Source organism: Chrysemys picta, chromosome 12, assembly GCF_011386835.1.
Source record: "Chrysemys picta bellii isolate R12L10 chromosome 12, ASM1138683v2, whole genome shotgun sequence".
NCBI lineage: Eukaryota > Metazoa > Chordata > Testudines > Emydidae > Chrysemys > Chrysemys picta.
In genome coordinates, this window is record NC_088802.1 from 1 (window position 1) to 69275 (window position 69275).

The following is a 69275-nucleotide window of genomic DNA, read 5'->3' on the forward strand; positions in this document are numbered from 1 at the left end:
ACTTTGGGGGGGGGTTCAGAGTAGCAGCTGTGTTAGTCTGTATCCGCAAAAAGAACAGGAGTCCTTGTGGCACCTTAGAGACTAACAAATTTATTTGCGGGGGGATGACTCTAGAAACCCCACATCTGCCCCCTGTGTGGGGACGTTTAACCCTTTTGGGGAGCCAAGCCCGCTCCCTAACGGGGTTCTGTGTCCCTGAGCTGAGCTGGTCCTACGGTGTGAAAGGTGCTGTAGCATAAGGTGGTGGTCGTTGTGTGTGGGGGGGGGAATGGCGCCATTAGCATCCACGCTGTGGGGGGCTCAGCTCAGAAGGGGTGTCGGGTGTGGAGACAGGAATTCCTGTGGGGTTTCTGTTTGCGTTCTGTGGTACACGAGAACGGTGGTGGTGTCTGTGCTCGGGGGGCGGGGGGGGCGTTGTAGGCGAGGGTTGCCGTGAGTGCCGGGCGGGAGGTGGAGGTGGTAGTGCCACAGGGGGATTGGAGTAGTTTTCTGACAGTATTTTTGGTGACGTCCGTGTTTTATCGGGGTTTGGTGGGATTGAAGGGGACGGTGCTATTGACATCTGTGCTGATGGAGAGGCTGGAGAGGGGTTGACGTGAAGGCAGGATGGGGGAGGGAGTTAAATGTTAGCATTGTGGGGAGGATAGGGATGCGTTTCTGGCGGGAATTTGGGTACCCCCCATTTCTGCGGGGGATTAACTGCGTATGTGGGGTATGGCTGGGATTGGAGGGGATGATGCTGTTGACTTGCGTTGTGGGGGCTGGAGAGGGGTTGACGTGAGTGAGGAGGGTTGTGTGAGAATGGGCGGGGGCATAGGGATGCGTTTCTGGTGGGAAGTTGGGTACCCCCATGTTTGGGGGGGATTAACTGCGTATGTGGGGTACGGCTGGGATTAGAGGGGACGGTGCTGTTGACGTCTGTGCTGATGGGGTTGGTATGAGAGCAGGATGGGGGGGAGATGTTGGCATTGTGGGGGGCATAGGGATGCGTTTCTGGCGGGATTTCGGGTACCCATGTTTGGGGTACGGCTGGGATGGGGGGACGGTGCTGTTAGGGTCTGAGCGCCAGGAGTTGGCACAAGTGCCAGGTTAGTTTTGGGGGGCGCCAGGCAGGTTTCTGGCAGGTCGGTGGGGCCTTTCCCCGTCTCTTGCGGCGAGGGGCGCTGGGGATGTCCGTGTCTGGGCCCAGGCTGGGGGGTGGCGTGAGTTGGGGGGCACTTTGTGACAGGACTTTTGGAGCGGTTCGCTGTGCCTGTGGGGCGCACTGGCGGCAGCGCGGGGGCCTTGCAGGCAGTGGGGCGGCGCAGGGGCCGTCTGAAGGGAGCAGCCGCTTTATTGTCCGCCCTCTTCCCTGCTGCAGCTCAAAATGGCGCTTCCCTCCTCTCCCCCTCCCCCGCGGGGAGCAGAACAACAACATCCAACTGCCAGTTCCAACGGTCGCCCCGCCCCCACGTGACTCGGCAGCCAGTTAGTCTGCAACGAATGGCAGCGCTGGCCAATGGCAGCGCGCGCCGCCTAGGCCGGCGGCTCGAGCGCCTCACGAGGGGGCGGGGAAGAGGGGGTATGTGACTGATGGTTATGGAGGCCCATCAGAACGCGGCGTCTGGCAAGGTTCCGCCCAATGAGCCGGCGAAGGGGCGAGCCCGGATGGCGGGGTGATGTCACATCTGTCGCCATCCAATCAGAGGTAAGCCGCTGTCTATATAAGGCCGACCGGGGACAGGCCGAGAGGCGCCATTTCGCCGAAAGCGGAGGAAGGAGCTGGTCGAGGCCTGGTCTGTGAAGGGGGCGGACTCAATCCGGATCCATCCTCCGCCGGGCAGCCCCCAACCCCCGCCTCCGCTCCTCCGACGGGCTCGCAGGATCTCCCCGGCTTCCGTAGAGACCCCTGCCTGCGGCCTCGAGGGCCCTCGCAGAACGCCCCATCCCCCTGGCGGCCAAGATGGAGCCGGGCCAGTGATCCCAGTACAATCCAGTGCCATCCGCCTCCCTGACGGGGACCATCCTTCCGGGGACCGGCCTCTACGGGCAGAGGAGGCGCCGGGGGACCCAGCGAGCCCTATATTGACCGGATCCCGGCAGGATTTGGAGCCCGTCGGGGGCTCCGAAGAGGGGGCCCCCCACCCGGCATCCCCCCGCCCTTCAGCCGCCGCCATTTTCTTTGCTTCCATTCATGTAAACCCGGTGAATGGTGCTGGGGTCCCCGCGCGCCTCGCTGGAGACCATCGGCCCCGCCTCTGTGCATGGGCCCGGCCCCCGGCCGCTGCTAGCCTGAGCCCCTGCGCCTGGTTCTAGCCCGCTGGCGGGGAGGGGAGGGGGTGCCAGGCTCGTCCCCCTCCCCTAGCGCCCCCCCCCCGGTGTGTTGGGGGGAGCCGCCGCCCGCCCCCCTGTCCGTCCTCCGCCGGTGATGCTCGGCAGCGGGCAGCCCTGCACCCCGCGGCGCGGGAACAGCATGTGTCACTAGCGCGCCTCCCCCGCATCCTGGCAAAGTGGGGGGGTCAGCCGAGGCCCCAGCGTCTGGAGGAGGAGGAGGAGGTGGACTCTTGGGGGAGAGACCCTGGAAAGCAGCCGCTGCAGGCATGTTGCAGAATGTGAATCCCCACAGCAAGTAGGTGCCCGGCTCGCTCCTGGGGGGGGGCGGCATTGCTGGGGGGGGGGCGGCACTGCTGCGGGGGGGTACTATGCAAAGCTGTTTTACACTGGGGGCGGGGGGGGATGGTGTGTCCTCTGACCCCCTGTCCTGTGTTAGAGGGCTTGGATTGATTTACACCCTCACTTCCTGTTCCTGGGGTCCATGGCGGGCCGGGGGCTGGGGCTGGTTTGCAGGGGCTATACACTCCTTTCTGAGCACTGGTGTGTGTTACATGGGGGAGCATGTCTGTCTGTGCTGTTAGGGTTTGCGTTGATCCCGGGGCCTCACCCCGCGTTTCTGCAGTGCACAGTTAATCGGGGCTGCTAGTGTGTCCCTTGCCTGCTGATGTGACTGCCTGTGGAGGTGCTGTGCGGTTGTGTAGTATGATGTTAATTGGGAGTGCCAGACACTGCCAATGTATTTGTGGAGTGGGTTTTTTTTGAAACCGTGCATTAAATGGGGGTGCTCTGCCTCTGAGGTTCCTGTATTCTGCAGGGAGTTTATGCATTTGATGGCTTGGGTTTATTTACACAGAATCTGTTTCTATCATGCTCTTCGTATTGGGGGATGCCCTTATTTCAGCAGCTGTTGGCTGTCCTGGCATGTGTTTTGGGTGTGAGAAGATGCTGGGTCTGCACCTGCCGCGTGTTGGCGGTATGTGCATGGGTACTGTGAGACCTGGGCTGTGCTCTCCCTGCCTTAGGGCAGCAGGGTCACTGGAGTGGGGTCTGGGGCTTGGCAGGGGTGAGTTTTCTGTGCAGTCATGCTTGTGGCAAAGGGAGGAGGGCTGCAGTGGCTGGTGAGTCAGGCACATGTCAGCCCTGTGTGCGTGGCCAGTTTGCCAGCTTGCCCCTGGCCTGCTCCCACCACTGTTCGCTAGCCTTGCCCCTCTGGGAGAGAAGGGAGCTTGCTCCTAGTCCCTGGAGGTAGAAAGATTGGATTCATAGGTTCATGTTAAGGCAAGAAGAAGGGGGGTCATTAGGAACAGATCTGATTTGTACACAGAGGCTTCTCCTCAGTGATCCCTGCTTCCAGCCCCCTTGTTATCTCGAGTGGCTGAGAGGGGACAGGGGTGAGGTCAACCCTTTGGGATTGCTTACAACCTCAGCCTGTCTCCAGACTCCCCAAGGGGACCACCTGGGCTGGGCCTGACACTGAACCCAACCCAAACAGAAGCAGTACGCTTCTCAGTGTGGACTAGATCTGCTAAGTGGCTTTTCAACTCCGCTCCAGTGACCCCTGCTCCATTGCTGAGCAAAGGATGGGAGCAGCTGGCTCCCGGCTCTCTCCAGGCAGAGGGTGTGGGGCAGGGTCCTGTGTTGGCGACACTGCTCTGTGGGGTGGTGCAGCACTGGAAGAGATGGACCCCTCTGCCACTCGTGTCCCCTGGGTGGGAAAGGGGGAGTGACCCCCGCCCTGTCCTCCTGGGAATTACGCTCCTATCCCTTTATCCTTGGCATCTGAGAGTGTCCCTACAGCCTGGGGAATCCCCCCACACAGGACCTCCTGCCCATGACGCTGAAAGGAGACAGGAGCCGCTGCTGTGCTGACAGCGACATGACCCTGATGTGTCAGCTCAGGGCATTCTGACAGGGAGACGACCCCCCCCCCCCTTGCATCTGGCCCTCCCGGGAATTGTCAGAACTAGTCCCCTGGCAAAGTCCGCTTGCCCTGGAGTTGAGTAGTTGCTTAGGGAGGGGTGACGTGGTGATTTTGCTAGGAGTCTCCCAAGCATTATGGAAACATCTCTCTGCTGTTGACAGCATGAGGCCCCTGGTGCTGCTGTGATACTGTCTGCAGGTGTCAGGGCTCCTGACTCCCAGGGGCCAGCCCTCCACCTTTTATCAGCCTGTCCACAGGCCCTGTCTGGAGACACAGCGTGCGGGAGGGGGATCTCAGTATCCCAAGATTACTCCCTGACTGGCTGGTTGCCAGGGATAGGAAACCCAGATTTCCCACACTGGAGCCAGGGTGACACCCCCTCCCCCCCATTCCTTGTTAAGCAGGATGTAAGCTCTGAACTGGGTTTGTAACACGGGTTTGGTTCCCCTGGTTATTGCAGGGCTGTGATTAGAGGGCCCCGTAGCAACCTGGTGACACAGTCCCAGCCCCTGCCAGCCTTGCTGTGTGCGCCTCTAAGGAGAGCGGTGGGGATGTCTGGCTCCTTGGAGTTTGGCCCTGGGGATACTGTTCCCCTGAGTGTATTCATTGTCCGGCTCTGGCTAGTTTGCACAGCACAGCTCTGTACAGAAGCTCCCCAACTTACGCAAGTGTTCTGTTCCCGAACAGAACACTTGCGTAAGTGGAAGTTGGCGTAAGTCGGAAACGTATCTCTGACAATTACGCGCCAAAAAAAAAGTTTACGGGGACGTTTTCCGTAAGTCGGGTTTGCATAACCCCGGGGAGCGTCTGTATAGCACAGGTGATTTGGTTCACTGGAGATGGGGTTCTCCACAAAAATTACTAAACAACCCCAGGAGGGGGGACCAGTGGGGAGGTCAAAGCCAAAGGCCCAAGAGCTTCATCTCTGGGGGGGGGCTGAAACCTGAGCCCTGGGCGGTGAGGCTTGGCCCAGGCAGTCTAACGCGACTTTGGGGTCCGCTGCATTAGAGGGAAATGGTGGAATGTACCAGCCTGGGGTACACAGGAAGTCAGACTGAATGAATCTATAGCTCCACAATCTAGCATGGAAGAGCTGCAGGAGACCTCCATGTGGTGTCACTTCTGCTTGTGCTACCTGTGCCTCATGGGCGTGTAATGCTGCCTAAGTGGAGTCCCCATCTCCTGTCCCTTCCACTTCCTGCTGGAGGGAACAGTCCTGTCCCGAAGGCATAGAAATAGATGAGGCTTTTCACAGAGCTAATCTGCCGCCCTTTGTTTCCAGACCTAACCTGGATGTGTGCCAGAACCTTGGCTCTGCAGCCCTGAAATTCTCTGGTGCCTGCAGTGTGGATTCGGAGCTAGTCCCTCACTGGTGACACTCTAGTGTTGTGTGGGGTTCGACAGCAAGATCTCTGGGTCTGGGCCCTTAGGAGAGGCTCTTGGTTCGGGCTCCTATAGAAGCAGTTGGGAATGCAGCCCTAGGCTAGCGGCAACTGGCTAGAGTTCATGGCCTCTCCCTGGGCATGCGTGTGGCTGAGAATTCACCCACATCCCTGGGAAACAGATTGCCTTAGTACACTTTCCTCTCTGCCTTTCGCTTGGGTTTGGATGGATGTTTTCGGAGCTTAAAGATACGCAGAGCAATCTTCCCAGCACTAACCGTGCCCTAGGAGTGGGATAAATAGCACAGGCACCTCTCAGCTTTGCTTCAGGGATGGTTTTTGGGGAGACTTTTCAGAAGAGTACCTTCCCGGACCCAGAAGTAGCTGTCGCCAGCAGGCCCAGAGTTCTTTCCCTCCACCCCAGGTGTCCTGCCCCTGTGGTGTCTGCAGGCCCTTTTGCTCTGTGTTGCTGTGTGCTGGTGGCCCAGGGCCAGATGGCATGAGCTTCTTAGTCCTAGAGTTACCCTTTTAATGGTGTCTTTGCTCCCATTTCAGGATTTTGGGGGAGGGCAGTACTGGGCTCATGGGCCTGGCGACGGAGTCGACCCCAGGCAAGCGGATCCGCAAGCCGTCACTGCTCTACGAGGGTTTCGAGAGCCCCACCATGGCGTCGGTGCCAGCCCTGCACCTGCCTCAGGTGAACCCTCCACCACCGGAGGTGTCCAACCCCAAAAAGCCAGGCAGGGTCACCAACCAGCTGCAATATCTCCACAAGGTGGTGATGAAGGCCCTGTGGAAACATCAGTTCGCCTGGCCCTTCCGCCAGCCCGTCGATGCTGTCAAGCTGGGCCTGCCGGTAATGAGCCCTCTGGGCTGGGCATGGGAGTGGCTGAGGCCCAGAGGGGGGTGGGTGTGTGTGTGTGTGTGTGTCTGTCCCCAGTTGATCCTTACTGGCTTGGGGAGTGTGTGCCTTTCCAGGGGTGTGAGGAGGATGCCTCATTCAAATATTGCTTCACCATGTGGCCTAACCTAAAGTATTCCCCCCCACACACTCCCCCCAGCCTGACAGTCCCAGGGACAGCACTGTCCCATCCTGGGGTCTGTGCCACAAAGATGCAGCTGCAGGTGCCTGGGCTGTGCCATCCCCAACTCCTCCTTCCCGACCTGTGGTGGTCTCTCAGCTGGTTCCATGCTGTCCCAGAGCTGAGGGTCTCCAGGTCCCTGTACATCCGGCCTGCTTGGCTTGTCCTGGGAGCTTCCCCAGACCAGCCGCCCCACCCTACTGCTCCCTACAAAGGTGTGGATGAGGTGAGGCAGCCCCTTTACAGGTAACCCGGACACTTCCCCACCTAATCTCTTGTGCCCTGAATGCGTTTTGCAGATTCCCATCCATGAATTTGTAGAAGACATCACGTGACCCCAATATTAAACGCCAGCCCCCCGTGCACCTGTGGCGCTCAAGGATTTAAAGCCCGGAGGTAAATTCCACTTAGGTTTGCTCTTTCCTTAGCTTTAGTCTCCCAGCCCCTGTTGCACCCCGCCTGGGACTGGAGTAGTCCAGGTTGTTGGGTCGCTGGGACCGCAGCCATTCATGGTCACCAGCTGTCCCAGTAGCTTAGGCTTCTCTGCTCTGGGGTGCGCAGGGGTCCCCGTCCCTGAGTTGTATGTGAGGCTGAATCCAGCGTTGACTGGAACACTGCAGGCACCCTAGGAAGTGTCCCTGAGTGGATACAACCCCTGTCCTTTGCCAGGTGACTTGAGTGTAGAAACCGGAATGAGATCTGTGTGCATGAGTGACATTACACAGCTCCTCTTGGGTATTTCTGGACTGAGATGCCACCCCCCTCCCTTGATCGTATGCCTCTGGGGCGCGGGTATGACTGGGATCCTTGTTGTAGGGCTCACACCTTGTGACTGACCACCTGGCCTCTTGTGCTCTTCTGCCGGCAGGATTATCACAAGATCATCAAGCAGCCCATGGACATGGGGACCATCAAGCGGCGTCTGGAGAACAACTATTACTGGGGGGCGGCGGAGTGCATGCAGGACTTCAACACCATGTTCACCAACTGTTACATCTACAACAAGGTGAGAGCCAACCCTCCCTGCAGTGCTCTCCTCCTTGGGATTTCCCTGGAGCCCCAGCCCCTTCCCTGCACCCTCTAATCCCTCACCTCTGCCTTGGCCTGCAGCCCACGGATGACATTGTGCTGATGGCCCAGACCCTGGAGAAGATTTTCCTGCAGAAAGTGGCTCAGATGCCTGCGGAGGAGCAGGAGATTGTCATCACCGTGGCCAAGAACAGCCACAAGAAGGGGGCTTCCCGGGCGGCAGGTACGTGCGCTCTGTGACGGGGAGACTAGTCGGAGTTGGCTCTGGGGGGGTGGGGGCAAGCAGATCCCAGACATGGAGGACTGAGTGTCCCCCTGGAAGGGTGGTCTGGAAATGCGGGAGATGTAGTGGTTAGAGATGGGTGGGCTGGGAGCCAGGACTCCTGGGTTCCATGGTCAGCTGTGACATTGGGCCAGTCCTTGTGTGGTGGTGACTATATTCCCAGGTGCTGGTGCTAACTGGTGCTTGCCTATTCCCCCAGCTCTCCTGGCAGGCGCAGTCACTGCAGCTCACCAAGTGCCCGCAGTCTCCTCGGTCTCGCACGCCTCGCTCTACACCCCAAGCGCTGAGATCCCCACCACTGTGCTCAGTATCCCCCACCCCTCGGTGATCTCGGCACCGCTTCTCAAATCACTGCACTCCGCCGCCTGCCAGCCAGTGCTGGCTGTGCCCACTCCCACGCAGCCCGTGGCCAAGGTAGGCACCCACCTGTCTGGCGTGGGGCTGGGGCTGGTCGAGCGAGCAGCTGGTGAGACTGGCAGGGGTGTTGGTGGGTTAGGCCTGTGGGGCAAGGGGGTTTGGCTGGGTTGAGCTGTCTGCAGTCTGTCCTGTGGAGGGGGTGACGTTTGCGGACCTGGAGGAAGGGGCTGCGGTTGGCCATGTGGGGGTCAGAAAATACTTGGCTGTGGGGGTGCTGTTTGCATTTGGGCCGCAGGGCAGTGGGGTTTCTGCAGTTGTCCCATGTGGGACAGGTGCTGGGTGGTTTGGGGTTTCAGTTGGTTCTGTATGGGCATGAAATTGGGGGGGGTTGCTCAGCGCACTGCTCATGTTCTCTGTCCCTGCCCCACAGAAGAAGGGTGTGAAGCGAAAAGCGGACACCACCACCCCCACCACCACAGCCATCATCGCCACTAGCGGGGAGTCGTCCCCGTCGGCCACCCTTCTGGAGCCCAAAGCGGCCAAGATCCCCACCCGGCGGGAGAGCGGGCGCCCCATCAAGCCCCCCAAGAAGGACCTGCCCGACTCGCAGCAGCACCAGACCTCCAAGAAGGGCAAGCTGTCGGAGCAGCTCAAGTATTGCAACGGCATCCTCAAGGACCTGGTGTCCAAGAAGCACGCTGCCTACGCCTGGCCGTTCTACAAGCCCGTGGACGCCTCGGCCCTGGGGCTGCACGACTACCACGAGATCATCAAGTGCCCCATGGATCTCAGCACCATCAAGGTACGGCTGGGGGCTCTGCAGGGAGGGAGGGAACCTCCGGGTGTGTCCTGGAGTCTTCCTCTGGGGACTGGGCATCACTGAAGTGCAGCCCGTGACCTGGCCCTGGGAAGGGGGCATCCCAGAAACCTCTGTGCCATCCAGGTATGAGCTGAGGCCTTCCTGGTGCGGGTCTGCAGGAGACTGGTCCCCCACTGGGGAGCCTCCGGGATCGCCCCGCATCTCCGCCCTGTGGAAGGCAGCGTCACTGGCTCACAGGCGTCCTGTGGCAGCCTGAGTCCCTGTCCCTCCTTGGGGGCGGTGGGGGCTGTCCTGCCCCCAGCGGTGCCAGGAAGGCTCTGGCCAATGGTAACTGCCTGATGAGCTGGTCTGAGCCCCCTTGCTGCAGCCCAGTCTGGGGAGAACCTTGGGGGTGGGGGGTCTGTGCCCCTTCCCTGGTGCAGCCACCCCCGCTCACCCTGTGTTCTCTGCCTGTGGTGCAGCGGAAGATGGAGAACCGGGATTACCACGACGCGCAGGAATTTGCTGCCGACGTCCGGTTAATGTTCTCCAACTGCTACAAGTACAACCCGCCCGACCATGACGTCGTGGCCATGGCTCGCAAGCTGCAGGTGAGTGGGGCAGTGGGGCCAGGTGGCACTTCCCCTCCCCTGCCCCAGGACTCAGCACGCCTTTGTGTCCCCACTGCACCCGCTAACCCTGGCCTCCCTCGTCCTCCCGCAGGACGTGTTTGAGTTCAGCTACGCCAAGATGCCGGACGAGCCCCTGGACACCAACCCGCCGTCGGCCGGGCTGTCTGGAGCCCTCTCGAAATCCTCCTCCGAGGAGTCGTCCAGCGACGACGAGGATGAGGACGAAGATGAGGATGAGGACGACGAGGAGAGCAGCAGCGAGAGTTCATCGGAGAGCGAGGAGAGCTCCGACTCCGAGGAGGAGCGTGCCAACCGGCTGGCGGAGCTACAGGAGCAGGTGAGGCCGTCGACCCTGACCATAGGGGTGTGGAGGCTGCGCCTTCTCTTGGGCGGCCAGTGCTTGGCTGGGTCCCTCCTGTGACGGGTTGGATCACAGAAACCCCCTTGGGAGCTGCCACCCGATGTGCAAAGACTACCCCTGCTCCTGTTTTCCCTGCCAGCTCAGGACTCCAGCACCCTGTCTTGCTGAGCCAGACTCTCCCATCTGCTCCAACACAGACCCAGGGTCTGAATCACTTGTCCCAAAGCTGCAAGTTTACCTGAAAACAGCTCACAGTAGTGTGCTTGTCTTTAGCACTCGGATGCCCAACTCCCAATGGGGTCTAAACCCAGATAAATCCGTTTTACCCTGTATAAAGCTTATGCAGGGCAAACTCATAAATTGTTCGCTCTCTCTGACACTGATAGAGAGATATGCACAGCTGTTTGCTCCCCCAGGTATTAATACATACTCTGAGTAAATTACTAAATAAAAAGTGATTTTATTAAATACGGACAGTAGGATTTAAGTGGTTCCAAGTAGTAACAGACAGAACAAAGTAAGTCACCAAGCAAAATAAAATAAAATGCGCAAATCTATGTCTAATCAAACTGAATACAGATAATCTCACCCTCAGAGATGCTTCAGTAAGTTTTTCTCAGTCTGGATACCTTCCAGGCCTGGGCACAATTCTTTCCCCTGGTACAGCTCTTGTTGCAGCTCCATGATAGCTAGGGGATGCTTCATGATGGCTCCTCTCTCCCTTGTTCTCTTCCACCCCTTTATATATCTTTTGCATAAGGTGGGAACCCTTTGTCCCTCTGGGTTTCCACACACACACCCCCCCTCCCCCCCCTGGAAAAGCACCAGGTTAAAGATGGATTCCAGTTCAGGTGCCATGATCACATGTCACTGCAAGACTTCATTACTCACTTGCCAGCACACACATACAGGAAGACTTGCAGGTAAATACAGCCATCTGCAGACAATGGGAGTCATCAAGATTCCTAACCATCCTTAATGGCCCACACTTGACATAATTACAATAGGCCCTCAGAGTTATGTTTTATATTTCTAGTTTTAGATACAAGAGTGGTACATTTCTACAAATAGGATGATCACATTCAGTAGATTGAGCTTTGTAATGATACCTTACAAGAGACCTTTTGCATGAAGCATATCCCAGTTACATTATATTCACTTATATTTTTATAAAACCATATAGACTGCACAACGTCACACCTCAGCACTTAGCTTCTCTGTGGGGTGCTGTCTCCCTGCCTCTGGGACTGCCTCTTGTCCCATAGTTAGCAGTTAGTTCCCTCTGCCCCTAGTTGTCTTCCTTGCTGTCTCTCGTTTCCGTCTCCCTCTTGGCCACAGGCAGGTCGCTATCTTCCCTGAGTTCCCTGGCTATATCCTGGCCACCTTGCACGGGGGCCTTGTCTCTGGGTTAGCGCTGAGCTCCCTTCCTCTGCTCCCTGTCATCCCTCTCCAGCTGCAGCTGGTGAGAATTCACGGATCTCCGGGTCCCCTCTCACTGGTGTCTCTCTCCCCCCAGCTGCGGGCAGTGCATGAGCAGCTGGCTGCCCTGTCGCAGGGCCCGGTCTCCAAGCCCAAAAAGAAGCGGGAAAGGAAGGAGAAGAAAAAGAAGAAGAAATCGGAGAAGCACAAGGGCCGGGGAGGCGATGAGGAGGCGCGGGCACGCCAGGCCCAGCTGAAGAAGGCCAAAAAGGCAGGGGGCAGCAGTGGAGGGACCAGCGGGAGCAGCAGCAGCAGCATCACCAAGTGAGCAGAGTGGGACCCTGGGGGTGGTGGGGATACGTGGAGGGGACAGGACAGCCCGTGTTCCACCCAGCCGGGGAGCAGCAAGGGCAGCTGCGTGATGACTCTCTTTCCCCGGCGGATCGACCATGGCGATGACCTTGTGTGGACAAGCCAAAGCATGTCTGACGGCTGCCTGCCCCAACTCCCCGAGATGCCCTTGGCTGGGTGGGGGTACAGGTCCTCACTGGGCTTAGCTGCTCCTGGGACAGCATGGGTCTGACATCCAGTGGGCAGCTGCTGGGGTCCCCGCACTATGGCTGCAGGGGCTTCCAGGGTCCCCAGGGGCACCTCTCCCCTTCCACGTGAATCCCCGTCTCCGCTTCAGCTTCCTGATGGGTGTGTCTGACAGGGTGTGAGCAAAGGGTCTTGCTCACCTCTCCGCTTCCACCTCCCCCCAGCCCCACATGAGTTCCACAGTAGATCCCTTGGGTGGTGGGTTGGCTCCTGTGATACCCACAGGAGGTGGATTTGTGGCCATCACGGTGGATTGATTTCAATCAGCAAGCAGAAAATCTGGATTGAAATCCTGTTTTGCCATTGTATTTAGTTCTTTTCCTACAAAGGGACATTCTTGTTAGTTGAGAACCATTAAAACAGCTTGATTTGCAAAAAAGCTAAGAGGGTGTTGGGAATCATTAAGAAAGGGATAATCAGACAGAAATATCACATTGCCGCTGTATAGATCCATGGTACGTCCACATCTTGAATACTGTGTGCAGATGTGGTTGCCCCAACTCAAACAAGATATCTTGGAATTGGAATAGGTTCAGAAAAGGGCAACAAAAATGATTAGGGGTATGGAACAGCTGCCATATGAGGAGAGATTAATAAGACGGGGACTTTCCAGCTTGGAAAAGAGACGGCTAAGGGGGGATACGATTGAGGTCTATAAAATCATGACTGGTGTGAAGAAGGTAAATAAGGAAGTGTTATTTACTCCTTCTCATAACACAAGAACTAGGGGTCACCAAATGAAATGAATAGGCAGCTGATTTAAAACAAATAAAAGGAAGTATTTTTTTTTTTTTTCACACAACACAGTCAACCTGTGGAACTCCTTGCCAGAGGATGTTGCGAAGGCCAAGACTGAAAAAAGAACTAGATAAGTTCCTGGAGGATAGGTCTATCCATGGCTATTAGCCAGGATGGGCAGGGATGGTGGCCCTCTCCTCTGTTTGCCAGCAGCTGGGAATGGGCGACAGGGGCTGGATCACTTGATTCCCTGTTCTGTTCATTCCCTCTGGGGCACCTGGCACTGGCCACTGTCGGTAGACAGGACACTGGGCTAGATGGACGTTTGGTGTGACCCAGTGTGGCCGTTCCTATGTTATGTAACTGAATATAAGCTTTATGCTAAACTTGGTGATACTTTTTACTGTTCAGGAGGATACAGTAGATCTCTACATTTTTTATTTAAGCCATTATATTGCGTGTTTTATTGTGCAAAGAAATTGGGAATGATACATTTATTTACTAGATTTGTTGTGATCTATTTTGATGGAAATTGGAATGCAATTTAAAAAGGCACAAAACATTTTTAGACTGATTTTTAATTCAGTAAAATGACCTCAAATATCCTGGAAATGTAAAAGAAAACTTTGAGTTTACAACTGATTTGGTGAACAAGTTAGTGAACTGAAGTGATTGTTTCTGGTCACCATGTCCTTCAAGCCTTTGGAACCAGTAGATCTGATTCTCTCACACCCAAGTTCTCTACAGAGATTGGAAAAGGATAAACAAGCTCTGTCCTGCTTTTTCAGTTCCTGGTTAGGTTCTTTTTGATTTCCACTCTGGCCGTGTGGGTGGCAGGGCTGGCTCTGTGGCACATGGTGGCTGGGGAGATGTGGCCCGGATGGGGTCTCTGGCTGTGTGGATGGCAGGGCTGGCTCTGTGGCACATGGTGGCTGGGGAGATGTGGCCCGGATGGGGTCTCTGGCTGTGTGGATGGCAGGGCTGGCTCTGTGGCACATGGTGGCTGGGGAGATGTGGCCCGGATGGGGTCTCTGGCCCTGTGGGTGGCAGGGCTGGCTCTGTGGCACATGGTGGCTGGGGAGATGTGGCCTGGATGGGGTCTCTGGCCGTGTGGGTGGCAGGGCTGGCTCTGTGGCACAAGGTGGCTGGGGAGATGTGGCCTGGATGGGGTCTCTGGCCATGTGGATGGCAGGGCTGGCTCTGTGGCGCATGGAGGCTGGGGAGATGTGGCCCGGATGGGGTCTCTGGCCGTGTGGGTAGCAGGGCTGGCTCTGTGGCACATGGTGGCTGGGGAGATGTGGCCCGGATGGGGTCTCTGGCTGTGTGGATGGCAGGGCTGGCTCTGTGGCACACGGTGGCCCAGAGGAAGGGTATCTGGCCATGCATGACGCCCCCCCCCCCCCCCCCCCCGACAGGAATTCCAGTAAGGTGTCGAAGGCGGCGCTGCCGGCACCCCCCATGCTCTACGACTCGGAGGAGGAGGAGGAGAGCAAGCCCATGACCTACGACGAGAAGCGCCAGCTCAGCCTAGACATCAACAAGCTGCCGGGGGAGAAGCTGGGGCGGGTGGTGCACATCATCCAGTCGCGGGAGCCCTCGCTGCGCGACTCCAACCCCGAGGAGATCGAGATCGACTTCGAGACCCTCAAGCCCTCCACCCTGCGGGAGCTGGAGCGCTACGTGCTGTCCTGCCTGCGCAAGAAGCCGCGCAAGCCCTACAGCGAGAGTGAGTGTGGGGGATGGTCCCGGGCTGGGCTCTCCCCTAGGATGTGGTCGAGGAAGTGCCCCAAGACCCACCGCAGAGAAGCGCTAGATACGAGCTAGGTCGCGGGATAGCCAAGGGGGGCTGGGAGCCTTGCAGCGAGGGTGGAGGGGGGTGAAGTTAGGGTGGGAAATCAGGGAGCTTAGGGGATTGGGCGCCTCCCAGTGAGAGCGTGGGGGGATGCCTGGGAGCCTTGCAGTGAGTGAGTCAGTCAGGCGGTGGGGAAGGGAAGATCTCAGCAGTGTCCCCCTGTCCTGCCTGTACACCACCCCGTATGCCTTACAGGGGATGGGGGCACATTGGGGAAGCCTTGGGGAGCAGTGCGCTCTGCCCCCTGTGCACACTGTGCAGGGATGGGGTGGGGCTGAAGTGCAGGGGTGGGCTTGTCTGCTCCCCAGGCGGGGTGGGAGTAGTGAGGGCTCAGGCAGACAGCCAGCCGCAGGGAGCCCTCTGAGCACGGCTGTCCCCGCCCGCTGCAGCCATGAAGAAGCCGGTGGGGAAGACGAAGGAGGAGCTGGCGCTGGAGAAGAAACGGGAGCTGGAGAAGCGGCTGCAGGACGTGAGCGGCCAGCTCAACTCCACCAAGAAGCCCCCCAAGAAGGGTGAGTGCTGGGCGGGAGGGGGAGCGAGGCGTTGGTGTCCGCGAGGCAGGGCTTCGGGGCTGGGTGAGGGGGAATGATTCCAGCCCTGCCCTCCCCCCCAGCTCTGCCGGTGCCCCTCACTCCCGACCCGCAGCTTCTGCCAGCCCAGCCCTGCCGCCCCCCCCCCCCCCCCCCCCCCGCTCTGCCGGTGCCCCTCACTCCCGACCCGCAGCCCCTGCCAGCCGAGCCCTGGCGCGCCACTCCCCCCCCAGCTCTGCCGGTGCCCCTCACTCCCGACCTGCAGCCCCTGCTAGCCCAGCCTGGCTCCCAGCGCAGGATAAAGAGGGCATGTTCTGTTTGCTGACCGGCTCCCTCGTTCCCCTGCAGCCAACGAGAAGCCGGAGTCTGCACAGCAGGTGCCCGTGTCGCGGCTCAGCGCCAGCAGCTCCAGCTCCGACTCCAGCAGCAGCAGCTCCAGCTCCTCGTCCTCAGACACCAGCGACTCAGATTCCGGCTAGAGCGGTGGTGGCGATGGCAGTGGGCGGGCGGCATCGCGGCCGGATGGAAGCGTGGGCAGGTTCAGAAGAGGCTCTGCGGGACCGGACCCCATGTGAACCGGACTGAGCGGCTCCACCCAGCAGGCAGCGCCCCCAAGGCGAGGGAGGGCGCCAGTGACTGCCCCCTCACGGACATGGGCACTGCCCCAGTGTTTAGAGTTCGGAGGCCCCGGGGGTTGTTGGCGCAGAGGCCCCTGCCGGGCACAGCCTGTGCAGGCCCCGGCGCGACCCCAGCCAGGTTTTACCGTTTGGTTTGGTTTGGTTCTGACGCATGGGAGATTTTCCCAGGGCAGAGTTTGGGTTTTAAAGGGTTTGGAAGTCTCCACGTTTGGATTTGCTCTTGGGGGGTGGGGCTGGGGGTTTTGGGGGGCCTGGCCGGACAGACGGAAGCCGCAAGCCCCTCATCTGCTATGGGCTGCATCGCCGGCCCCCCCATCTCATGTCCCGCTGGCGGCCTCATCCCCTTCTCCGGGGAGGGTTTATTTATTTGAGCAGCGGTTGGGCCGCGGGGCCCTGCAGAGACGGGTGTCGCCCGCCCGCCTCCAGGACTGCAGTGTACAGAGCCCGCCGGGGGCACGGCCCGGGCAGCATGCTCCTTACCGGGGGGACAGGGAGGGGGGGGTTTTTTTTATGTTGACTGTACAATTGTTTTCTACTCCTTCCTTTTCCCTCCCCGTCCCCTGCCCGCCCCGTCAGACCCCGAGGGCGGGCTCCCCTGTTCAGACCTTTCCAGCCTGGAACATGTAAATAAAGAAAATATTATTGGAGTCCTCTTCTCTCTGCGGGTCTCTGCCCCGGCCTCGTTCCTCGGTGCCCGCTGGGCCTGGGAACGTGGTCACCCGGCCAGTGGCAGACATGGGATGGGATCCTAGACACCCCCACTTGCTGACCTGGGGGTGGAACTCCGGAGTCCTGAATCACTGACCCCGTCCCCCTCCACCCCCCGTAGACGGAGCTGGGATGAGAACCTCGGGCTCTGTGGAGCACTCCCTGGTGGGGGACGGAGCCCCAGGGGCTCTAGTGCCCTGCAACAGCTGAGCCGTGAGCCCTCGGCTGGAACGGGGTGGGGGGGGGGGAGCTGGGAACGGGGCCAGCCAGAAATGCTGGGGGTTGGGGACCCCCTTCCAGTGTTGGGGTCTCCCAACACATCCCATCTCTTCCCAGCTGCCTGGCCCCTGGCATGGGGTGTTCAAGGGGGTTCTGTGGCCAGGGATGGAGGTGGGGGCCCTAGCCCCCCTTTCGGCTTCAGAGCCGGTGCTGCCACATCCCCCCCCGAGGCTTACAGACTGGGGCAGTAGTGCCAGTGGGGAGTCCCAAACCTGCCCCTCCCAGCACCCCCCACAGTGCAGGTCCCCCTACCCCCTGACATGAGGGCAATGAACCCCAGGAACAGCTTCTGGGGGGGGGGGGGGAGTGGATGCTTTAGCTTGGCTAGGGTTAGATCAGGCTGGCACGGTTTCCTGAGAGCGGTGCTGGGTCCCAGCCAGGATTGGGTCAGGGCCGTGCTCGCGGGGCAGGCAAGGGCCATGTCACTGGGCGGGTGGGGAAGCCCTTGATCCGGTTCCCTAGGGAGGTGGTGGAATATCCTTCCTTAGAGGTTTTTAGGGCCCGGCTTGACAAAGCCCTGGCTGGGATGATTTAGTTGGGGTTGGTCTTGCTTTGAGCAGGGGGTTGGATTAGACCCCTTCTGTGATTCTGCACTAGAAACACGCCCAGGGGCAGCAATGTCCTATAGACACGCCCTGGGGGGCAGGTTCTGCCATCACTAAATCCACCTCCAATGGGTGGGAGCGAGGTCACTGGAGAACTCGTCTGTCGGCCCCACACCGACTCTGCTGCGGTGCCCAGGAGAGGGGATTTTAGCTCCGTTGCCCCACGTTCTCGGTACAGCCTCCTTTGCCCTTGGGATCCCGGCGCTGTCGGCAGGGGGCTCCGGCTGGCGGAGCTGGTCGCTCAGCGTGAATTTGGTCCAGGCCTGGCCTGGCAGCAGCACCCAAGGGGGGGAAAGTTGCCGTAACTAAGGGCAGGTCCAGACGGGCGGGGGATCGATCTAGGAAACGCAACTTCAGCTACGAGAATAGCGTAGGTGAAGTCGACGTTTCCTAGATCGAATTAAGTTTACTTCCTGCAGGTCCACGCGGCGCAGTCAGGCTCCCCCGTCGACAGCGCTTCCTCCTCTCGGCGAGCAGGAGTTCCGCAGTCGACCGGGGAGCGCTTCTGGGATCGATCGATCGCGTCCAGATGGGATGTGATAAATCGATCCCAGACGATCGATCTCTACCCGCTGAATTGGGCGGGTAGTGTGGACCAGCCCTAAGAACAGTCATGGGGTGTCTGCAAACATGTTCTTACCACGGCAGCCCAGGGTTTCCTACAGCCGTCCCAGGGCGCTGACTCCCATCTGCTGGCTTGTGTGTAAAGAGGGAGACCACCACAAGGGGGCAGCACTGAGCAGGGGTGGCTGGGAGCCAGGGCTGTGGGGTTCCTCCCCCCCCCCTCGGGGCTCCGTTCCCAGCTGTAACGGGGGGGGGGGGGATCCCACCTTTGTCCTGTCCTCCGGCTCCTGTGGGCAGAGCCTGTGGGTGTGGGCAGCGCCCGGCACAGCACAGCCCTGCTCTTAGCTGGGTCTGTACAGCCCAGGGTGGGGGGCACTGGCCCATGGGGCCTTTCCCCCCAGTGAGCGTTGACTCCACTCCAGCCCTGGGACGGGGCACTGGCTGGCCATGGGGCTGGGGATTGGGACACGTTGATTGCATTTCATTCCTAACGGTTAGAACATGTTCGTTTGTCGCTCACTGGAGCCTTGATGCTAAACCTGGACAGTCACGTGCTGTCCCTGTGGGTCCCCAGCCGTGGGTCGCCCGTGCACCATGCGCCTGGGACTGGGGGTTTCTCCCCGGCAGCGTCCACTGCTCTGCCTGTGCAGTCGCTCGCCTGGTGCGATGACCGAACCCGTGACCCCCTCGACCATTGCTGAGTAACGGGGGGAGCAACTGGCTCCCAGCTCTCTCCAGGCAGAGGGTGTGGGGCAGGGTGGTGAGTTGGCGACACTGCTCTGTGGGGTGGTGCAGCACTGGAAGAGATGGTGTGACGAACTGGGCCTGTTCTTACTGTGGTCTGAATGCTGACAGGGGAGTGTGGCGAGGATAGTCTGCCCAAAGGCGAATACCTGAGCGTGTAACATGAGAACCCAGGAAGGGGTTGGAGGCCAGGTGACACCTTGGCCCGGGAAACTGAACAAAGTCTGGGGAGAGAGTTTCAGAGCTGGCTGGTGGAATGGCTGGGAGGCAGACGGGGCTCTGATCTCGCAAGGGGGCTATGGTGCCCTGGGACCCCAAGATGCACCTAATTCGGGGGGGGGGGGGTCCTGTTGTCTGTGCCGGCAAGACCTGTCTTGGACTGTGTTCCTGTCGTCTAAATAAACCTTCTGCTTTACTGGCTGGCTGAGAGTCATGGTGAATCGCAGGAAGCAGGGGGTGCAGGGCCTTGTGTCCCCCCACACTCCGTGACAGATGGACCCCTCTGTGTGTGCCACTCGTGTCCCCTGGGTGGGAAAGGGGGAGTGACCCCTGCCCTGTCCTCCTGGGAATTACGCTCCTAACCCTTTATCCTTGGCATCAGAGAGTGTCCCCACAGCCTGGGGAATCCCCCACACAGGACCTCCTGCCCATGACGCTGAAAGGAGACAGGAGACGCTGTCAGGCGACATGACCCTGATGTGTCAGCTCAGGGCATTCTGACAGGGTGACACCCCCCCCCCCCGCATCTGGCCCCCCAGGGAATTGTCAGAACTAGTCCCCTGGCAAAGACCACTTGCCCTGGAGTTGAGTAGTTGCTTACGGAGGGGTGACGTGGTGATTTTGCTAGGAGTCTCCCAAGCATCTCTCTCCGGTTGACAGCATGAGGCCCCTGGGGCTGCTGTGCGTCTGCAGGTGTCACCCTGTGACGAAGTGAGGGATTTTCTTGGTTTTTCCAATGGGTTGCATGCAGAGGGGGTGGGACTCAGTTTCCCTGGGTGTTACTGGTTTAACGAGGTGAGGAGAGAGGGAGTGTGTTTTGCAGAGGACCAGAGAGGACGTGGGGACCCAGCCGATGGCCTGGAGGATGATTACCCCAGCGACTGATGACCTGAGGACCCAGCTCAGGAGTCGCAGCCGGTTCCAGCCAGAGGACAGAAGCGAGGAGAGGAGGCCCCGGTTTACGACCCTGTTTCCCTGGAGAGAAGACAATGGACAGAGGCGGGGCCTGGGGCCGGGGATCTCAGATGCCCAGCTGGGAGCAGCCAATGGGAACGCACAGGAGGCTGGTCCAAGGCTCAGCGGCCAATGGGAGAGCTTGGTCAGTTGCTGGCGTTATTGGCTGGTTGGAGCATCCAATTGCTGCCGGTGGGAGGGAGCCAGGGGTGTGGGGGGGTCTCCCTTGCACCCCTCCCCGGCACATGCTCGAAGCTGGGCTGGGTCTCGGTGCCATGTTCGGGGGGGGACGGGGGGAGGGATCTGCCCTTCGCGTCACAGTGACCCCAGCCTGGGGGATGTCACTGCAGCCCCCAGACAGGCCAGTCTCTCTCTGTTGGGGTTCCCTCCCCACTCTGATCCCTGGGATACAGATGTGGGGACCACCATGAAAGATCTCCTAAGCTTAATTCTAACCGCTTAGGCTAAAACTTCCCCAAGGCACAAATCCTTCCTTGTTCTTGGACGGTATCGCTGCCACTACCAAGTGACAGAGGGGTCGCCGTGTTAGTCTGAGTCTGTAAAAAGCAACAGAGGGTCCTGTGGCACCTTTAGGACTAACAGATGTATTGGAGCATAAGCTTTCGTGGGTGAATGCCCACTTCGTCAGACGCAACTACCCAAGTGAATTAGACAGAGATTCAGGAAAAGGACCACTTGGAGTTCCTGTTTCCCCAAAATATCCCCCCAAACCCCTTCACCTCCTTTCCTGGGGAGGCTTGAGACTAATATACAATGTGAGCACAGACCAAACCCCTTTGTTTTTAGGACACTGAAAATCAATCAGGTTCTTAGAAGTATGGGCTGGATGAATGGACTATAAGGTGGATAGAAAGCTGGCTAGATCCATCGGGCTCAGCGGGTAGTGATCAATGGCTCCATGTCTAGTTGGCAGCTGGTATCAAGCGGAGTGCCCCAAGGGTCGGTCCTGGGGCCGGTTTTGTTTAATATCTTTATTAATGATCTGGAGGATGGCGTGGATTGCACCCTCAGCAAGTTTGCAGATGACACTAAACTGGGAGGAGTGGTAGATACACTAGAGGGTAGGGATAGGATACAGAGGGACGGAGACAAATTAGAGGATTGGGCCAAAAGAAACCTGATGAGGTTCAACAAGGACAAGTGCAGAGTCCTGCACTTAGGACGGAAGAATCCCATGCACTGCTACAGACTAGGGACCGAATGGCTAGGTAGCAGTTCTGCAGAAAAGGACCTAGGGGTCACAGTGGACGAGAAGCTGGATATGAGTCAACAGTGTGCCCTTGTTGCCAAGAAGGCTAATGGCATATTGGGCTGCATTAGTAGGAGCATTGCCAGCTGTGACACACACGGGGCGCAGGGCGGGGCGGGGGGGGGGGCAGGGCTGTGACACACACGGGGCCCGGGGCGGGGGCGGGAGGGGGGCAGGGCTGTGACACACACGGGGCACCAGTGCAGGGACTATACAGGGACTGGGCCCGTCCCACACAGACCCCACGCTAGGCACTGGGCTCAGCAGGGCTGGACCCCGGGGGAGCCGCACACAGGCACGATGGGGCCTTTAGCCGGGTGCTGGAGTTGGGGCTGCCCAGAGTGGAGGCGGTGGCAGCCGGAGGGTCCAGCTCCCCGGTGAGTCTCTAGCGGGTTGGCTCGGTGCGGTTACAGGGCCAGGGGGATCCCACCCGGGTACAGCAGCTGGCACTGATGGGAGCAGACCCAGGATGCAGGGGGCAGAGCTGGGGGGGAGACATGAGCGGGTCTTACGAAGGCACCTGGGGGATTCAGGGGCCCCGGCTCCTCCCCGCGTTTATCTGAAAGGCAAAGAGCGTCAGTTACCAGGAGCCCAGGGCCCGACGCGAGGCTGGCAGGAATCAGGGCCACTCCCCAGCACCCCCAGGGAGTCTCCCATTGATGCAGGGGGTGCTGGGTGGGGGAGGGGCTGTAGCTGCCTGGGGGTGCCACAGCAGGTGGGGGGGAAGTATCAGGGGGTAGCCGTGTTAGTCTGTATCTACAAAAACAACAAGGAGTCTGGTGGTACCTTAAAGACTAACAGATTTATTTGGGCATAAGCTTTCGTGAGAAAAACCTCACTTCTTCGGATGCATAGAGACTCTCTATGCATCCGAAGAAGTGAGGTTTTTACTCACGAAAGCTTATGCCCAAATAAATCTGTTAGTCTTTAAGGTGCCACCAGACTCCTTGTTGTTTTAGCAGGTGGGGGGGGGTATCCCCAGGGGGTGCTGGGTGGGTCCAGGGGCTGTGGCTGGCTGGGATGCCTAGCGGGTGTGTGGGGGGGTCTCCCCAGTGGGTGCTGGGTGGGCCCAGGGCTGTGGCTGGCTGCGGGGCACAGTGGGTGGGTGGGGGGGTCTCCCCAGTAGGTGCTGGGTGGGCTGTGGGGCTGTGGCTGGCTGTGGGGGCACAGTGGGGGGTCTCTCCAGGGGGTGCTGGGTGGGGGACGGGCTGTAGCTGGCTGCGGGGGGAGCACAGTGGGGGGTCTCCCCAGTGGGTGTTGGGTGGGCCCAGGGGCTGCAGGTGCGGCTGGTGGCCTCCCCGGGCAGCGGCTACTCACAAGGGGCCCCGCGGGTTGCGGGCGGCGTTCATCTTCATGCCCTTGATGATGAGGATGGTGCCTGCGATGATGCCAATGATGCCCACGGCCAGGCCCAGGGCGCACACCAGGGTCTCTGTGGTCTCGGGGATGGGGGTGGGCACCTGGGCTTCTGGAGAGAGGGGGAGAGGGACAGGCCATGGAGTGAGGGGGGCTGTTCCCACCCCTCCCTCCCAGAGCCGGGAAAGAACCCAGGCGTCCTGGCTCCCAGCCCTGTGCCCAGCGGGGTCCCCGGGCGCCCCGGCCTTACCCCAGTGCTTCGTGAAGGGCTCGGCCAGCCCCCCGTGCTCCACCTGGCAGTCGTAGAAGTCGCCCTGGCTGGGGAGGAAGGGCAGGTAGGAGAACTTGCGGAAGGAGTTGTCCTGGCGGGGGTAGAAGTCGGTCTCAGAGACGCCCTCGGTCACCTCCTGCCCGTTCTTCAGCCACGTCATGCTGAGTGCAGGCGGGAAGAACTTGTCCGCGATGCATATCAGGACGTTGGGCTCGCCCAGCTCCACGGGGTCTTCGGGGAACACGGTCACCTCAGAGGGCTCTGGGGAGACAGGGGTTAGTGGGTCCCATTGCCTGACCCCCGAGCCAGCCAGTCCCTGGTGCTCACGCTCCAGCTCAGGGGTCTCTCCCCAGGAGTGTGGGGGGCATCACCGGGGCCGTCCCAGCTCCCTTCCCTGACGGCTAATGGGGCACAGGGGCCAGGGGAGCATGGAGGCGTCATGGACCCAGGGCAGCCGACTGGCATCCTGGGGGAATCCTGGCTCACGGCCTGGCCCGGCACCCGCTGGGAGAGCTGCGTTATCCCCCACCATTCGCTGGAGCACCAGGCTCCATTAGTCCCCTGTCACTGGCTGGGGGCCGGCGAGGGGTCAGTACAGACAGGGCGATGGCTCCAGGACAGACAGAACTGTGGTTTGCGGAGGGTCCATCCCCAGGCCAGACAGTCATTGTCCATTGTCCCCTAGTTCGCTCCAGGAAGCAGTGTCTTGTTCAGATCTGCCCCCGGGGGTGGGGGTGTCTCTGCCCCGTTCATGGTGTCACAGCAGCGCAGCCTGTCAGAGGCGGCTGTGAAACCCACAACTGGTTTGTCGCAGTCGCGGCTCCCCAGAGCTGGGTCTGTGCTCAGGGCTGCCCCCCTGTTCCCAGCCGGCCCCTGGCCCCGTTAGACCAGACGCCCTTGTCTGGCTGCCCCAGCTCACACAGGCCCGTGACGGGGCGGGCGGGTACCACAGCGAGGGACAATCTCCGGCAATCCCCTGCCAGCAGCCAGGGGCGGCTCCAGGCCCCAGCATGCCAAGCGTGTGCCTGGGGCGTCAAGCCGTGGGGGGTGCCCCGCTGGTCGCTGCGAGGGCGGCAGGAGGCTGTCTTCGGGGGCTTGCCTGCGGGAGGTCCGCCAGTCCCACGGCTTTGGTGGCAATTCAGTGGCGGGTACACCGAAGCCACGGGACCGGCGGCCCTCCTGTGCTTGGGGCGACAAAAAACGTAGAGCCGCCCCTGCCAGCAACTGACGGCCGGTACCTGCTCCCTTGGCTGGGGACGGCCCAGGTCTCAGTCCCTCCACTATTTCAGGCTCTGGTTTCATGCAGCCCCTCCCCCATCCATGGCCGAGATCCCCCCTTCTGCCAGCCCCACCCTGCCCGGTTCCCCCTTCCCAGGCAGGGCTGGGGTCTGGATGCCACCAGCCCCTGCCTGACATGGGTCACGGGCTCTGCCCAGGGCTGTCTAACATACAAACACCCTCTAGCCACGCCAGGGGACACTCCCCAGCCCACCCCACACCGGAGCTTCCGGCTGCTGGAAGGGAGCCGGACCCCCCCGGCCCAAACGGCAGGACCAGGAGCTGCAAGAGCCCCAGTGGGGGGGGGGGGGGAAATGCCGACTGGAGCCGGGTATCTGAGGCCAAGGCCCCTGCCAATGCCCGTTAGTGAGGTCAGCCGTGATCAGGAACGGGGCCCCTCCCAGCCTGGCCAGGATCTCACCTGTCCTAGGCACGGGACACGTGTCAGACACGGGGATAGCACCGAGCTCTCTATAACCCACCCAGGGTCTGATCGCCCCGTCCTTCTCCGGTACCCGCACAGCGGGGGCTGCCCATGGACGGTCGGATCCCCCCTCACGCCAGCCCAGCAGCGATTTCCTCCGCCGGGCTCCGGGCTGCCTCCCGGTGACCCTGGGGGGTGGGCTCGGTACTGGGGCCTGGTGGCAGCCAGCGAAGGGCCTCCCCCCCCCCCCCCCCCCGGGAAAACACCTGCTGGTAACCCGGCCGCCCGCGCTGATCCCTGCTCGCTGGGTGGGGTCAGTGACAAAACCGGGCTGGGGAGTCCGGGGAGGGGCTGGCTGGTGGGTCTCGCCCACATGCTCAGGGTCTAACTCAGGGGTCTGAAACACGTGGGGGCTATTTCCTGTGGCCCGCCGACCAGCCCGTGCCCAACCCCCGGCCTACCTCCAGGTCAGGGGTGGGCAAACGATACCCACGGGATTGCCTCCCTCGAGCCCCATGCCAGCTGGCATCACGTCCCTGTGGCGGGGGGGTGGGGGGGGAGAAGCAGAGGGCTCTGTCCGTGTGTTGCCCTGGCTTCCAGGCATGCCCCCCCCCCCCCCCCGCAGCCCCCCGCAGCTCCCATTGGCCGGGAACGGGGAACCGCGGCCAACGGGAGTTTCGGGGGAGGTACCTGGAGGAGCGGCAAGAAGTGTGCGGAGCCCTGAATCCCCCTCCCCCAGGGGCCGCACGGACATGGTTCCAGCTTCCTGGAGCGGGGCCGGGGCTGGCAGCCTGCCCTGGCCCCGCTCCGGTGTGCGCCACTCCCACCCCGAAGCCCGAAGCCCTCCTGCACCCCACACCCCAACCCCCTGCCCTGAGCCCCCTGCTGCATCCCACACCCTTTCTGCACCCCAACTCCCTGCCCTGAGCCCCCTGCCTGCACCCCAACCCCCTGCTGCACCCCAACTCCCTGTCCTGAGCCCCCTGCTGCATCCCACACCCTGCCTGCACCCCAACCCCCTGCTGCACCCCAACTCCCTGCCCTGAGCCCCCTGCCTGAACCCCAACCCCCTGCTGCACCCCAACTCCCTGCCCTGAGCCCCGGCCACACCCCCATGTACCCTCTGGGGGCAGGGAGGGGGCGGAGTTGGGGTGGGGCCTTCAGGGAAGGGGTTGGAATGGGGGCAGGGAAGGGGGGGAAGAGGCGGGGCCTCATGGAAGGGGTGGAGTGGGGGCGGGGCCGGGGGCAGCAAGGGTGTGTGTGTCAGGCCAATGAACTAGCCCTCATGTGGCCCTCGTGGTCATTTGAGTTTGAGACCCCTGGTCTAACTGATAGACAGATTTGGGGTCAGGAAGGAATTTCCCCCCAGCTCAGATTGGCAGAGACCCTGGGGGGGTTTCGCCTTCCCCTGCAGCCTGGGACATGGGTCACAGGCAGGTTTAAACTAGGGTCAATGGTGGCATCTCTGTAACTTTAAGTCTTTAACCCACGGTTTGAGGGCGTCAGTGACCCAGCCAGAGCTCGGGGTCTGTTACAGGAGCGGGTGGGGAGGGGCTGTGGCCTGCGATGTGCAGGGGTCAGACTAGATGATCATGATGGTCTCTTGTGGCCTTAAAGTCTATGAGTCTATGAGCACGAGGCCTGGGAGTCAGGATTTACCTGCCCCAAATTCTCTCTCACTCACACACGCTGGGGCACCCACCCTCAGCCGTTCCTAGGGCCCAGCCACACGTAACCCTCTTAATTTAGGCACCCACCCACCCCTGCCCTTCTGTGGGCTCAGGCGTAACCCTGCACTCTGCGAGTTTGTGGGGGCTTTTACCGGTGACAGAGCCTCACACAGTAATATCCTGATCCTTTATTTGTTACCAATCCCCACAAACAGACGCACACGCTACACACACAGCTCACCACTCCCAATAAGACACATGAACTTTCCCTGCTGGCCAGTCAGGAGCAGGTCCACGTGGGGGACTCCACTTTATACCCGGTGTCATTGGTGGGGTGTTGAGGTCTGGTAGCTCTGATCTTGGGGGCCGTGTCCTGGAGTTGGTTCCCAAAGAACTTCCTTTTGGACCCAATTTATAGAGTGAAACTTGAGTTCTGCTTAGCTGCACCTTCACCAATCATTGTACTAAAATTTTACTAACCAATCCTAACATAGTGTAATGTAATTCTCTAAGCAATTATATCTCACCACCTTAATTGATTTACAGCTAGAAAAATTAATTATACAGCAGACAGAAACAATCAAAGAACCAGACAAATCATACAGACAAACAGTAGGGAAGTGGGGACAATAATGATAGAACAATAAAGAAATGAGGATTTCATAACCCCAACTATTGAGAAGTGATTTCGTGCCCGACAAGATGCCATCGAACTATGTTTTCTTTAACCATCTTAAGCTCTGTTTCTGTGTCTGGTGGTAGTGGGGCCGTTAGGACGGGGTCTCCTCCTTACCAGCCGGTTCTGACATCGTGTTAATGTCATGTAGATGGGCTGTGAGGATGTGACTTCCTGCTTCTCCGCTCATGGCGGCTGCTCTTTCAATCTGGCTGCAGGAAAAGGGCTGATCCGTACAGTCCCCTCCTTAACGACGCTTTTACTAAAGCCGTCATTACTATTGCAGGAGTCCAATACTCAGACTGCTGAGCTTGGGTTTGCCTCCTGGGTATAATTAACAAGAGCCTTATTTGACTTTGCAGGCCGGCTTCCTGTAGGCTCCGGACCGTTCTCTTCACCCAGCAAGCCAAAGCTATTATGCTGACTAATAAAGCCAGTTGGATTCCAATGATCACCACAGTGGGGTGAACCATGATATTTAGCACACCCGTTGCAGAAGGTGACAACCCTAATAGTGTCTCACACCAGGAGTGATGTCCTGCATCTGCAACAATTTTTAGCATGAGTGATTTCTGCATGATCGTGTTGTACTTCAATACGTATTTGTTCTCCTGTCTGTGCAATACACTGTAAATGTGAATGTAACATAGGATGGTGTGACCTTATCCGATTGTAATGTGAACGTATAGATCATTGTTGCAACCACTGTTCTATATTAGCAACAAATCTTGTACAATATGGGCAAAGTAAGACGTCTATTAAAAGGTTGTGATTGGCTGGTTGCGATGATGCTCTCTGGGTGCATGTATCGTTTTTGTATTTGAAGTTATGAGTATTGGCTCTATACCTAATTTCAATTGTTTGAATCCTGGGGCAACGCCCACAAAGTATTTAGCCAGCAAGTCTTGGAGGGACGATTCAAGTTGATTAGAAGAACTTGACTGACAATGGGCCTTGGAAGATGCCAAACCACATCCGATGATCCTTCCTGTGAATGTTCAAACTAGCACGTGGGCAGTGGCGTCTACCTGTAAAGAACTGAGTCACGCATGGACAGGTGATGTGCCCATGTGATGGCTCATGTGACCGGACACCATCTTGTTGCTGTGATTTTCCACAGGGAGAACAAAGGATTTCTCTGCCCTGGGCAGAAACTATATAAGGCCTTAAGAACGTCTCCATTTTGGCTTCAGTCCTGCTTCCGACCTCTGGAGGGACTTTGCTACAAACTGAAGCTCTGAACAAAGGACTGAATGACCCATCCCAGCTGGGGAAGTTCCAGAGACTTGACTTAAGCCAGTAGTTTATTCCATCAAGCCTGAAACAAACCCGAACCAAGGACTTTGCAATTGTTGTATGTATTTGATTCCTTCAACCAATTTCTTTCTTTCTTTCTTGATAAACCTTTATATTTTAGATTCTAAAGGATTGGCTACAGAGTGGTTTTTGGGTAAGATCTAAGTTATATATTGACTTGGGGTGTGGCTGGTCCTTTGGGATCAGAAGAACCTTTTACTGGGGACACTGGTTTTCATAACCACTCATCCCCATAAGGAGTGCTACTGGCGGTGATACAGGGAAACAGGAGTGTCTGAGGGAATTGCTTGTGTGACTAGCCAGTGGGGTGAGACCGAAGTTCTCTTTTGGGCTGGTTTGGGACACCTTGTAAGCAAAGGATCCCCAGCCTTGTGGGCTGTGACTGCCGGTTTTTCAGCAATTTGCCCTGCATTGGTGCTCTCAGTAGTGTCTCACCAAGGCCCCCCTTGTTACAGATGGATTAACAATTTGCTTATCATGGTCATATTCATGCCTAAGGTTACAGGCGTTACATTGCGATACAATTGTGGTTTAAACTTCAAGTAGTTTACAATCCATACAGGCACATAGTATTCAAACTCACAACTTTTAATCTTTGTAATGTTACAAAAACATCTATTGACTAAATAAGTCATAAAATACAATTCCTCATCCTCTACTGCTGCCATTGGACAATGACTCCTAACACAAACACATCCCCTTCCTGCATATACAACAGCCGACGTTTGTTTGGTGAATATATCAAACATACATCTTTGGGTTCCTTTGTCTTTAACAGAGAAACATTCATCTCTTTCTTGTACATTTTGATCCTAACACACGCATCCCAAATTTTCATGGGCTCCCCACTGAAACATGTCAATCGTTTTCCATTGTTGGTTTTCTTTATATGCCCAGGAATGATGATCAGATTCAGTGGAACACAGAACCAGATTTTTTCGTTAGCTGGATTCCCACAGGTATCACTGGATGTATATCAGTAGCTAGGCTGGGGTGTTTGGTTACTACATATGCTTGTAGAGCCATTTGATCTTTATTTAGGGTAAAATTTACAGATTTCCACCACGGCATTAATTGTCTCTCCCCTTCTGCAACATGTTCTCACAACTTTTTTATTTCCAAAGGCAGATTTCCTGGCATGCCTTCCCGGAGTATTCGAACGACCAATTGCTGACTCAGTTCCTGGGTCTGTGTACAGGCTAACGCTAGGGACACATTTTCTTGTATTGATTCCATAGTCCCTGATAACAATAACAAATCCTTTTCGCCTCGCTGTTGCCAGACTGGCAGGATGTTAGAAAACAATTGTTGCCCCAATCCTAACTTTGACAAGGATGCACTGATGGGCTTTCCCGATTCTTGTGTTTCAGCTATAAGATAATTTTGTGTGTTTGCCATTACCTCCATGTTAGTAGCATCCAGTGCTCCAACCCCTAATCCAGTTCCACCCAAAACAGTCTCCAATACACCCCTTGGGGTTCCCTTCCTTATGGACTTTTCAATAGACCATCATTTTAACCATGCTGCCCACCCCTGATGGGGAGTTTGTACATACGGGGCGCATTGAGGTATGATCTTGGACACATTTAACCCCGTAACGTCCAGCTCCATTTGCTTTAGAGATGGTATTGGGGATATAATAACTTGTTCCCTATGATCCAAGTTTACCACATGTGGTCCATTTAATGGGTGTTTTCTTGATTTTTGCATATCAGGATCTGTGGCAATTATTTTAAAATGTACTTTTACCGAGATGTTTTGCAATACACATTCACCGAGTTGGGCAGGGATATTATGAAAGTGAGTCAGACACTGATATTGTAATTAAACTTTAGGTTGTTTTTAGTACATTCGCTGCCCTGAATTTCTTAAATCCGTTCTGTGGGTTCCATTTCCCCTAGGTCCTGGATATCCACCTGCCAAGGTGCGTTGGGGCAGTTTGCTGATATTTGCAATTGTTGTCCTGAGGGAATAGTCAGTGTGCTGGGCCTTGAGTCCGAGATTTGTCAGCCGGCCAGCAGGGATGTGTGTAAGGAGGGAGATATCCACTAGGGGGCAGCATGGGCTAGAGCACGGGGTGGGGGTGGCTGGGAGCCAGGGCTGTATCCCCAGCAGGCAGGGCCTGGACCGAGTGGTCACGGGGCCGAGCCACGTCCTTTCGGCCCTGGACTGGTGGCTGGATCCCAAGTCGGTGCTGCAAATCCCTTCGCGACCCCGTCACTCCCCCTGGTCGCAGACGCGTCGGAGCTGGGCTGGGGAACCCAGCTGGGCGAGCTCAACACCCAGGGCCGGTGGTTGTAACACGACCTGGCCCTTCATATCAACTTCCGGGAGCTCAGAGCGGTTCCCCTGGCCTGCCCGGTGTTATCACCCCAGCTGAAGGGCCGGGGGGTGCAGGGCCTGACGGACAGTACAGCCGCGATGTGTTACATCAACAGGCAGGGCGGGGCCAGGGTTCAGCCCGGTGTCGGGAGGCACTCAGCCATTCACCTGGTACCCGCCCACCTGCCGGGCGCAGGAACGTCCTGGCGGATCCCCTCAGCAGGGCCTTCTCGTCTCACCACAAGTGGCCACTCCACACGGAGGTGTCAGCCTCGTCTCCTGCAGGTGGGGGCTCCCCGGCTGGACCCGTCTGCGTCCCGGCAGCACAGGAAGTGCCCCACGTTCTGGTCTCTGCAGGGCAGGGACAAGGGCTCCGTGTCAGACGCCTTCCTGATCCCGTGCTCAGGGACGCTGACGTTCGCCTTCCCACCGGTGCCGCTGCTCCACGGGGTCCTGCTACAGGTGAAGCAAGACAAAGCAACTGTCACCCCATAGCCCCGGCATAGTGTCGCCAGCACTGGTCTGTCAGCGGCCAGGCCCCTGCAGCTGCCTCTTCGGCCGGACCGGCTGTCCCAGAGCCCCGGGAACCGGCTGCACCCAAACCTGGAGGCGCTGCCTGACAGCCCGGCGGCTGCGTGGCTGAACCAGGACGAACGGGCGTCTCTTCGCTGGTGTCCAACAGGTCCTGCCGGGCAGCAGGAAACCCTCCACCAGCGCTGCCTAGGCGGGGAAGGGGAAGCGGTTCACGTGCTGGGCCTTGGACCAACACATTCGGGCTGAAGAGGCCCCACTGCAGTACGTCCTGGGCTATTTGCTGACCTTAAACTCCAGGGCCGGTCGCTCTCTTCGGTCAAGGTCCACCTGGCGGCCATTTCGGCGTTCCACCCTCCGTTTCACGGGAGGTCGGTCTTCACCCATCCCATGACGGCACGGTTCCTGAAAGGTCTGGAGCACCTTTACCGCACGTCCGAGAGCCGGTCCCCACCGTGGGATCTGAATCTGGTGCTGTCGAGGCTCATGGGTCCCCCTGTGGAACCTTTGGCTTCCTGCTCCCTCCTGCTTCTCTCCTGGAAAGTCTCTTTCTCGGTTGCTATAACCTCAGTCCGCAGGGTGTCCGACAGCTGGGCGCTCACGTCAGAACCACCTTCTCCGGGCTTCTATATTGACATGGTCCAGCTGCGTCTGCACCCGGCCTTTCTGCCCAAGGTCGTCTCCCCGTTCCATACTGGTCAAGACATGTACTTACCGGTCCTCTGTCCAAAGCCTCGTGCGATGGAGGAGGAACGCAGGCAGCATCCCTGGACGTCAGACGGGGGCTGGCCTTGGACATGGATAGAACGAAGCTGCTCAGTGAGTCAACACAGTTGTTTGTTGCTGTTGCGGACAGGATGAAGGGTTTCCCAGCGTCTACCCAGAGAGTCTCGTCCTGGATCACGGCCTCCATCCCCTACGGTTATGAGCTGGCAAAGATCCCCCGCCGGCGATCGTGACGGCTCACTCAGCTAGGGCGCAGGGGCCTATCCAAGAACTCTGTCAGGCCGCTACCCGGTCATCCGTCCTCACGATCGCTTTTCACTACGTGCTGACCCAGCGAGCTCGAGGTGACGCTGGTTTCGGCAGAGCAATAGCTCCAGTTGGTAAGACTGAACTCCAAGCCCACCTCCGTGGAGTCTGGTTGCAAGTCCCCTAGAATGGAATTGACATGAACAAGTGTTCGAAGAAAAACTGGTTCCCTACCTCTCGTAAGTGTTGTTCTTCGAGGGGTGTCGCTCACGTCCCTTCCTTTACCTGCTCACCTGCCCCTCTGTCGGAGCGGCCGGAGAGAAGGAACCGAGCGGGCGCAGGGCCGGCAGAGCCTGATATACCAGCACTTGAGCACGGGGCTCCAGAGGGCACCACAGCCGGCCCTGGGGATACTGCTAAGGCAGAAATCTCTGCCCATAGCACAAGTGGGGGCGCACCTAGAATGGACGGGATGTCAGCAGCACGTCTTAAAGAACGTTGGTTGGTAACCGGGTTTTGGGGGGGGGGGGGAAGGGGGTTGGGTGCAGACTCAGCCTAGCTGGTCACAGGGACTTTGCCCTTGAAATCCTGGCGCTGCCCCCACAGGGGCTCAGGCTGGCAAAGCTGGTGGCTCAGAGTGAGTTTGTCACACCCCGGAGCGCTGCAGATACCTCAACCCAAGTGTTTGGTGCAGACCCGGCCTGGCTGGTCACGGGGCCCTTTGCCCTCCGACGTCTGTCACTGGCCCTGCAGGGGGGCCCGACCGCCCCCCCCTTCTCCCCAGCCTGCCCCCTGCGCGTCCCCTGCAGCTGCTGTTCCCTCCTTGCCCTGCAGAGGGCGCCCTCTCCTTTCCCATGGGGCTGGGGCTGGGCTGGCTCTGGGCTGGGGGGTCCCCAGCTGGCCGCCGTGGGGGGACAGACACGTGTGGGGCTGGTGGCTCTTGTCCAGGGGTCTCTGGGTCTCCCGTGGCTCAGGCGGGGAGAAAGTTGGGACTGGTTCTGTTCAGCACTTGGGGCAACAGTTTGGTACAGTTGCTATTTGGGGCACTCACAAAACCAGCTCCTCTGCCCCGAATCCAGCCCTGTCCCTGCTCCGGCGCTGCCCCCCCCTGGCTGTGCTCCCGCTCATTGGCCCCCATCCAGACCTGACTGCTGCCCCTGCTCCCCCCACTTGACCTGCATCCTGCCCTGCTCCCCCCTCGCTGCCCCGCATCCGGCCTTGCTGCCCTGCTCCCCAGGAGCGAGCTGCCATCACAGCCTCAGCGAGCGGACGTGCACGGCCCAGACCCCCCTGCCCCCTGCCAGCGCTGCTCCCCGTGGCAGGGGGCCGGGGCACAAGGAGCCGCCGGGCACAGGCTGGGCCCTGCCGCTGGCAGCAGCACCCGAGGGGAGGAACGTTCCGGCGGCTAAGAACGGCTGCGGGTGTCTGCGAAGAGTTGTGGTGATCGCAACAAAACTGCGGCCCAGGAGTTTCTTACAGCCCTTCCCGTGGAGCTGACTCTGCCAGCCGGCCAGCAGGAACGTGTGTAAGGAGGGAGACACCCACTAGGGGGCAGCCTGGGCTAGAGCCGGGGGTGGGGGTGGCTGGGAGCCAGGACGCCTGGGTTCAGCTCCCACCTTTGCCAGGGATTTGATGTGTCATGTTGGGCCAATCCCTCGCTCTGCCCAGGGCTCCATTCCCAGCTGTACCGTGGGGAGGGGGATCCCACCTTTGTCCTGTCGTCAGGCCCCTGCGTGCAGAGCCCGTGGGTCTGGGCAGCACCCGGCACAACACAGCCCTGCGCTCAGCCAGGGTCTGGGCAGCCCCTGGGCAGGGGGACTGGCTGCCTCAGGTGGGGGGACGACTGGGACATGGGGCCTTTCCCCTCTAGAGGGCCCCAGCTCTGGGACTGGCTGGCCCAAGGGGTTGAGGATCGGGACAGGTTGATTCTTCAAGTGCTTGCGCCTGTCCAGTCCCGGTCAGGTGTTTGCGCTGCGTGCCCCGGAGCTGGGGATTTCCCCCCGGTGGTGTCCATAGGGCTGGCTCTAGGGCCTCCTGCACCGGTATAAGGGGCCCCCCCAGCCCTGCCCCCTCCAGCTCCATCCTACCCCGTGCCAGTTGCTGGAACCGTCTCTCTCGCTCCGGCAGCTCCTGCCAGTGGTCATTGCTGGACTGTTGGGAAGAGTGGATAGTTGTCAGGAGTTAGCCCCTAAAAAGGGACCTTGTTCCTGGGCTGGGGCAGGCCCCAGGCCCGGGAATGATCCCCGTACTAGGTGTCTGAACGGCCTGGGGGAGACTCATGGACAGGCCACGTGCAGGGTCTGCTGGAGTTTCAGGCCCTGCATGCGAAGGGACAGGGACATTCGACTGGGAGCCACGCTGAGACCGGCCTCCGAACTGCTGGGACTCAACACCGACCACGTCCGCCTCCGTACGTAGTGCCCCCATCGGCACCGCCCCCCCGCCCCTGGCATTGGAGCCCCCTCAGTGCCGCTTGACCTCCCCAGCACCGGCAAAGCGGCACAGGACCTGCGCCGACAGAGGACGCTGCCCGATGCCCAGAGGAGACCAGGACGGCCTGGGGGGGTTGAGATGCGATCCGTGTCAGGCACTCGCCTTTCCATCAAAGGCGACAGCCGTGGAGGTTACACCGCCTACGGTACCCAGGCCACCGAGGGGTCCTCCAGGTACCCGGGCACTAGGAGAGGCCTGGCTCACCGCAGGGCATCTCCTACCCCAGAGCCTGTCCGGCTGCCAGGGACCTAATGGCCCTACTGGTTCCTCCCACGCCTAGGGACCACCAGCCCCCCGGGAGCCATCTCAAACAGTGGGGTCAAGGGGGAAGCTCGTGTTGGGCCCCCTCGGTGGTCCCCAGCCCCTCACTGGTCTCCATCTCCGGTCAGGTCTCTGGCATTGAGATGCCGTTCCCCGGCAGGCCGGTGCCGGTCGCCCAATCCCAGGCATCGATCACCAGAGATCCGACGTCGTTCTCCAGCTACGTGGCACCGGTCCCCTGAGGCCCAGCATCAGTCCCTCCAGCCCCGGCACCGACCACCGAGCCCCCAGAAACCTCACTCCCTGGCGTCCCGTCCTAGCCGGCTGTTACCGGCACAAAATTCTCTGTCACTCGCACACTCTGTAGGCACCGACCATTGCCTGTTTCCTAGAGCTCAGGCATAATCTTTCCACTCTGCGGGTTTGCGGGGTCTTTTACCAGTGAAAGAGCCTCACACAGTAATATCCTGATCCTCTGTTTGTTACCAATCCCCACAAACAGACGCACACGCTACACAAAAAGAACAGGAGTACTTGTGGCACCTTAGAGACTAACACATTTATTTGAGCATAAGCTTTTGTGGGCTACAGCCCACTTCATCGGATGCATAGAATGGAACATATATTGAGGAGATATATATACACACATACAGAGAGCATAAACAGGTGGGAGTTGTCTTACCAACTCTGAGAGGCCAATTAAGTAAGAGGAAAAAAACCTTTTGAAGTGATAATCAAGCTAGCCCAGTACAGACAGTTTGATAAGAAGTGTGAGAATACTTACAAGGGGAGATACAAACATTGAATCTAATGGCTCAGCCATTCCCAGTCTCTATTCAAGCTTAAGTTGATTGTATCTAGTTTGCATATCAATTCAAGTTCAACAGTTTCTCGTTGGAGTCTGTTTTTGAAGCTTTTCTGTTGCAAAATTGCCACCCTCAGGTCTGTAATCGAGTGGCCAGGGAGACTGAAGTGTTCTCCTACTGGTTTTTTAATGTTATGATTCCTGATGTCAGATTTGTGTCCATTAATTCTTTTGCGTAGAGACTGTCCGGTTTGGCCAATGTCCATGGCAGAGGGGCATTGCTGGCACATGATGGCATATATCACATTGGTAGATGTGCAGGTGAACGAGCCCCTGATGGTGTGGTTGATGTGATTAGGTCCTATGATGGTGTCACTTGAACAGATATGTGGACAGAGTTGGCATTGGGCTTTGTTACAAGGATAGGTTCCTGGGTCAGTGGTGTGTGGTTGCTGGTGAGTATTTGCTTTAGGTTGGGGGGTTGTCTGTAAGCGAGGACAGGTCTGTCTCCCAAGATCTGTGAGAGTAAAGGATCATCTTTCAGGATAGGTTGTAGATCTCTGATGATGCGCTGGAGAGGTTTTAGTTGGGGGCTGAAGGTGACAGCTAGTGGTGTTCTGTTACTTTCTTTGTTGGGCCTGTCCTGTAGTAGGTGACTTCTTGATACTCGTCTGGCTCTGTCAATCTGTTTTTTCACCTCAGCAGGTGGGTATTGTAGTTCTAAGAATGCTTGATAGAGACCTTGTAGGTGCTTGTCTCTGTCTGAGGGATTGGAGCAAATGCGGTTGTATCTTAGAGCTTGGCTGTAGACAATGGATCGTGTGGTGTGTCCTGGATGGAAGCTGGAGGCATGTAGGTAAGTGTAGTGGTCAGTAGGTTTCCGGTATAGGGTGGTATTGATGTGACCATCGCTTATTAGCACAGTAGTGTCCAGGAAATGGACCGTTTGTGTGGATTGATCTAGGCTGAGGTTGATGGTGGGATGGAAATTATTGAAATCATGGTGGAATTCCTCAAGGGCTTCTTTTCCATGGGTCCAGATGATGAAGATGTCATCAGTGTAGTGCAAGTAGAGTAGGGGCGTTAGCGGACGAGAGCTAAGGAAATGTTGTTCTAAGTCAGCCATAAAAATGTTGGCATATTGTGGGGCCATGTGGGTACCCATAGCAGTGCCGCTGACTTGAAGGTATATATTGTCCCCAAATGTGAAATAGTTGTGGGTGAGGACAAAGTCACAAAGTTCAGCCACCAGGTTAGCTGTGACACTGTGATACGCTACACAGACACTGCTCACCAGTCCCAGTAAGACGGATGAACCTTTCTTGCTGGCCAGTCAGGATCAGGTCCATCTGGGGGACTCCAGTTTCTGCACGGTATTATTGGCAGAGTGTTGAGATCTGGCAGCTCTGATCTTGGGCCGTGTCCTGGAACTGGTTCCCAAAGAGCTTCCCTTGGACCCCAGTTTATAGAGTGAAACTTGAGTCCTGCTTAGCTGTACCCTAACCAGTCATTATACTAAAATTTTACTAACCAATCGTAACATAGTGTAATGTAATTCTCTAACCAATTATATCCGACCACCTTAATTGATTTACACCTGGCAAAATTAATTATACAGCAGACAGAAACAATTAAAGAACCAGACAGATCATACAGACAAACAATAGGGAAGTGGGGACCATAATGAAAGAAATGAGGATTTCACAACCACAGCTATTGATAAGTGATTTCTTGCCAGACAGATGCTATCAAACTAAGTTTTTTTAACCATCTTAAGCTCTGTTTCTGTATCTGGTGATGGTGGGGGCCATTAGGACGGGGTCTCCTCTTCACAGCCGGATCTGACATCGTGTTAATGTCATGTAGATGGGATGTGAGGATGTGACTTCCTGCTTCTCCGCTCATGGCTGCTGCTCTTTCAATCTGGCTGCAGACGAAGGCCGTAGGCTTTAGGCCTGACAATCTGCTACAGGAAAAGGGCCTGATCCTTGCACGGCGGGCAGGTGCAATGGCATCGCCACAGTCGGACTCCGAGAGGAGCCAGCACCGCCTCCGAAGACAATGGCCGGTCCAGTGGCAGTGCTGGCACCCGTGGGGTTCCCGGCGGTACTGGGACACTTTTCACACACCCCCATCGGTGGGGGCCTCTGAGCGGCAGTCTGCAGCCCCCACCCACCCAGTACCGGAACCGGACTCAGATCACGGCATTGAGAACCCCGCGGTACCCCCAGTCAAAGGGGCCCTGGGAGAGCCGAGGACCTGGTCCCTCCCCAAACGGTGGCTTCCTCCTCAGACGAGGCGCTCACAGGATCCGCTAGCTCTGCACCCCCGATGATCTTAGAGCCCACAGGACATCAAGAGGGTCGCTTCCAATCCGGGCCCGGAGGCGGAGGAGCTCACAGGCCTTGTGTGATGTTATTGATGGGAACTGCAACCAAGGTCCTATAGTTGCGCCAAATCTTGTACAAAGGAGGTCAAATGGGGTGTCAATGAAAGGTTGTAATTTGCTGGTTATGATCACACTGTCTGTATGTGTGTGTCATTTTTGTATTTGAAGTTATAAATATTGGCTACGTACTTGTATCTCAGTGTGTTTGATTGTAAGTAGCCTCAGTGAAGCACTTGGTCAGCTTCTTGAGAAAGGACTATTTTGAGTAAGTGCCCAACCAAGAAACACCTAAGTGACAATGGACCTTGGGAGACGCCAATCCACATCTGAGGAGCCTTCCTGGGACGTTCAAGGTAGCATGTGAGCAATGGCTGCCGCCTGCAAACTGAGTCATGCCTGGACATGTGACTTGCCCACGTGACTCCAAACTCCATCTTGCTGCTGTGATTTTCCACAGTAAGAACAAAGGGGTGTCCTTCTCCATCTTGTCTTCAATCCTGCTTCTGACCTATGGAGGGACTTTGCTACAAGCTGAAGCTTTGAACAAAGGACTGAGGACCCATCCCAGCTGGGGATGTTCCAGAGACTTGATTTGAACCTGCAGTTTATTCCATCGCTGCTGCAAGCCTGAACCAAGAACTTTGCCATTACTGTATGTAATTGATTCCATTTAACCAATTCTAGCTCTCGTCTCTATCTTTTTCCTTTTATGAATAAACCTTTAGATTTTAGATTCTAAAGGATTGGCAACAGCGTGATTTGTGGGTAAGATCTGACTGTTATATTGACCTGGGTCTGGGGCTTGGTCCTTTGGGCTCAGGAGAACCTTTAATTGGGGACACTGGTTTTCGTAACCATTTGTTCGTGTAAGGAGTGCTACTGGTGGTGATACAAGGGAACTGGGGTATCTGAGGGAATTGCTTGTTGGACTTCTCGTTAGCCAGTGGGGTGACACCCAAGTCCTCTCTGTTTGGTAGGTTTGGTGTGCAAAGGACCCCAGCCTGGGGCTGTGACTGCCCGGCTCTGAGCGATTTGTCCTGAATTGATGCTCTCAGTGGTGTCCGCCAAAGGCCGCCTTGTCACACCCCATCTCTGGCGGTTTGGCAGTGGTGGCTCTGCCCATGCCACAGGGGGTGCTCCGAGCAGTGACGGCGTAGGGCAGACCCCACGCTTCTGCCCCCAGTATCAGAAAGGGCAGAGAAGACGTGTTACCTGCCTGCGAAAGGGTTTGACTCTGTGCTCCCAGCCAGCGAGCGGGAGAGGCAGGGCCAGGCCAGCGCTACCCAGAGAACAAGGAGGCAAAGTGCTGGGACATTTCGGTAGAAAGGCTTCTCCGGCTGCGAGCCCCCAGCTGCGTCTGGTGAACCAGCAGGTGTGGCTGGGGCGATGGGATTTAGGCGTCTGGGACTCCCTGGCTCGACTCCAGGGTTCGCTGCCCCAAGGCGGGTGGCAGGAATTCCCGGCCGTTGTGCAGGAGGGAACGAGGGTGGCAAGAACCTCTCCCGGGCTGCCCAGGACACGGCGGACTCAGTGGCCAGACCGGTCGCCGTGCAGACAGGCCTGTGGGTGCAGACGTCGGGGCTCTTGCAGGACGGGCAGCACGGACTGCAGGGCCTTCCCGTCGACGGGGCCTCACTCTGCTGGGACCCCCATGGACACGGAGCTGCCTGGCCTCAAACACTCCAGAGCCGCACTGCGATCGACCCCTGGCCCTGAGCACGTCTTGCGCAAGCGTGTCAGGCCTCAGCAGCCCCTCAGGTCTCAGGTCCCGCCTGGCACGAGCCTCACAAACGAGAGGGGGAGAGGTGACAGGCGCCGTCAGAGCCTGCTGGCCTCCACCTCTGCCCAGCAGGGCACTGGCCGTGCGCCGAGCGGGCACAGACAGGCCTTTTGAAGGCAGGCCCGGGACGGACGATCAGTCTCCCTCCTGGATCATCAACACCCCCTCCATCTCCTGCTGTTTATTTTTGCTCGGCCTTTCCCTGGACCTCCCCGCTTGGGCAGCAATGACATCAGAGCGCTGGGGGCTCGGCACCGTCGCAGCGGGGTGCACCCGTCAGTGTATTCCCATTCCTCCCCCTCACCCCCTTTCCTGTCCCTCTTCAGGGGCCCGTCTCACGAGCAGCTTCTTGCCCAGGAGCTGCAGGTCCGGCTGTGGGCTGGGGCGGTGGAGGTGGTTCCCCTGGAGCGGAAAGCAAAGGGATCCTTCTCCTGCTCTTTCCTTGTTCCCAAGGTGAAGGGGGGTCTACGGTCAACCCTAGACCTGCGTCGACTCCCCACGTCTCTCAAGAAAGTGAGATTCGCCCGGTCTCCCTGGCCTCCATCAGCCCCCCGATAGATCCAGGGACTGGGACGCCGCCCTCGATTCGAAGGACGCATATTTTCATATTTCCATTTTCCAGGCACTCAGACGCTTCCTCGGGTTCATGGTGTAAGGTGTTTTTGGTACATGATTGTATTCTGTTAAGAATGTTGCTGCAATTCAAAATGGAGATTAGACATTCAAAATGGCACATACGATAGGAAGGGTTTGAACTCCATCTTGGTACCCTTTCTTCATGGCATTTTCCCGCCAAAACTCTGTTTCCAGGAAGAACTTAGGGTGACCAGACAGCAAGTGTGAAAAATCAGGACAGTGGGTGGGGGATAATAGGAGCCTATATAAGAAAAAGACCCCAAAATCAGGACTGTCCCTATAAAATCGGGACATCTGGTCACCCTAGCAGAACTTGAGGAACTGAGAACAGGCTGGACCCGGTTGGGAGCGGTGCCTGTCAGTGTGGGCCTCAGAAAGGCGCCCCACAGGGAGCGGAGAAGAGACTGTCAGCGGTGACACAGGCGCTGCCCACCATCGAGGCAGCCACGTCCAGGTTCTTTACGCGGCATCGGATCAAGTCTTTGGCTACTAACATCTGTCAAGGACTCTGATACTTACCTGACTCCTGTAATCCACCCAAGGATCCCGTGAAGGCTGTGCCCTCAGCTCAGATCTGTGATCTCCTGCTTCGGCAGTAGAGAACCAGATCCTCCGATGTCCCAGAGACCCTGAGACGGAGCATCCGTTGCCGGTGTCCTACATCTGCAGTTAGAAGAGAGACAGTAATTATTTTTGGGCATTTATTAATTTAGCCAAGGGAGAGTTTTAGGGCCTGGGCTCTATGCCCCCCCCCCTTACTGGAATCTATTTGTGTGTAGTTGTATTTGTAATGTTCCCCATAGTGAATCTTCCCCTAGTTGTATCTATCCCTTAATAAATCTTCTTTCTGTTTAAGGTTATATTCTTTCTATCCTTTAGTTCAATGCAAAACGGGCGGGAGGCACACAGATTTCTAATTCTCCCAGTTGATAGATGCTGGTAGGAGTCGAACCTGTTGTATATGTCACCTCCTTATTATTCTACACAAAGATTTGGGGTAACATTTATTGGCGACCGCGGCAGGACTCCTCAGAGATTAGCTCTCCGATTGGGGTCCTTTGGTTGAATAGAGTCCGGCTAACGGTCCATAGACTCGGGGAGGGAAGGGTCTGGAACAGTGTTGGTGAGGGCATCGACTGGTGGGTCGGACGGGTTCCCCAGGTCACTGCCTGTTCAGACATATGTGGTATCCCCACTTGGTTGTAGTATGTGTAGAGTGAGCTCGAGGCCCATAGGCCAAGGCTCACTGCAGGGTAGGATTCTGCTTACGCCAGTAGCCTGGGGAGTGGATCCCAGCAGCCTGCAGCAAGGCAGACTGTCAAGTCCTGGGTTAAGTGGACCTGGCCAGTCACTTAATCTAAGGCAGAGGTGGAGGGTAAGGCCCTAACTGTCCGCCTCTAGGACAATTGTCTGTGGTCGTGACCGAGCACTGCTGGGTTCTGAAAGGAGGCAGCTGTGGGTTTTCGAGAGTTACTGACCATAGTTGAATAGCCACCACAGGTTTAGGATGGTGGGCTATTCGGCTTTGACATAATTACTGTCTATTTTATCTGTGGTAAACAAGTAAAGTATGGAGAAGGTTTTTAGCTTAGAAGGATGGTCCCGGCAGTCCAATAAAAATAGTTTGGAGTATGAAGTGTCTGTTTTGGGGAAATCTCAGAACCTTGGAAAGAAGGGGCTTTCCAAGGAGATGAAGCACTACAGAAATTGCAAATATTGTGGGGACGGTATTTGGCAAGCAAGCCGGTTCCCAAGAAAAAATTGCAAAAGCGAGCATTGATTTGTGGGCTTGCTACGGTGTGTAGGGAACTGGAGAGTAGGGTAAGTCACCTTAAAGCCCTAGCCAACCAGGCAAAAGATCCGGAGAAAACAAATGGGTTGGAATTGGAGAGAGCAGTGTCACAACACCGGATGGATGCTGCCCAAATGACCAAACAAATTAGGCAAATCATGCAGCTAGAAGAACAGCTGCCGGAGGCCAATTCATGTAGGGCAGCTGTGGAACGGGAAAGTCAGATCCTGTCCACAGAATTAGAAGAAGCCCTGGCCACTATCAGGCAGCTCACGAGGGAGGCCAAGCAGGCTCAGGGATCAGAAGCAATGCATCATTCAGCCTCTGCTTGAATAAGATTCAGAAGCTGCAGCGGCAGCTAACGATCTCTAGGGATATGATTAGCGCAGTGGAAACTAGCCCAGTAGCCGAGGTTATTTCTGGGGAAGGATCAGAGATAGAGCCTGAGGAACACAGGGATGAGCCACCATGTTATTCTAATACAGTAGAAGGCCTTAGTCCTTCAGCGCCGTTTAATTTAAATGAAGGCCAGGGAGTGACGGGACAAAGTAATCCACTGATCAGGGCCGGCTCCAGGCACCAGCCGAGCAAGCTCGTGCTTGGGGCAGCAGAGTCCAAGGGGCGGCTTTGCTGCTCCGGCCGCCCCGCAGGTTTTTTTTCTTTTTTGCTTTGCCGCTCCGGCCGCCCTGTAGGGGGCGGTGGCGCGGAGGAGGGGAGCGGCCTGCTGGGAACGGGCTGCACGCTCCGTCTGCCCCAGCCGGTGCCAGGTCTGCCCTCCCGGCAGGCGGCGCAGCGGGAGGGGCCGAGTGGAGAGTGCCCCGGCTGAAGGAAGCCCTGGCCGCCCTCCTTCTCTCTTTCCTTCCCCTCCCCTGCTAGCCAGGGCGTGCACTCCACTGCCCGTGGCACGTCTGCAGTGCAGGGAGTCCCCCTGCACCCTGGCTCCAGCCGGCCCGCACGTTTTTTCTTTTTTGCTTCGCCGCTCCGGCCGCCCCGCAGGTGGGTTTTTTTTTTGCTTGGGGCGGCAAAAAAGCCAGAGCCGGCCCTGCCACTGATTGCCCCGATCACTACAATAGTCATGCAGTATGGGGCTCAACGGCCTTCTGCGATGCGCTCTGAAACAAAGGTGTTATCAGCAGAACAGGCAAAAGCTTTAGGGAGGCAGCTGGGACAACTTGATAAAACTAATGCTTTGAACTGGTAGCACGTTTAAGCTGCTTACCTAACCTTAGCCAGGAGGATTCCCTTGTGATCGTTCGGGAATGTTTGAGTGTAGAGGATTTCAATGCTTTCCCAGATGGACTGTCTCTGGGTCATGCCACTGAACTTGTAGATATATATATGGGTGTGTATAAAATGTTTTTTCCATGTGATAACCTTGTCGGAAAGGTGTATTCAGAAAAGCAGGAAGCTATAAAGCGTCCAGAAACCTTTATAGCGAGAAAAAGGTTGTTATATTGGTTAGCTGGTCTGGCTCCAGTAGACCAGAATGGGACTGTACAGGATAATGTGCCAGCATTTTGTGTAATACAAGGGTTTACACCTGCCCTGAGGTTAGCTATAGGACCAGTAAACCCAGCAACCATAGGACTTCAGGAAGTGGAATCAAGGGTGAGAGAAGCCTACGAGTTGACTAAAGATGCAACCAAATTAACTGGTGCGATCCCTAAAAAGAAGGTTTCCGCAGTAAGAGGGTCTCTAAATCCACAAACGGGGAAATTTGGTAAGAAGCCTGGCAACACTAGTAATAAGCAGAGCAACGGGTTTAAGGAAGAAACAGCATCTTGGTGGCAAGGTAGCACTGAAGAGCGAAAGGCTTTTAGAAATGTATTGTGGAAAAGACTTTGAAAATATGAGACTAGAGAGCAATTAGATGGAGTCCCTACTACGGAACTCTTTAAGAGACTGCTTAAATACGAGGGTGAGGAGCAGCAGGCAGAGGGAAGTGCACAACAGTGTCCCCCTGCATGGAGCCTCAGTGAAGGGGCCCAGCTTTCACTCCCCCGCATTTTGTGGCTCCCATCATAAATGATGAATGGGGGAGACCAACGGTTAACATCATGTTGGAAGGAAAGTTTGGGTCATTCTGTCAAAGGGTGTTGGTGGATACAGGGGCATCAACCAGCATCTTGTGCACTAAAGGTTCGCCACAAGCTGAATTGCTGCCTATTAAGTGTATAAAGACTCTTGAGAGTTATAATTGTAAGACCAGTATTGTACCCTTTTCTAAGGACAGAAAAAGTATTTTGGCACATTTATCGGTATTAGCTTCTTGGGGATGGCAATCTTTAGGGGGTTGTGGTATATTAGGAATTGATTTACTGAAACAGCTAAAAATTGTTGTGGATATTCCTAATCAATCCCTTAGGGAATCCTTGGAACAAAATAATGGAACAGTGATATCTGGAGTTCACAGACTATGCTTTAAAGGCACCTGCAGACCTTGTTCTTCCCGAATGGGAGAGTGATATACAAATGGCTGTAAAAAGTTATCTACTGGTGTTTGCTAAAAAGGTGGTAGCAGCAGTTTAGGTCATAGGGCCTGACCCTAAGCCTCAGAAGCAGTATTCTTATTTGGCAGAGGCTAAGGATGGCATAAAGGAAGCTGTAGTTGCATTACAAGATCAGGGTGTGCTGGTTGAATGCGAAAGCCCACGCAACGCACCAGTGTGACCGGTTTTAAAAGCTGACGGCCAAACATGGTGTCTCACGATAGATAAGGTAACACCGAGACTGACGCCAGTGGTGGCAAGATCTCCAGAAATTATGTCTTTGATTACTGCAGGAGCTCCTTGGTTTTCAGTCCTTGATATTTCAAACGCCTTTTTCTCAATTCCTCCCCATCCAGACTACTTCTACAAATTTGCATTTACTTATCAGGACAAGCAATTGACATTTACTCGAGTAGCTCAGGGATATCATAACGCACCAATGATATGCCACAAAATAGTAGCAGCTATGTGGCAAGGGCTACAATATAAAAGCAACGTTGTGAGCTACGTCGATGAGGTGTTAATTGCAACCACCACTAGAGGAGAACATAGAAGCCCTTCAAGAAGTTCTGAACAAAATCCTAACTACTGGATTTTTGGTGAATCCATCAAAGACCCAATTGGTGTCCAAAAAAGTTACGTACCTAGGTATAGAACTAGGGGATGCTGGAAGACGTCCAGATACAGATAGGGTGAAACTGATCTGCAAATTGCTCGCACCTGTGGATGTTTGCACGCTCCGATCGTTCCTGGGCCTTGTGGGGTTTTCCAGGGATTTTATACAGGACTCTGCCAGCATTGCAAAGCCAGTGTATTCTTCGCTATGAAAAGATCAGCAATGGAAGTGGGGTGACAAGGAGGCAGAAGCAGTGTATCATTTAAAGCAGGCATTAATGGAAGCACCTGCCTTGGCATATCCACAACCTGATAAACCTTATTACTTACCGAAAGAGCCATTAGTGCAGTGCTACTCCAACATCAAGGCACCACTCTAAAACCGGTGACTTATGGCTCGAGAGCTCTATCAGAAATAGAGCCTAGGTTTTCAAGCTGTGAAAAGGAGGTGTTAACATTGGTATGGGCCTTACAACACTGGGCTTATATTATAGGCATGTCTCCTATAATACTGAAAGCAGCGCACACCCCTGTACAGTACATCTTGTCAGGAAAGGCGAACTCAGGGAAGGTCAGCAATCCAAGGCTGGCTACGTGGACTTTAACCCTTTTAAATAGGGAGATAGACGTGCAAAAGGTTCAACGCTTGGCTGCTGTACCCTATGCTTTGATGTCTGCGGGAGAAGCTCATGAATGCCCATTGCCTGATATTCATGCACCAGCATTTAAGACTCCATTTCTCCTTGAAGTTAAATATGAGGACGCTAAAGAAAACTCTTGGGAAATCTGGGTGGTAGATGGATCCAGTTACCATCATAACGGGTCCCCTGTCACTGGTTTTTCAGCTATGCAGGCTTCTTCGGGGAGGATAGTACAAGGCACCATCTGCCAGCACTCAGCGCAAGTTTGGCTGGATCAATGGCAGATCAATGGCCAATAGCTCATGCTTCGTATTTACTGTACGCTTGGGAGCTGGCAGAAGGAAGGCAAGGAAAAACTTCCCTAGTCAAGGTCACGGCTCACAGGAAAACTCAGTCGGAGATCTCCATCCTGAATAGCGCTGTAGATAAATTGGCGGAGCAGGCTGCTTTATGGGGCATTGAAGCTGACTGGAATGTACCAGCGGATGCTGTGAACGCTGTCCATCCCACTGAAACCCGGCAACATCGGGATTTGAAGCAGCTTCGGCAGAAGGATACCAGTGTGAAGGAGCTGTTGAGTAAGCAGCGGTGCAAAGGGTTCACCATCTATACAGATAAGACAGGATTAGTCCTGGCGAGAAAAGAAAACCAACAAAGAGGCATCGAAGGCATCCCTGTGTTAGTAATTCCATCCTGTCTCCACCAAGAGCTGTCACGGAGTATTGGGGGACTCAGGGCCCTGCACCCCCGGCTTCCTGCGATTCACCATGACTCTCAGCCAGCCAGTAAAGCAGAAGGTTTATTTGGATGACAGGAATACAGTCCAAGACAGGTCTTGCAGGCACAGACAACAGGGCCCCCCTCAGTTAGGTCCAGCTTGGGGTCCCAGGGCATCCCAGCCCCCCCCCTTTGGGGGGTCAGAGCCATCTCTGCCTCCCAGCCATCTCTCCAGTCCGCTTCCAACACCCTGCCTTCAGCGACCCCTCCCACAGCCTTTGTTCAGTTTCCCGGGCCAAGGTGTCACCTGGCCTCCAACCCCTTCCTGGGTTCTCATGTTACACACTCAGGTATTCGCCTTCGGCCAGTCTACCATCCCCCAATGCAGACTATCCTAGCCACACTCCCCTGTCAGCATTCACAGAGCACAGTAAGAACAGTCCCAGTTCGTCACATCTCTCCCCCCTTCGAGACCGAACTGAGCGGGGTCACTTCAGCCAGTGACCTGGGGAAGTTCGAACCTACCCCCGTTCCCATGGATGCCCCCGCATCCCTCCCATTCCTTGGTGAGAATTACACCAGGCCCCTCCAGTTTCACGCCCCCCCTTAGGTTGGGGGTGCTTGATGGCACTCGCAGTTCGCATGTGGGAAGGTTTATGCGGCCTGTGCCCTTTTCCCACCCCAATACCCCTGGGGTTCCAACTGGGCTGGGGTCTTCTCCCAGCGCTCCAGTCTGGAGGTCTGTGCTTTGGGCTCTCTTGGTGTAGAGCCGCCCTTTTAACCTTGGCCACCCTCCGGAAAGGATCCTTTATGCTGGGCAAGGGTCCTAAAGCTGTTTTCCCCTTGTCCCAGGCCTTCCTCCCCCTCTGACAGGGGTCACAGGATCCACAGTACTGTCGGACAGTAACAAAGACCCCAGGCCAGTAAAAGCTCCGTAGCAGCCTCTGCTGGGTACGCCAGGTTCCCTGGTGCCCTGAGAGAGGAATGTCATGGGCCCGGCACAGCAGCTGGCGGCAATACTTCTGGGGTACCACCAGCTGCCTCCTGATCCCCCCTGACTCCATTTTCCCTGGGGGAGCCCATTCTCGGTACAGGAACCCCTTCTCCCACAGGAACCTTTTCCGGCCACCTCGTCCCATGGTCTGTACCGCATTGAGGTCGGCCAGGTCCCTTATCTTCCGCAAGGAGGGATCTCTCTGCAACTCGGCCTGGAACTCAGCAGCTGGGACAGGGATGGCCACCTGCTCTTTCTCGCCCGCTGGGTCCGAAGCTGCAGCCTCCCTGAGCCGTGTCCCTGGGCGTTCCCCCCCCACCAGGTTAGGGTCCTGCGCCTCAGGCAAGGCACCCCCCCCAAGCCCAGGGCTCAGTGCCCCTCCCCGGCTCTGACTGCGGGTCACAACCAGTGCCCTTTGGGGGTTGCTTGGCCAGTTCTCCAGGTCCCCCCCCATCAATATCTCAGTGGGCAAATACGGGTGTACCCCCACATCCTTGGGGCCCTCCTTGGCCCCCCACTTCAGGTGTACCCTTGCCACGGGCACTTTGACTGGTGTCCCGCCCACCCCCGTCAGGGTCAGGTAGGTGTTGGGCACCACCTGATCTGGGGCCACCACCTCGGGCCGGGCCAGCGTCACCTCTGCGCCCGTATCCCAGTATCCATTGATCTTCCTCCCATCCACCTCCAGGGGAACAAGGTACTCGCTCCGGAGGGACAGCCCCACGCCTACTGTATAAACCAGAAACCCTGAGTCTGGAGCATCCAGCCCCCTAGAGGAGCTGGCCTGGAGCTCTCCTCCCTCCTTAGCAGGTGGTACTCTGCCAGCCCCCCTTCCCTGGGAATGCTGCCTCTCGCCGGGCTGGGTCTCTACCCAGTCAACCCTCTGTGGGTTCGGTCTGCTCAGTCTGTCCCTGAGCCCGGGGCACTGGGCCCATATGTGGCCTTTTTGGCCACAGTGGTAGCAGCCCATGTCCCATGGGTCCCCTTGAGTGGGTCGGATGGTCCTGACGCCGGATGTTCCCCTTTGATGGGGTTTTTCTGTATTTTCCCACGGGGAGGTCCCGTGGTGACTCTCTCTCTGCGTTGTGGTGGGACTGTTCCTTTGGGACTCCTCCCTGTTATCTCCTGACCGGCTCTTTACAAACTCATCGGCCAGCCGGCCTGCATGTCGCGGGTTCTCTGGCTTTCTGTCCACCAACCACAGCCTCAGGTCGGATGGGCACCGTTCATACAGTTGCTCCAGTACCAGCAGTTTGACCAGGTCCTCCTTCGTCTGGGCCCCATCAGCCCACTTGCTGGCGTATCCCTCCATGCGGACGGCTAGTTGCAGATATGAGATCTCAGGGGTTTTATCCTGACCCCGGAACCTTTCCCGGTACATCTCAGGAGTCAGCCCAAACTCCCGTAGCAGGGCCTTTTTGAATAGTTCGTAGTCCCCTTTCTCTGCCTCTCCCAGTTGGCGGTACAATGCCACGGCTTTGGGGTCCAGTAAGGGGGTAAGGACCCGGAGTCTGTCCGCGGGATCAACCCGGTGCAGCTCGCAGGCCGTCTCAAAGGCCTCCAGGAAGTCATCCATGTCCTCCCCCTCCTTGCGTGGGGCCAGGATGCACTTATCAAAGCTCCGTGCAGTCCTGGGTCCCCCCTCACTCACCGCAGCCGGGGGTTCGCTGCCCTTCAATCTCGCCAGTTCCAGTTCATGCTGACGCTGTCTCTCTTCATGCTGTCTCTGTCTCTCTTTCTCCTCCCGTTCATGCTGACGCTGTCTCTCTTCATGCTGTCTCCGTTTCTCTTTCTCCTCCCGTTCATGCTGTCTCTGTTGTTCACGATCCTCCAGCTCTCTCAGTTTTAGCTCTTTCTCCCATTCCAGCCAATTCCGCTCCACGGATGCCGAACGTCGCCGGGAGGATCCTCTGCTGGCCGGGAGGGTCACGGCGCCTTCGGTATTTGCTGGGCTCCTCCCCACCCTTCCCCTAGGCATAGGAAGGAGGGGTCTCGGGAAGCCCTCAGCAGCCGGCTGACCACTCCCAGCTGGGACAGACACTGGTGCCTGCGCTGCATTTGCCAGGCTGCTTCCCTGAGACACAGGGATCAGTTCATTCGCGCGATCTTCCGCCTCCAGCCGGGCAATGAGCTGTTCTTTGGTGAGCCTCCCACTGCGCAGCCCCCTCTGCTTGCACAGCTCCACCAGGTCGCTCTTAAGCCGCTTGGCATACATCTTCCTGCTGGCCACTCACCGGCCTGTGTGCTCACAGCTCCCCACAGTTCCCAGGGGGACCCCTAGTGTGCCAGCCCTTCTCGAGGTCACCACCTCTCTGCCAGGGTCGAGCTGCAGACTCCTCCGCCCCTGGGACCACTCGCTGCGATCCCCCCGGGGACCCTGTTACTTCAAAAGTCCTTCTCGCTGGTCACACACTCCCAGGGGTAATAACCGTCTCTCTCTCACTCTTCAGCACGCCTGCTCCCCGTCAATCCCCCTTCGTTTTACTGCTCCCCAGCCACTTACTGCAGGAAGCGCCGTCCACGGGGTGCAGTAGATCCCGCCGCTGCCACCAGTTGTCACGGAGTATTGGGGGACTCAGGGCCCTGCACCCCCGGCTTCCTGCAATTCACTGCGACTCTCAGCCAGCCAGTAAAGCAGAAGGTTTATTTGGATGACAGGAATACAGTCCAAGACAGGTCTTGCAGGCACAGACAACAGAGCCCCCCTCAGTTAGGTCCAGCTTGGGGTCCCAGGGCATCCCAGCCCACCCCCCTTTGGGGGGTCAGAGCCATCTCTGCCTCCCAGCCATCTCTCCATCCCGCTTCCAACACCCTGCCTTCAGCGACCCCTCCCACAGCCTTTGTTCAGTTTCCCGGGCCAAGGTGTCACCAGGCCTCCAACCCCTTCCTGGGTTCTCATGTTACACGCTCAGGTATTCGCCTTCGGGCAGACTCCCATCCCCCAATGCAGACTATCCCAGCCACACTCCCCTGTCAGCATTCACAGACCACAGTAAGAACAGTCCCAGTTCGTCACAAGAGCTAATTAAATTAGCCCACAAGCAAGGTCATTATGGAACAGAGAAAACCTTAAAGCGCCTACTCACCTTAGGATGGTGGCCTACAATGGTCAAGAAAGTGGAATCCTGGATATACAACTGTCTTCGCTGGGACACATGTAACCCAGATTCAAGGATCCAAACGGGACCATTACTTCACCAGCCCGTCGATGGTCCCTGGACAAGAGTGCAAATAGATTTCATAGGTCCATTGCCAAGGACAGGCCGAGGAAATCTGTATTGCTTAGTGCTTATACAGTCATTCACCAAGTGGACAGAGGCCTATCCCACAAAGAACTGCACTGCAAACACCGCTAGAGTACTTGTAGAACAAGCTTTCAGTAGGTTTGGGTTACCAAAGGTTATCGATTCGGACCAGGGTACCCATTTTGCAGGTGAGCTAATGCGACAGCTTTGTGTGGCACTTGGCATCAAGCAAAACCAGCTGAGCGGCGAACAGCAGAGGCTAACAGCGGGAGTTTGCCTGGGAGCTGTCCGAGAGGAGCTACGCTAAGTGCTGCATTAGGGGGGCTGTGTTGGTGAGTATCTGAGTGCCTGCTGCTGGGACAGTTGGTCAGTTTGACCGTGTGCTTGATTGCTTGCTTGTTTGTTTGAAAAGTGTGAATTGGGAGTGCTTTGTTCCAGGTGGGCCTTGAGTGGGCCTGACTGGTATATAAGGGCAGTCAGCAGCGAACCAGCTGAGCGGCGAACAGCAGAGGCTAACAGCGGGAGTTTGCCTGGGAGGTCGCGTGGGGAGAGCCCACTGAGGCTTTCATCTGCAGGTTTCTCCGAGTAGTTCCTGCAACAGTTGAGGAAGCTCTTAAGAGGACGGTGATATGGAAGGTGAGCGATCAGCTGTTGTCAACTGCACAGGCTGTGCCATGTTTGTCTTTCTTCCACAGGACAGAAGTGACTTTGTCTGTACAAAGTGCAAGCTGGTCTCCATATTGGAAGAGAAGGTTCGAGGGCTGGAGAAACGAGTATCGACTCTGCGTTGCATAAGGGAAAATGAAGATTTCCTGGACAGACGTCAGGAAATGCTTCTACGGCCACAATGTTCTGAAGATTCAGAGCAGGCGCAGCAGGGACAGAAGGATTGTGAGGAGGTTTGGCAGCATGTGACCTCCAGAAGAAGAAAGAGGAGCGTCCATGCACCAGCAATGGAGATACAGGTGAGCAATCATTTCCATGTTCTCTCTACAGGTACTAATGCGGAGAGTGGACTAGATGACCCATCTGAGGGAAGGGAGCAGAAGGAGACTCCACCGATTGGAAGGCAAAAGATGCACTGTCCTAGGGATGGGGGTTCCATGACCACCACTCCCAAGAGGAGGAGGAGGGTGGTGGCGGTCGGGGACTCCCTCCTCAGGGGGACTGAGTCATCTATCTGCCGCCCCGACCGGGAAAACCGAGAGGTCTGCTGCTTGCCAGGAGCTAGGATACACGATGTGACGGAGAGACTGCCGAGACTCATCAAGCCCTCGGATCACTACCCCTTCCTGCTTCTCCACGTGGGCACCAATGATACTGCCAAGAATGACCTTGAGCGGATCACTGCAGACTACGTGGCTCTGGGAAGAAGGATAAAGGAGTTTGAGGCGCAAGTGGTGTTCTCGTCCATCCTCCCTGTGCAAGGAAAAGGCCGGGGTAGAGACCGTCGAATCGTGGAAGTCAACGAATGGCTATGCAGGTGGTGTTGGAGAGAAGGCTTTGGATTCTTCGACCATGGGATGGTGTTCCAGGAAGGAGGAGTGCTAGGCAGAGACGGGCTCCACCTAACGAAGAGAGGGAAGAGCATCTTCGCCAGCAGGCTGGCTAACCTAGTGAGGAGGGCTTTAAACTAGGTTCACCGGGGGAAGGAGACCAAAGCCCTGAGGTAAGTGGGGAAATGGGATCCTGGGAGGAAGCACAAGCAGGAGAGCGCAAGGGGGGAGGACTCCTGTCTCATGCTGAGAAAGAGGGACGATCGAGGAGTTATCTTAAGTGCCTATACACAAATGCAAGAAGCCTGGGAAACAAGCAGGGAGAACTGGAGGTCCTGGCACAGTCAGGGAACTATGATGCGATTGGAATAACAGAGACTTGGTGGGATAACTCACATGACTGGAGTACTGTCATGAATGGATATAAACTGTTCAGGAAGGACAGGCAGGGCAGAAAAGGTGGGGGAGTTGCGTTGTATGTAAGAGAGGAGTATGACTGCTCAGAGCTCCGGTATGAAACTGCAGAAAAACCTGAGAGTCTCTGGATAAAGTTGAGAAGTGTGAGCAACAAGGGTGATGTTGTGGTTGGAGTCTGCTATAGACCACCAGACCAGGGGGATGAGGTGGACGAGGCTTTCTTCTGGCAACTAGCAGAAGTTGCTAGATCGCAGGCCCTGGTTCTCATGGGAGACTTTAATCACCCTGATATCTGCTGGGAGAGCAATACAGCGGTGCACAGGCAATCCAGGAAATTTTTGGAAAGTGTAGGGCACAATTTCCTGGTGCAAGTGCTGGAGGAACCAACTAGGGGCAAAGCTTTTCTTGACCTGCTGCTCACAAACAGGGAAGAACTAGTAGGGGAAGCAAAAGTGGACGGGAACCTGGGAGGCAGTGACCATGAGATGGTCGAGTTCAGGATCCTGACACAAGGAAGAAAGGAGAGCAGCAGAATACGGACCCTGGACTTCAGAAAAGCAGACTTTGACTCCCTCAGGGAACAGATGGGCAGGATCCCCTGGGAGAATAACATGAGGGGGAAAGGGGTCCAGGAGAGCTGGCTGTATTTTAAAGAATCCTTATTGAGGTTGCAGGAACAAACCATCCCGATGTGTAGAAAGAATAGTAAATATGGCAGGCGACCAGCTTGGCTAAACAGTGAAATCCTTGCTGATCTTAAACGCAAAAAAGAGGCTTATAAGAAGTGGAAGATTGGACAAATGACCAGGGAGGAGTATAAAAATATTGCTCAGGCGTGCAGGAGTGAAATCAGGAAGGCCAAATCACACTTGGAGTTGCAGTTAGCAAGAGATGTTAAGAGTAACAAGAAGGGTTTCTTCAGGTATGTTAGCAACAAGAAGAAAGTCAAGGAAAGTGTGGGCCCCTTACTGAATGAGGGAGGCAACCTAGTGACCGAGGATGTGGAAAAAGCTAATGTACTCAATGCTTTTTTTGCCTCTGTCTTCACGAACAAGGTCAGCTCCCAGATTGCTGCACTGGGCAGTACAGCATGGGGAGAAGGTGACCAGCCCTCTGTGGAGAAAGAAGTGGTTCGGGACTATTTAGAAAAACTGGACGTGCACAAGTCCATGGGGCCGGATGCGCTGCATCCGAGGGTGCTAAAGGAGTTGGCGGGTGAGATTGCAGAGCCATTAGCCATTATTTTTGAAAACTCATGGCGATCGGGGGAGGTCCCAGATGACTGGAAAAAGGCTAATGTAGTGCCCATCTTTAAAAAAGGGAAGAAGGAGGATCCGGGGAACTACAGGCCAGTCAGCCTCACCTCAGTCCCTGGAAAAATCATGGAGCAGGTCCTCAAGGAATCAATTATGAAACATTTAGAGGAGAGGAAAGTGATCAGGAACAGTCAGCATGGATTCACGAAGGGGAAGTCGTGCCTGACTAACCTAATTGCCTTCTATGATGAGATAACTGGCTCTGTGGATGAGGGGAAAGCAGTGGATGTGTTATTCCTTGACTTTAGCAAAGCTTTTGATATGGTCTCCCACAGTATTCTTGCCGCCAAGTTAAAGAAGTATGGGCTGGATGAATGGACTGTAAGGTGGATAGAAAGCTGGCTAGATCGTCGGGCTCAACGGGTAATGATCAATGGCTCCATGTCTACTTGGCAGCCGGTTTCAAGCGGAGTGCCCCAAGGGTCGGTCCTGGGGCCGGTTTTGTTCAATATCTTCATTAATGATCCGGAGGATGGCGTGGACTGCACTCTCAGCAAGTTTGCAGATGACACTAAACTGTGAGGAGTGGTAGATATGCTGGAGGGTAGGGATAGGATACAGAGGGACCTAGACAAATTAGAGGATTGGGCCGAAAAAAACCTGATGAGGTTCAACAAGGACAAGTGCAGAGTCCTGCACTTAGGACGGAAGAATCCCATGCACTGCTACAGACTAGGGACCGAATGGCTAGGTAGCAGTTCGGCAGAAAAGGACCTAGGGGTCACAGTGGACGAGAAGCTGGATATGAGTCAACAGTGTGCTCTTGTTGCCAAGAAGGCTAATGGCATTTTGGGCTGTATAAGTAGGGGCATTGCCAGCAGATCGAGGAACGTGATCGTTCCCCTTTATTCGACATTGGTGAGGCCTCATCTGGAATACTGTGTCCAGTTTTGGGCCCCACACTACAAGAAGGATGTGGAAAAATTGGAAAGAGTCCAGCGGAGGGCAACAAAAATGATTAGGGGTCTGGAGCACATGACTTATGAGGAGAGGCTGAGGGAACTGGGATTGTTTAGTCTCCAGAAGAGAAGAATGAGGGGGGATTTGATAGCAGCCTTCAACTACCTGAAGGGGGGTTCCAAAGAGGATGGAGCTCAGCTGTTCTCAGTGGTGGCAGACAACAGAACAAGGAGCAATGGTCTCAAGTTGCAGTGGGGGAGGTCCAGGTTGGATATCAGGAAAAACTATTTCACTAGGAGGGTGGTGAAACACTGGAATGCGTTACCTAGGGAGGTGGTGGAGTCTCCTTCCTTGGAGGTTTTTAAGGCCCGGCTTGACAAAGCCCTGGCTGGGATGATTTAGTTGGGAATTGGTCCTGCTTTGAGCAGGGGGTTGGACTAGATGACCTCTTGAGGTCCCTTCCAACTCTGATATTCTATGATTCTATGATTCTATGATCCCCAAGCGTCTGGTCAAGTTGAAAGAAGAAACTGCACATTAAAAAATGTTCTCAGAAAGGTAGTAGAAACTTCAGGAAAAAAATGGGATGTTAAGCTGTCATGGACTCACAGATTGTGCCCACTCTTGGCCCCGTGCGGTCCGTGGGGGGTGCCCCTGTTAGTGAGACAGCCCTTCTCGGGGGTCCACTCTCTCTCGGGGTCAGGCCCCTCCACCTCCTGGAGCTGCACCTCTCTGAGCCTGAGCACATCTGTCTCTGCCATGGGCCCCCTCAGGGAGTCCACTCGCTCTGGACCCCCCGGGCCTCCACCCCCGAAGGGGTTAATGCCCCCCCCCCCCGCTCTGTTCTATAGACCGGAGTGACTCTCAGCCAGCGTAAAACAGGAGGGTTTATTGAGCATCTGAACCCAGCACAGGAAATTCTCAAGGCCTCAGGCCTGGCCTCCCTCAGCCCAGCACATCCCAGTCTCTCTGCATCCTGGGGAGCTCTGCCTGCTCCCCCTCTCCAGTCCAGAGCCCCCCTGCTCACAGCTGGGCATCTGAGATCACCGGCCCCAGGCCCCCGCCTCTGTCCATTGTCTTCTCTCCAGGTAAACAGGGTCGTAAACCTCTCCTTGCTTCTGTCCTCTGGCTGGAACCGGCTGGTTAGGTCACTGGGTCCTCACTCTGCAGCCCATTGTCCTCCCAGTGGCCAGAACCGGCTGCAACTCCTGAGCTGGGTCTCCAGGTCCGGTCGCTGGGGCATCCATCCTCCCGGCCATTGGCTGGGGTCCCAAGTTCCCTCTCCGGTCCTGTGTCCCAACAAACTCCCTCTCCCCTCCCCTCGTTAAACCAGTAACACCCAGGGAAACTGATTTCCACCCCCTCCGCATGCAAACCATTGAAACCCCACCGAAAACAAGAAAACCCCCCACTTCGTCACATCTACCTTTAATTCTTATGGCCATTCATTCAACCTGCAGTGTGACTGGGTTTTCTCCTCATGAAGCCCTTACGGGACGAATGATGAGGACTCCAGAGTACTGGTGGTTAGAAGGAGGGGTGCCTCCAGATAACTATGTGCCACAGTCAGATTGGACTGCTATATCCAAGAACTGCTGAGTACCATCAGCTCAGTGCAGAAGCAGGTTGCTATCAACGTAAAGGGTGTCACCAAGAAAATGGAGCAACGCTTGAAGGACAATTTATCTTTTGTGGAATGGGACATAGGGAACAAAGTCCTCTTCTGATATTTTTCGGCGAAACATCATCCGCTGTCCCCTAGATGGGCAGGTCCAGCTGTCATACTGGAAAAGGCGCGTCCCACTCTGTACTTATTAGAAATTTCCACAGGGAAAAAGAGGGTTCCCAAATGGTTTCATTCTTCGCAATTGAAGTTCCGATCCGGGACATTTTCAGGGCCACAACATGATCCTCGATCCACATGTTCATGTCCCATGACGCCATCAGCCAGCAAGCCAGAGATGGCACCGGCTTAAGGAGAGCTGTGAAGCTATCGGCAGGTCCGTGAGCTCCGAGCCCACCTCCGGGGATACAAATAGATTCCTTACTAAGCATATCAATACAGAACTCTGAGTAATAATTCATATAAACTACAATACAGAACTGTATTTCCCGCACTTGTCAGAAGCAGTGAAAATACTTAGGGGAGTATGGAACAGGTTTTTTGGGGGGGCGGGGAGGGATTGTTAGGGAGTTTCCCCCATGCAGACCCTGGCTGACCCCTAGCCTCTCCCATTCAGTCAGACACATCTGCCCCTGTCCCCATGTGTTCCTGCACCCCTATGTGTCCTTGCACCCCCTGTCCACCATGTGTCCCTCCACCTCCACTTAGGCACCCCCTCCCCATCACCATGTGGCCCTGCACCTCCACTCGCATTCAGCCCCTGCCCCAGTCTGTCCTCCCCCACTAGCCCTTATGAGCTCCTGTCTGACCCCCCCCACGCCCCAACAGCCCCATGCTGTCTGTCTCCCCATAGCCCCCATTCTCCTTACCTGGCCCGAAGAAGGCTCTACCAGCTCTTTCTCTTCCCTAGCTGGCTGGGAGTGGCTGCTGTGTTCTATCGCTACAGAACCCTCTGGTGGGCAAAAAGCAGAACTGCAGCAACATTTCAGCAGAAACTTTTTTCTGTGCAAAAAATTACAAACATACACAGCTCGTTAATTATGCGCTTGCAGTAGTGCAGAATTCCCCCAGGAGTAATCATGCGCCTCAGCTCCCTGTGGCCAACAGCCCAGCCTGAGCTGACTCCAGGTCACTGCACCGTCTGTTCAGATCTGGTCCAGCCCCTCTGTCATCGCGGCTGTGGTTGGCAGGGGGTGGGGGGCACAGGGAGCTGACTGGGCACAGGCTGGACCCCGCTCCTGGCAGCAGCACCCGACGGCTGGTGGGGAGGAAAGTTGCAGCAACTATAAACAGTCATGGGGTGTCTGCAAAAAGTTGTGGTTATTGCAACAAAACTGTGGCCCGGGATGTTCTTACAGCCTTTCCCAGGGCCAGAGCCGAGGCTGCCCACTGGGGGCCCTATGCAGGAATGTCCCCCCAATACTAAAACAGGCCAGTTCTTGTAATAATGAGTGAATGGGGGTGCCCTTTAGCTGCTTGGGACCCTAAGCAATTGCTGAATCTGCTTATTCCTAGTGCGGGCTCTGCCCTTGGTGCAGAATCCACATCAGCCGGCCAGCAAGGATTTGTGTAATGAGGGAGACAGCCACAAGGGGGTGGGGCGGGATTCAGGACTCCTGGGTTCTATCCCCTGCTCTAAGAGGGGGTGGGGCCCATGACTGAAGAATTGTTAATACCAAGGGCACCAGAACCTTTGGAGAAGTGGGGGGCCCCCCCTGGTTCCAGCGCTGTTGGTGGGAGGGGGAAGAGGAGCAGCCTGTATGAGGAGGCGCTGGGGTTTGCTGGGGCCGGGCCCCCCCTTTCCCCCTCCCCCCACGCCCTGGGAATTCACCTTGGTGAGAGGGGCAGGGTCTGAGCCAGCACTGCAGGAAGGCGAAGAGAGTCCCGGGGCGGGGAGGGGGGTGAAGGGGGCAGAGTCTGTCTGTGGGGCGAGGGGGCTGTGGGTGGCCAATGCTTGGCGAGGCTAGGGGAGGGGGTGAGGACACAGCGCCATCTCCGAGAAGCAGCCGAGGGTGTGTGTGGGGGGGGGAGTTCCCCCACAGCCAGGGGCAGGGGGGCTGAGCATCCTCCCTACCTTACCCACAGCAGCCTCCTCCTTCCTGCTGCCCTCCATTCATCTTCTCCTGCTGGAGTCGCTGACTGTGGCCACCTTGTCGGGGTTGTAGCAGCGCAGCCCTGTGCTGCCCATGTCCACCCCACCATGTACGGGGGGTGGGAGCGGGGCACTCGCCCCTTCCTATGCGCTGACTGAACCGGCCCAGGTCATCCTGCCAGCGAACCACAGCCCCACAGTCTCCGTCCCCACAAGGGGGCCTAGGGCCTGCCTGGCCAGCTGATGAGGGAGAGGTGGGCTGAGGAGAGGGAGCGGTTGCTGGGTAAGCGAGGGAAGGGGGAGGACAAACAGGGCAGGGATTAAGCAGAGCTCAGGGTGGAAAAGTAGTGGGGGGTGGCCCCCTGGACAGCCCCTCAGTTCCAGCGCTGTTGGCTAATACAGTACTAGTTTCTAACAAGGGAGGGGGGAATTGATCCAGGGAACTACAGGCCCGCTAGTTTGACCCCAGCTGTAGGCAAGGTCTTGGAACAAATTGGGAAAGAGGAAGTAGTTAGAGGTGAACAGTAACTGGGATAAAACACAACAGGGTGTTACAATGGGTAGATCATGCCAGACCAACCTGATCTCTTTCTTTGAGCAGATAACCCGTTTTCTAGGCAAAGGAAATGCAGTAGATCTGATCTACCTGGATGTCAGGAAGGCATGTGAAATTCTTAGCTAAATTGGAGAATTTGGGGATTAATATGAGAATCGAACGTTGGATAAGGAACTGGTTAAAGGGGAAACTGCAGCAGGTCACACAGAAAGGTAACTGTCAGGCTGGAGGGAGCTTACTAGTGGAGTTCCTCAGGGATCGGTCTTGGGACCAATCTGATTTAACATTTTCATTAATAACAAAAAGTGGGCGTGTACTAACAACATTTGCGGATGACACAAAGTGGGGAGGTATGGCCAATACGGAGAAGGACCGGAATATCATACAAAAATATCTGGATGACCTTGTAAACTGGAGTAATAGAAATGGGATGATATTTAATAGTGCAAGGTTGCACTTAGGGACTAACAATAAGATTTTTTGCTCTAAGCTGGGGACGTATCAGTTGGAAGTGACAGAGGAGGAGAAAGACCTGGGTGTATTGGCTGATCACAGGATGACTATGAGCCACCAACGTGATGCAGCTGTAAAAAGGCTAACTTGGTCCTGGGGTGCATCGGGGGAGGCATTTCCAATAGAGATAAGGAAGTGTTAGTACTGTTATACAAGGCACTGGTGAGACCTCGCCTGGAATACCGTGTGCAGTTCTGGTCTCCCATGTTTAAGAAGGATGAATTCAAACTGGAACAGGTGCAGAGAAGAGCTACTAGGATGATCAGAGGAATGAAAAACCTGCCTTACGAGAGGAGACTCAAAGAGCTTGGCTTGTTTAGCCTAACCCCACACAGGCCGAGGGGAGATCTGATCACTGTCTGTAAATACATCAGAGGAATAAATACCAGGGAGTGAGAGGAGTTATTTACGTTAAGTGCCAATGTGGACACCAGAACAAATGGATAGAAACTGACTGTTAACGAGTTCAGGCTTGAAATTAGGTGAAGACACAAGGACTCCTCGTTGGTTTTGCTGATACAGACTAACCCGACTACCTCCGAAGAAGTGGGCTGTAGCCCACGAAAGCTTATGCTCTAATAAATTTGTTAGTCTCTAAGGTGCCACAAGTACTCCTGTTCTTTTTGCGGATACAAACTAACACGGCTGCTATTCTGAAACTAGTCAGAGGAGTGAAGTTCTGGAGCAGCCTCCCAAGGGGAGCAGTGGGGGGAAAACACTGAACTGGCTTCAGGACTGAGCTTGATAAGTTTATGGAGGGGATGGTTTGATGGGACTGCGTACAACAGTGTATGGCCCATCGGCGACTGCCAGTAGCAAAAATCCCCAACAACCAAAGAGGGGACACTAGCTGAGGAGGGCTCTGAGTTACTACAGAGAATTCTCTCCAAAGTGTCTGGCTGCTGGCAGGGCCGGCTTTAGGCCGATTCAGCCAATTCGGCTGAATCGGGCCCCGCGCTAAGAGGGCCCGCGCCACAGCTCTCCACCCCGCCCCCAACTCACTTCCCCCTCCTCCCTGAACGATCCCCCCCTGCTCCTCCCCCGCCCCTGCTTCCCTCGAATCAGAGGTTTGCGGGAAGTCTGAAAAGAAGCAGGGGCGGGCAGACAGCACCAGGTAAACTGGGGTGCCTGGGGGCACGAGAAGGGCTCCGGGGAGGTGCAGCCCAGTCCGGCCCCGGTTCTGTCCGAGCGTGCCGGCCCCAACGGCTCCAGTCCGGCCCCCGCAGCACGGCTCGGCTGGGGTCCGGCCCGGCCCCCGCGGCGCGGTTTGGGTCTGGCCTGGCCCGGCCCCCGCGGCTCTGCTCGGCTCCGCTCGGCTCCGGCCACCGAGCAGCTCTGGGCCAGACCCAAGCCCGACGACCCCGGGGAATCGGGCCCTGCTCTTGCTAAAGCCGGCCCTGGCTGATGGGTCTTGCCCACATGCCCAGGGTCTAACTGATCCCCAGATTTAGTGTGGGGAAGGAATTTCCCCCCAGGTCAGATTGACAGAGACCCTGGGGATTTTTCACCTTCCTCTGCTCTGCAGCACGGGGCACGGGCAGGTTTAAACTAGTGTAAATGGCGGAGTCTCTGTAATGTGAAGTCTTTGAATAATGGTTTGAGGGTGTCAGTCACTCAGCCAGCGGTTCGGGGTCTGTTACAGGAGTGGGTGGGTGCGTTTCTGTGGCCTGCGTTGTGCAGGGGGTCAGACTAGATGATCACGATGGTCCCTTCTGACCTTAAAGTCTCTGAGCAGAAGGGCTGGGAGCCAGGACTCCTGGGTTCTGTCCCTGGCTCTGGGAGGGGAGTGGGGGCTGGTGGGTTAGAGCAGGGGGGGCTGGGCTCCAGGACTCCTGGGTTCTATCCCCAGCTCTGGGAGGGGAGTGGGGGCTGGCGGGTTAGAGCACAGGGTGCTGGGAGCCAGGACTCCTGGGTTCTCCCCGGCTCTGGGAGGGAAGTGGGGGCTGGTGGGTTAGAGCAGGGGGGCTGGGAGCCAGGACTCCTGGGTTTCTGCCAGCTCTGGGAGGGGAGTGGGGGCTGGTGGTTAGAGCAGGGGGGCTGGGACCTGGGACTCCTGGGTTCTGTCCCTGGCTCTGGGAGGGGAGTGGGGGCTGGTGGGTTAGAGCAGGGGGCCTGGGAGCTGGGACTCCTGGGTTCTCTCCCCAGCTCGGGGGGGGGAGGGGAGTGGGGTCCAGTAGTTAGAGCGGGGCTGGGGCCAGGGCTCCTGACCTAATCTCTGACACATCATCTGTGCTTTCTAACCCAGAGGAATGAGGTTCAAGTGACCAAAGAGCTGCAAGTGGGGGGGGGAGGAACTGGGGGGCGGCTGGCTGGCTCGTGGGGGGGGTGGGGTACAGGGCCTCTCCCCTCCAGAGGCTCCAGTCCACCCCCAGCGTGGGGAGACCGGCTGGTGGGAGGGGCGGGGGCGGGCAGTGAGCTATGGGGCGGTTCCCCTCCATGGGGCACCGGCTCTGATGCAGGGGCCTGTCTGTTGCAATGGCTGGTTGCCCCAGCAGGGACGTGGGGGCCCTGCCAGCAGCCCGTGCTCCGCGTGCCCTGAGCTCTGCGCTCCCCTTGCCCTGGGGACGGGTGACGCGGGGCCCTTCTCCCTCCCCACTGGCCCCGCCACGGGGCTGCCTGGCCTGGGGGAACCGCCCAGCCATGGCCGCTTCTCCTCCGAGCCCTGGAACCCGCCAGCTTCTCCCTTTCACTTCCCCCCAGGGCTGGACTCTGCCCAGTGCGGGGCTGCAGGGGAGGAACTGAAACCCCGGGTGTCTGCAGCGTCGCTCGGCCCCCGTGCAGGGACTCAGCACTGAGACGGTGGACCCAGGGTTGGTCTCATGGTGCTGGGGGCTTCCCCCATGGAGAGCTGGCCTCAGTCGGGGTCTGTGTAGCACTGGGCACACTGGGGCCCTGATCTCGGCTGAGGGAGTTGGGGTGGTGCCTGGCAGTGTGTGTGTGTGTGGGGGGGTCAATTTTGGTCCGGAGTGTATGTGCAGCACCCAGCGCAACAGGGACCCCAGTCTGAGTCGGGGGGGCCCAGACCCCCCCGTACTAGAAATAATTTATACAAGAACAAGGGACAGTTGGTGAAATTGAAAGGTGGCCGGTTGAAAGCTGGCAAAAGGAAATAGGTGCTATTGGCCTCTGGAACTCACTGCCACAAGATCTCACTGGGGCCGAGAGCTCAGCGGGATTCACACAAGAACTGGAGGTTTGTAAAGACGGGGGTGTCTGCAGTGAGGGGTTAACAGGCGTGTGGGACAAGATCTACCCGCAGCTGTGTTAGGACAGGAGCTGAGCTGTAGCTACTGGGGCAGGTCCCCGGGGCAGGTTATCCCGTCCCTGCAGGGTTCCTGCCCCTCCCCGAGAGCCGCTGGGACTGGCCCCCCTCAGAGGCAGGAGACCGGGTTCGATAGGCCCTGGGCTGAGCCGGTCTGGGGATCCTGCCCCTCGAGAGCTGTTCACATCAGACGCCTGCAGTTGCCCAAACGCCCCAGGCCCAAAGCTCAGCGTGTGGGCTCGGACTCCGGGGCTGGATCACAGGAAAGTTCTTGTCCAGGCGTCTCAGGGCCGGCTGGGCCGGCAAAACCCTTCAGGCACCAATCAGAGACCAGGCTGGAATTGTGGCTACTAACCGGCTGCCCTGGGCCCATGGAGGGGTTTGGTCTGACTGGGGGAGGCAGTCAAGGAGCCAAACCAGGCTGGTTCAGAGCTGGTGCCCCGAGAGGGGAAAGGCCCCATGTTCCATCCCACCCCCTGAGCCAGCCAGTCCCTGCCCTGGGACAGGGTTTGATGGCGTCCCCTAGAGAGGAAAGTCCCAGTGACTCGAACCCAGTCCCCCTGAGCCACCCCACACCCTGGGGCTGTACAGACACCAGCTGGGATCGGGGCTGTGTTGTGCCAGGCGCTGCCCAGACCCACGGGCTCTGCCCTTGGGAGGTTACAGCCTAAGACGACAAGACATGGGGGGGGGGGGAGGGGGCGGTCACCAGCCCCACGTCACAGCTGGGAACCGAACCCCAGAGTGCGGGACTTACCCCAGTGCACACAGCACGGTAGTGGTGAAGGTGGGAACTGAACCCAGGAGTCCTGGCTCCCAGCCCATCCCCCCTGTAACCCACCAGACCCCCAAATAGAACCCAGGAGTCCTGGCTCCCAGTTCCCCATGTCCTGGGCCCTGCTGGCTGTTTGGGGTGAGCTGGGTGCTGGGGGAGGCTGGGTCGGGGGGCTCAGAGAGACCCAAGCTGGAGGGAGACAGTTTGGCCTCTGATGCCCCCCACTCCCCCACCCCCCGTACGCCCAGGGGATCCTGGTTTCAGTCTGTGCAAAACTCCTGAACTCAGCTCCCTGCCGGGGTTGTGTGTGTCAGGGCTGGACTGAGCCGGCGCGTGGGGAAGGGCGGCGGGAGTGAGGCTGCGGCTGAGGGAGCCACTGTCCCTATCCCCAGCCCCACTCCCGCCCGTCACCAGCCCGACCCGCCCAGCTGCTCCTTAACCTGCCCCATCGCAGCCCGGCCCGGCCAGAATCTGCCGGAGACCGATGACGCTGCCTGGAGCCGCGCGCTGATTGGCCGGGGTGGGGGTTACTTGAGTTCAAGGTGGGAAGTGGAAGCTTCTGGGGAAAACCCCGAGCCCGAGGGCTGGGAATTGGGGGGGGGGGAGGGGGAGACGCTGGGCTTGGGTGGGAGGGGTGAAGGTCTCTGGGCAGCTGGGGAGCTCGTCCCTGCCCCAAGCAGAAACTGGTCCAATCAAAGCTCTGACCTCCCCTCCCCCGCCCTGTCTCTCTGAGATCCTGGGACCCACCCGGCTACAGGACACAGCAAAGATCGTGTTGGGACTGGGATCTGCAGTGACCCCTGAACCCTGCTCTGGGTCGCGGCTTTCCAAGGCAGCCTCCAAACTGCCCAGCTGGCCTGCCTGGCACTGGCTGTATGCTGCACGCCCCTTGGCCGGTTCCTTTAGCACTCTTGGGTCTAAATGATCCGGGACTGGTGATGTGAGAGTGTCTGAGGCCTGGTCTACACTACGAGTTTAGGTCGACTTTAGCAGCTTTAAATCGAATTAAGCCTGGACACGTTCACACGACGAAGCCCTTTCTTTCGACTTAAGGGACCCTTTAAACCGGTTTCTTTACTCCACCTCCGACGAGGGGATTAGCGATAAAACCGGCCTTTGCGGGTCGGATTTGGGGTAGTGTGGATGGAATTCGACGTTATTGGCCTCCGGGAACTATCCCACAATGCTTCATTGTGACCGCTCTGGACAGCACTCTCAACTCAGATGCACTGACCAGGTAGACAGGAAAAGCCCCGCGAACGTTTGAATTTCATTTCCTGTTTGCCCAGCGTGGAGAGCACAGGTGACCATGCAGAGCTCATCAGCACAGGTAACCGTGATGGAGTCCCAGGATCGCAAAAGAGCTCCAGCATGGACCGAACGGGAGGTACGGGATCTGCTCGCCATATGGGGAGACGAATCAGTGCTAGCTGAACTCTGTAGCAGTAAATGAAATGGCAAAATATTAGAAAAAGTCTCAAAGGCCATGAAGGACAGAGGCCATAACAGGGACGCACAGCAGTGTCGCTTGAAAATTAAGGAGCTACGGCAAGCCTACCACAAAGCCAGAGAGGCAAACGGAAGGTCTGGGGCAGAGCCGCAAACATGCCGCTTCTACGAGGAGCTGCATGCCATGCTAGGGGGTGCAGCCACCACTACCCCAACCGTGTGCTTTGACTCCATCAATGGAGAAACACGCAACAGGGAAGCGGGTTCGGGGTATGCGGAAGATGATGATGATGGAGACAATGAAGATAGCTCACAGAAAGGAAGCGGAGAAACCGGTTTCCCCAACAGCCAGGATATGTTTATCACCCTGGACCTGGAGCCAGTAACCCCCGAACTCACCCAAGGCGTGCTCCCAGACCCTGAGGGCACACAGGGGACCTCTGGTGAGTGTACCTTTGTAAATATTACACATGGTTTAAAAGCAAGCGTGTTTAATGATTAGTGATTTATTTGCCCTGGCAATCGCGGCCAGTACAGCTACTGGAAAAGTCTGTTAACGTGTATGGGGATGGAGCGGAAATCCTCCAGGGACATCTCCAGAAAGCTCTCCTTCATGTACTCCCAAAGCCTTTGCAAAAGGTTTCTGGGGAGGGCTGCCTTATCCCGTCCACCATGGTAGGACACTTTACCATGCCAGGCCGGTAGCACGTAGTCTGGAATCATTGCAGCACAAAGCATGGCAGCGTATGGTCCCGGTGTTTGCTGGCATGCAGACAACATCCATTCCTTATCTCTCTTTGTTATTCTCAGGAGAGTGATATCATTCACGGTTACCTGGTTGAAATGGGGTCATTTTATTAAGGGGACATTTAGAGGTGCCCGTTCCTGCTCGGCTGAACAGAAATGTTCCCCGCTGTTAGCCACGCGGGGGGGGGGAGGGGTGAAGTGATCATCCCAGAGAATTGGGTGTGTGTGGGGGAGGTGGGTTAGTTGTGTTTGTGCTGCATGTTAACCCGGGAACCGCAGCCCCTCCTTTTACATTGCAAACCCATTTTAAATGGCCAACCCAATGGGTGCTTGGTATGGGAAATGAGGGTGCTACTGTTTGAAACCATTCCCACATGTTAAGAAGGTGAAAAAAGCCAAAAGACCGTGGCTTACCATGGCTGCCTGCAAGCTGAAATCTATTGCCTGGCACTGCGTGAGTGATCTCTCACAGCAAACCGGCAGGCCCTCAATATAAGAGGAAAAATGCGACCTTGTAACGAAAGCACATGTGCTGTGTAATGTGAACAGCAAAATTTAACGTGAAAGAGTGTACCCATTGTTCTCTAAAATGTGTCTTTTTTAACCACCTCTCCCTTCTCCTCCACCAGCAGCAAATGTTTCTCCTTCGCAGAGGCTAGTGAAGATTAGAAGGAGAAAACGGCGGACTCGGGATGTCATGTTCACGGAGCTCCAGATGTCCTCCCACGCTGAAAGAACACAGCAGAATGCGTGGAGGCAGTCAATGTCAGACATGAGAAAAGCACAATATGAACGAGAGGAGAGGTGGCGGGCTGAATCGCGGGATGAAGAGAGCAAGTGGCGGGCTGAAGACGATAGGTGGTGTCAGCTTGCAGACAGAAGGCAAGAGTCGATGCTCCGTCTGCTGGAGCATCAAACTGATATGCTCCAGCGTATGGTTGAGCTGCAGGAAAGGCAGCAGGAGCAGAGACTGCCGCTACAGCCCCTGTGTAACCAACAGCCCTCCTCCCCAAATTCCATAGCCTCCTCACCCAGACGCCCAAGAACACGGTGGGGGGGCCTCTGGCCACCCAGTGACTCCACCCCAGATGATTGCCCGAGCATCAGAAGGCTGGCCTTCAATAAGAGTTAAAGTTTTAAACTGCAGTGTGTCCTTTTCCTTCCCTCCTCCCCCACCCCTCCTGGGCTACCTTGGCAATTATCCCCCTAGTTGTGTGATGAATTAATAAAGAATGCATGAATGTGAAGTAACAATGACTTTATTGCCTCTGCAAGCGGTGCTCGAAGGGGGGAGGGGAGGGTGAGGTGGTTGGTTTACAGGGAAGTAGAGTGAACCGGGTGGGGGGGGGCGGAGGGTTCATCAAGGAGAAACAAACAGAAGTTTCACACCGTGGCCTGGCCAGTCACAAAACTCGTTTTCAAAGCTTCTCTGATGCGCACCGCGCCACGCTGTGCTCTTCTAACCGCCCTGGTGTCTGGCTGCGCGTAATCAGCGGCCAGGCGATTTGCCTCAACCTCCCACCCCGCCATAAATGTCTCCCCCTTACTCTCACAGATATTGTGGAGCGCACAGCAAGCAGCAATAACAATGGGGATATTCTTTTCGCTGAGGTCTGAGCGAGTCAGTAAGCTGCGCCAGCGCGCTTTTAAACGTCCAAATGCACATTCCACCACCATTCGGCACTTGCTCAGCCTGTAGTTGAACAGGTCCTGACTCCTGTCCAGGTTGCCTGTGTACGGCTTCATGAGCCATGGCATTAAGGGGTAGGCTGGGTCCCCAAGGATCACGATAGGCATTTCAACATCCCCAATGGTTATTTTCTGGTCTGGGAAGAAAGTCCCTTCCTCCAGCTTTTGAAACAGACCAGAGTGCCTGAAGACGCGAGCATCATGTACCTTTCCCGGCCATCCCACGTTGATGTTGGTGAAACGTCCCTTGTGATCCACCAGGGCTTGCAGCAGCATTGAAAAGTACCCCTTGCGGTTTATGTACTCGGTGGCTTGGTGCTCCGGTGCCAAGATAGAGATATGGGTTCCGTCTATCGCCCCACCACAGTTTGGGAATCCCATTTCAGCAAAGCCATCCACTATGGCCTGCACATTTCCCAGAGTCACTACCCTTGATATCAGCAGGTCTTTGATTGCCCTGGCAACTTGGATCACAGCAGCCCCCACAGTAGATTTGCCCACTCCAAATTGATTCCCGACTGACCGGTAGCTGTCTGGCGTTGCAAGCTTCCACAGGGCTATCACCCCTCGCTTCTCAACTGTGAGGGCTGCTCTCATCCTGGTATTCTGGCGCTTTAGGGCAGGGGAAAGCAAGTCACAAAGTTCCATGAAAGTGCCCTTACGCATGCGAAAGTTTCGCAGCCACTGAGAATCGTCCCACACCTGCAATACGATGCGGTCCCACCAGTCTGTGCTTGTTTCCCGGGCCCAGAATTGGCGTTCCACGGCATGAACCTGCCCCAGTAACACCATGATTTCCACATTGCTGGGGCCTGTGCCTTGTGAGAGGTCTATGTCCATGTCAATTTCCTCATCACTCTCGTCGCCGCGCTGCAATCGCCTCCTCGGCTGGTCCTGGTTTTGCTTTGGCATGTCCTGGCTCTGCATATACTCCAGGACAATGCGCGTGGTGTTCATAGTGCTCATAATTGCCACGGTGATCTGAGTGGGCTCCATGATCCCAGTGCTAGCTATGGTGTCTGGTCTGAAAAAAGGCGCGAAACTAGTATCTGACGGAGGGAGGGAGGGGCGAGTGACGACATGGCGTACAGGTACAGGGAATTAAAATCAACAAAGGTGGCTGTGCATCAGGGAGAAACACAAACAACTGTCACACAGAATGGCCCCCCGAAGATTGAACTCAAAACCCTGGGTTTAGCAGGCCATTGATTTCACGGAGGGAGGGGGAAGCAAATGAATACAGAACAAATCTATTTTTTACATCTTAAGGTGGCAGCCGACGGTGTAGCATGACTGATAGCCCTCGGCATCTTCTGGGTGCTTGGCAGAAAATACTGGGCGCTTGGCAGAAAATAGCATACTACGACCGATAGCCATCATCGTCGAGACTGTTCGATAGGACTGAGTATGTCTGCCCAGGTGCCCATGATTGACAGCCCCTGCAATACGATGACGATGGATACCAATCGTAATATACCATCTTCTACCA

General features: G+C 56.6%; 2 protein-coding genes across 4 annotated transcripts; one reads left to right on the forward strand and one right to left on the reverse strand.

Moving 5' to 3' along the window:
• The first annotated feature begins 1303 nt into the window (after positions 1-1303).
• On the forward strand, positions 1304-16580 carry LOC101931044 (bromodomain-containing protein 2). Of its 3 annotated transcripts, none has more exons than XM_065563911.1 (12): positions 1317-2608; positions 6172-6472; positions 7567-7704; positions 7809-7950; positions 8210-8424; positions 8798-9169; positions 9649-9777; positions 9890-10135; positions 11676-11902; positions 14329-14639; positions 15155-15277; positions 15644-16580. In XM_065563911.1, exons 1-12 carry the CDS (start codon positions 2580-2582, stop codon positions 15772-15774), a joined length of 2364 nt encoding a protein of 787 aa, XP_065419983.1. In that variant the 5' UTR covers positions 1317-2579; the 3' UTR covers positions 15775-16580. The 3 variants fall into 3 exon arrangements, with proteins under 3 accessions (XP_065419984.1, XP_065419983.1, XP_065419985.1); XM_065563913.1 differs by lacking the exon at positions 1317-2608 and adding an exon at positions 6998-7094 and having other exon boundaries at positions 6430-6472; XM_065563912.1 differs by lacking the exon at positions 9649-9777 and having other exon boundaries at positions 1304-2608.
• A 4850-nt stretch (positions 16581-21430) lies between these two features.
• Positions 21431-23181, reverse strand: LOC135974865 (HLA class II histocompatibility antigen, DR alpha chain-like). Its single transcript, XM_065563955.1, has 3 exons — positions 22883-23181; positions 22594-22744; positions 21431-21835 (listed from the first exon to the last, which is right to left on the reverse strand). The coding sequence occupies exons 1-3, from the start codon at positions 23061-23063 to the stop codon at positions 21832-21834; spliced, it is 336 nt and encodes a 111-aa protein (XP_065420027.1). The 5' UTR covers positions 23064-23181; the 3' UTR covers positions 21431-21831.
• Positions 23182-69275: the final 46094 nt, after the last annotated feature.

Bases quoted from the DNA above. Each gene is read 5' to 3' on its own strand.
- LOC101931044 (XM_065563911.1), top strand. From the start codon at position 2,580: ATGTTGCAGAATGTGAATCCCCACAGCAA. The intron at 7,705-7,808 runs GTGAGAGCCAAC...CTTGGCCTGCAG, and splicing joins ACTGTTACATCTACAACAAG to CCCACGGATGACATTGTGCT. The intron at 14,640-15,154 runs GTGAGTGTGGGG...CGCCCGCTGCAG, and splicing joins GCGCAAGCCCTACAGCGAGA to CCATGAAGAAGCCGGTGGGG.
- LOC135974865 (XM_065563955.1), bottom strand. From the start codon at position 23,063: ATGACGTGGCTGAAGAACGGGCAGGAGGTGACCGAGGGCGTCTCTGAG. The intron at 22,745-22,882 runs GTAAGGCCGGGG...CCCTCTCTCCAG, and splicing joins GCCCTTCACGAAGCACTGGG to AAGCCCAGGTGCCCACCCCC.